The 71,171-nt window shown below is 37.8% G+C and overlaps 7 protein-coding genes and 1 pseudogene across 8 annotated transcripts in view; 6 read left to right on the top strand and 2 right to left on the bottom strand.

Moving 5' to 3' along the window:
- LOC149823348 (rhomboid-like protein 19) overlaps window positions 1-6,356 on the top strand; it is a 7,457-nt gene extending 1,101 nt beyond the window's left edge. Inside the window, exons 2-9 of one of the 2 annotated variants that reach the window (XR_016434752.1) lie at window positions 190-299; window positions 1,284-1,344; window positions 2,149-2,315; window positions 4,146-4,260; window positions 4,391-4,593; window positions 4,798-4,896; window positions 5,733-5,873; window positions 6,089-6,356. Coding sequence is in view for 1 of the 2 variants with exons in the window: in XM_090018788.1 (XP_089874914.1) it covers window positions 190-299; window positions 1,284-1,344; window positions 2,149-2,315; window positions 4,146-4,260; window positions 4,391-4,593; window positions 4,798-4,896; window positions 6,089-6,179 (846 nt within the window). In the remaining variant the exon portion in view is untranslated. The remainder of the gene's footprint in view (window positions 1-189; window positions 300-1,283; window positions 1,345-2,148; window positions 2,316-4,145; window positions 4,261-4,390; window positions 4,594-4,797; window positions 4,897-5,732; window positions 5,874-6,088) is intronic. The other variant, XM_090018788.1, reaches the window with a different exon arrangement.
- A 2,565-nt stretch (window positions 6,357-8,921) lies between these two features.
- Window positions 8,922-14,254, bottom strand: LOC149823347 (small ribosomal subunit protein uS13z/uS13y/uS13x-like). The gene is made up of 4 exons (XM_090018787.1): window positions 14,155-14,254; window positions 13,750-13,910; window positions 12,375-12,563; window positions 8,922-9,209 (listed from the first exon to the last, which is right to left on the bottom strand). Exons 1-4 carry the CDS (start codon window positions 14,155-14,157, stop codon window positions 9,104-9,106), a joined length of 459 nt encoding a protein of 152 aa, XP_089874913.1. The 5' UTR covers window positions 14,158-14,254; the 3' UTR covers window positions 8,922-9,103.
- A 19,877-nt stretch (window positions 14,255-34,131) lies between these two features.
- On the top strand, window positions 34,132-36,546 carry LOC149823346 (protein argonaute PNH1-like). Its single transcript, XM_090019930.1, has 3 exons — window positions 34,132-34,278; window positions 34,403-34,605; window positions 36,368-36,546. Exons 1-3 carry the CDS (start codon window positions 34,132-34,134, stop codon window positions 36,519-36,521), a joined length of 504 nt encoding a protein of 167 aa, XP_089876056.1. The 3' UTR covers window positions 36,522-36,546.
- A 2,767-nt stretch (window positions 36,547-39,313) lies between these two features.
- LOC149823345 (protein argonaute 10-like) lies at window positions 39,314-41,050 on the top strand. The gene is made up of 7 exons (XM_090019929.1): window positions 39,314-39,439; window positions 39,587-39,690; window positions 39,956-40,091; window positions 40,211-40,327; window positions 40,541-40,648; window positions 40,747-40,841; window positions 40,996-41,050. Exons 1-7 carry the CDS (start codon window positions 39,437-39,439, stop codon window positions 41,048-41,050), a joined length of 618 nt encoding a protein of 205 aa, XP_089876055.1. The 5' UTR covers window positions 39,314-39,436.
- A 251-nt stretch (window positions 41,051-41,301) lies between these two features.
- Window positions 41,302-44,589, top strand: LOC149823344 (protein argonaute 1A-like). Its single transcript, XM_090019928.1, has 12 exons — window positions 41,302-41,418; window positions 41,517-41,688; window positions 41,794-41,915; window positions 42,042-42,179; window positions 42,408-42,550; window positions 42,630-42,692; window positions 42,781-42,844; window positions 42,935-43,067; window positions 43,266-43,339; window positions 43,498-43,592; window positions 43,735-43,766; window positions 44,314-44,589. Exons 1-12 carry the CDS (start codon window positions 41,302-41,304, stop codon window positions 44,472-44,474), a joined length of 1,314 nt encoding a protein of 437 aa, XP_089876054.1. The 3' UTR covers window positions 44,475-44,589.
- A 4,034-nt stretch (window positions 44,590-48,623) lies between these two features.
- Window positions 48,624-57,240, bottom strand: LOC149823343 (CASP-like protein 4C1 pseudogene; annotated as a pseudogene).
- Window positions 57,241-57,340: 100 nt separating this feature from the next.
- LOC149823342 (osmotin-like protein) lies at window positions 57,341-58,377 on the top strand. Its single transcript, XM_090019927.1, has one exon. It carries the CDS (start codon window positions 57,341-57,343, stop codon window positions 58,067-58,069), a length of 729 nt encoding a protein of 242 aa, XP_089876053.1. The 3' UTR covers window positions 58,070-58,377.
- Window positions 58,378-61,826: 3,449 nt separating this feature from the next.
- On the top strand, window positions 61,827-68,797 carry LOC149823341 (osmotin-like protein). The gene is made up of 4 exons (XM_090019926.1): window positions 61,827-61,872; window positions 61,924-61,987; window positions 64,294-64,540; window positions 68,114-68,797. The coding sequence occupies exons 1-4, from the start codon at window positions 61,827-61,829 to the stop codon at window positions 68,795-68,797; spliced, it is 1,041 nt and encodes a 346-aa protein (XP_089876052.1).
- Window positions 68,798-71,171: the final 2,374 nt, after the last annotated feature.

Raw genomic sequence — 71,171 nt, 5'->3', positions numbered from 1 at the left:
TTTTGATTTATTGTGAGATTTTCCTCACTAATATTTTTTCCAGAACGAGATTTGTGACGCTGGTTCAGACATTAGGAGGGAAATTTGTGCAAGTTTTCTTGTGTATCTTGCTTCTTGTAATCTTTATCCTTGATCTTAGGTTTCAATTTTTATTGATTGAGGTGCTAACTAAATTATCTTTGACAACAGGTGGGTTTCACCAGGCTATCTAAAGGATTGTCTGGAGTACTTTTCATTGGATTTGCTCTCTCCTTGTTGTTTCCTTGGATAATTCGATATGTGGCATTGGTTCCGGGGAAGTATGGAACAGATTTCCTTATTTTCAATTCTGAGGTTTTAATTGGAAGCAGATGTGTTTTATGCATTTTATTGTATCATTCTGTGTTTCGTTGATGAAGTTCTTGTACTATTGTCTGCTTGAATTTGTTTTACCTTTGTTGCCATCGGTATGACTTGAAGCTTGCATTCGCTATCCTTGTTATGCAATTTATTTTCAAGATGTTTTTGTTTAAGTGAATTTGAGTGGCTAGACGTAACAGGGATATGTTACCTCTTTTGAGGTCTGAATATGCCCCACACCTTTGGAAGAACATGCATGGTGGCTCACTTAATGGTGTTTAATTAACTAGTATTGTTGCAAAATGGCATTTGTGTGATAATTTGCTTCGTTAAAACTTAAAAGGAAAAAAAATACAAAAAAGAGAGAAAAATACTGTTTCTTTGGGTTCTTTGAACTCTAATTTAGATGAACAAACCTTGTCATGCAATCAACTTTCAAGACTTTGTCTAAGTGAATTAGAGTGGCTACTGGCTAGACCTAATGGATATTTGTTTCCTTTTTGAGGTTTGGATATGCTCGACACCCTTGGAAGAGCATGCCTGGTGGCCCACTTGGTGGAGTTTAATTACCTAGTATTGTTGCAAAATGGCATTTGTGAGTTAATATTCTTACCAGAAGATAAACAAAAATACAAAAAAGAGCTAAAGAAAATTATTGTTTCTTTGGGTTCATCGGTTGAGTTCCAATTTAGATCAATGCCAAGCTGTTGAAATATTTAAAACCAGAATCATATTTTTCTGATATGATATTTTTAAGTTAGGTGCTTATGAGTTTAAGATGTGGTTCAACTTACACACCAAAGTTACACATGATGTGATTGAGTTGTGGAGAATTTATATTTTATCTGACATGTTATTTCTTGAATACCAAAATCCTTAGAACATCTTGATGGTATTCTTTTCTTGTATAATTTTTTTTTTTGTGTTATCATTGCGACTTGCAGGACTATACCTTTTGCTTGGAACGTTATAACTGCTGGATACATTGAACAGTCACTCTTTGGGGTAAGTGCTTTATCTTTTTCTTGACACATGTCAAGGGTTTGAAGTTGGTGATCCTTTATGAAGCTAGAGGATTAATCTAGTGACTTGTATCCAGATTTATTTTTTCTGCAATCAGTAAGGAGTTGTATTTTAAATTCCTTGTGGCTATATATGTGCAGCACCATTTATACATCTTGGTGCTGAGGAACCACTTGTTATGATGCATGTTATCTCTATCATGATTTAACAATTCTCAATTATTATTAGAGATATGGTGAATTAGACACATCTCGTCTTCCAAGACCCAGTTCATTGATAAAGCTATCCATGCTTCGGCTAGCATCTTCTTTCGAAAACACCTGAGAAAATTATTTTTCAGATGCCTTTTTCAAAGCAACACTTATAATGGTGTATAATTTTAGGGATATTTCATGGGAACATGTACAATATCTTGCATAGTTTTATCTTTTTGTAGCATCATTGGGATATTTTCTTTGTTTATCTTGTATGTTATGTACAAGTGTGATTTACCATTGCAGTAATTACTGCAGTAGAGTACTCACAGTGTTTTCTGCAAGGTATAGCAGTTTGGTTCTCAAACCATCAAACATGATTGATTGTTCCCTCAATATTTTATTCTTGGGAATATAAAGTTCTTGTTTAAATGAAAATGATGAGCAGGGTCCTTGTTAAGTCATCATGACTGCATACTTCTTTTTCGTTTTCTTCTGATATTTGCTATGGAATTGATGCTTATGCAAAGTTAGCAGTGCACCAATTACTGATTTTTAATTATTGAGGCTATTAAAACATTTCCATTTGCAGCTGATTTTGAGCATATATGGCCTTCTGTACGGCGGCAAGTTGCTAAAACCAATATGGGGATCTCGTGAATTTGTGAAGTTCATCATTTTTGTGAACTTCTTTACCTTATTTGGTGTATATGTCACAGCAGTTGTGTCTTACTATTTTACCAGAAGAGAGAAATTCCTGTAAGCACCCTTTTCCTTTGCTGAATTGCTGTTTTGAACCGCTAATCTGGATTTTGGAACCTTATTTAGTTATTTCTTACTCATGTACTTAGACAAATCAAAGGTTGGATTATCAAGTTTTTACTATTTAATGGACAATAAAATTTTATTCTCTAGCCCTTCAGAGTTTCTTGTTTTGCACATTCCTGTATGAGTGAATTCAATTTGTGGTAGTTACTAGGTGATAGAGAAACCAACACGCAGGCTTATCAATGTTGGACTTCAGTGGTCTTTGGTATTTTCTTGAGCTGTATATTGCTAGCATGATGTTTTCTCAGGCATTCCTTGGAGGAGCAGGGCTGTAAATGAGTTGGAGTTGGAGTTGATCCTGATCCATTAGAGAAGGACAGTTTCTTGGTATTGGGTTCAGATTAAGATGACATACACATTCTGTGTTGTTTAAGTGGGATCTGGATTGAAATCTCAACCTTGTTCTTGACGTGTGGATGTGATTTGACACACTTTATGCCATATATATTCATTTGATTTTTTAAGATTAATTTATCTGACCAAATACTATGGAAAAGAGAACTCTATCAGGCATATTGATATCTTATATCACAGGGTCCTCTTCCTAGCCCTGTGTACCATGTCAACATACATAAGCCCTGTCTGCTGTTCAATAGGACACAACACATATATGGATATTGGTTGTGGATGCCTTTATTTATGTCCATAACATCATCCATGGTTTTCCTTTGTAGCCTGCATCTTTTTTAATCGTATTCTAGATTGGTGTTCATAAATGTTATATATGTTTTTAGTTTTGAAGATATAATTCCCAATCTTTTCGGAATCATCATGTTATTTTCTTGACAGGAGGAGTTCCAGTCAAAAAAGTCACTCTCATTTGACAAATTCAAATTACCAAAATGTGCTTTGCACTTTTTAACAAATGTGTTTTGACATTTGTTTCCCTCCCAAACAAGAGACTCATTATAAATCAGTTGAACATACTAGTATTAATGTCAGAAGGTTTTATCATGTCTAATACATCATAAGATCCTACTTTTGAGACAGTGAAAATCAACCACTCACAATTCATTAAAATAAGGGTGGTCTAGACATGGTATAAAATGTTGTATTTTAGTCAACTTTAACACATGAGAATAGTAAATAAAACATGTTAAACATGATCCAAAGGTTAGATTTTGCATTTGGAGCTTAGATCTATGTAAATCAAGTGTGTACCACCATAAGTTATGGTGGTACAATATCGCTATAGAAGCACCCATATATATATATATATATATATATATATATATATATATATATATATATATATATATATATATATATATATATATATATAGATAGATAGATAGATAGATAGATAGATAGATAGATAGATATAAAGTTGGCTGTTTTTCTGTTTCTAGTTGTCAAAGCATGCCTCCTTCTTGGCATATATCTTCATATGTCTTATACTGTGATAACAGGACTCTACAATCTTTTCTTTGTTCTTGCTCCAGAGACATGGTCCAAATCTTGAAAAGTGTAAAGTGTGCACTATATTATCTTCGCTTGCTCAAATTGTTGTCAGCTGGTCCAACAATTTATTTATTTTTTTCTTCCTGCCAATGCTTCATCTGGTTAATGATTGACTTAATATTAGTGATGCAATTTTATATTCCATTATTTTCCACTTCGAGTATCTTCTCCTGAAATATCCAGCATGTTTTCTAGAATTGAGTGGTGTTGTGTCGATGATAAGCTTCCATTCTTTTATATGAAATTCTGATTGCTAATTTGTACACAATAAGTATTTTATCTTCCTGTCCTTGTTTACAGGTATACTCCTCTTTCTGGATTTCATGGAGTGCTATGTGGATTCCTAGTTGGAGTGAAACAGGCTATGCCAGATCAGGATATCTTTGTTCTTGGAAAAATCCATATCAGGGCTGAGGTGTGGCTGACTTTTCCAAATTTACGATTGTGTTCTGTCATAGTATTTTTGAAGCATTGTATTCAATAGAGTCCCAAGGCATTATTAAACATTTATTTCATTAAGGTCATTGATTTTTATGTCTTATCAGTGGCTACCATCACTTCTCGTTTTGATGGCGATCATCATAAGCTTTTTCACATTAGGAGTAATGCGTTACTTGCCGTTTGTTCTCTTTGGAACTTACGGGAGTTGGATTTACCTGAGATATTTCCAAAGGAATCCAAAGACCAACTTATTGGGTGATCCTGATGACGAATTTGCTTTCTCAACTTTCTTCCCACGTTTCTTAAGGTAGTATTAATGTGTTGTTAGGAGTCTTCTTGCATGACTGGAATTTTAGAACAATTGTGTCATAACATAGTGGATTTTCATCTAATAATGTGTAATGTCATTGATTCTTATGATTTGTGCTGTACTATTTCATTAAAAATTAATTTCTACTTTAGCTATTATTTGCAGACCCCTAGTGACGATTTTTACCTCATGTTTCCACAGGTTACTCTGTGGCAACAAAAACGTCCATGGGAAGGGAGATAGCCATGTCTCAGGCAGTCTGATAGAACATGGATACGAACCCATCGATGCATCAAGAAGGTGAGGTCCATGTTCTGTAGCTCCTGTTCCTCGTCTTTAAACTGATTAGTATGAATTACCTATCTACAGAAAGCACGCAAAAGAACTAGCATACTTGCGTACAAACTAAACAAGAAAATGATCATAATGCTTGTGATTTATGACTCTCAAGAAGGAAGATTTAAGTGCATGCAAATTTTTTTCATAAATAAAAAGAACTTGTATATATTTCCTTTGCTAATCTTGTAAGGGTGGATTTATGGAAGGAGATATCCTAGATAACCCTGTAAAAGGTGGTGATGAATTCCACATCATCTCATAATTAGATGAATCCAAACTGTGCAACAAAGAGTTAATGAGCAGTTTGAAGAAAGAACCTCTTGTTCTATACAGCTCTTCTCTTCAGCAAAAATGATCTAGAACACATTAGTAGATTTTAAATGTTCATGATGTAAATCTCTAGAATCTCATGACTAGCAGAATCATCCATTCCATGAAGTGCATGGAAATTCCTGGGTAATCTGGTTCTAAAGATTGGAGGAGCTTGAAATCTTGCAAGAGCAACTCCAGTTTGGTTGCTTCTGTATCAAAAGTGTAGTGAATATGAGCAGGTTTTCCATTAGCAGCCTGATAGCAAGCTCATCTCCCATGTGTGTCCGTTAACAGATGCTTCACCACCTGGATGCTGTTCTAGTGCTTGTAACTGCTGGTATTTACAATGTGGCACACATCTACCAACATGAGTCCTAGTCTACCTGGTCTAGCGATCATCAAACTGAAGTATCAAGTTGGTGATGCTAAATGTTGCTGTCTTAGAAATAACTGAAAATGATCTGAATGTGTTTTGGACATTGCAGGTACCCACCCTTCTCCACCTGAATGTGAATGTGTGCAGGGGGTTAGCTGATTTGCTAACGTTTGGGTCCTAGTCTCCTGAATGCTTCTGGATGAAGTGGTTGATACCTTAGCCATAATGGAAAAAGATGAGCACATAACTTGTAGGTGCAGCAACTTAATTTTTCAAGTTCATTCAGGCTGGTTTGGCACTCAGGCGCTAATATATACTGTGTTTGTTCATCCATGCTTTCTTGCTTGATTGGTAGTGATCAAAGCTGGAGGGTTGGTTTCTCTTATGTTCATGGTAGTCTGGTAGATGTTAATAATCATGCTATCCTCTCTTTTTTGTCTTATGAAATATAATTGATTCATGCAGAGACCAGGGCGACCATGCATTGGACGAGAGACTAGGCAGGAAAAATGATGTTGATGATGCCGGCGAAGGTCGTGCATCTGACAATGTCTAGTATATGGATCGGTTATGCTGATTTTTGCACGTATAGTTCAGCTGACCCAAGCCATCTTCCTGTTGGCATGAATTCTGGTTTCCTGTAACCATTTTGTTTGTACAAGTATATAGGAGTGCTTGATATATTGTATGCTGAAACTCTTTGGTTTTAAAATCAACAAGTGTTTTCTTTCTTTAGTTTTTTTTTTTATTAGTTTTTTAGGCGTACTGATGCTATAGATCGTTGTTTGAAAAGGTAAAAGACCATCAGAACGCTTGAGGTATTTCAGAGTTAAAAGAGGTTTTGATTTTATGATCACAAACCTTTTTTTGGGCATCTTAATGCTGTTCGGGGACGTGCCAAGCCAGCTTTGGCTTGTGCAGGAAGTGACGGCCATGGGATTTGAACCTAGAGCACCCTTCTAGCGGCCGGCCTAGGCCCCATCCCACTACGCCAAACCCCTTCAAGCTAAAGAGTAGCTAGTAGTTGGTAAAGATGATTGAAGTATCTTTCCTTTTAATGAAGTTGCATTCTATTTTGTATATATTCTATATTCTGGTGAAACCCATGCCATTGATACCTGGTTTGGGAGGATCCAAGAACTCTATTAAGCCCTTATTCGTGCCTGGTGTATCTTTGCCATTGACAGGTTCATTCAACCAGGGGCGGAGACAGGAATCTAAATTAGGGCTGGCACCACTGCACAAGGGTGTCAATAAGTCAGGTTTGACCTGAACTCAACCCGTGTCAAACATTATAGAGTCAGGGTTTGGTGACAAAGAAGGTCTGATTAAATTCTGGGTTGAATTTTAAGGATTTGATTAGTATATAGAGCCAGGTATAGTTTATGAAATTTTATACCAAACTCAGATCTTATACAAGTTTTGGTTAAGATCTGGTTTTTTTTTTTCAATGTGAAATAGATAAAACTGACAATGAAACAGATCTTTGTATTGTCTTTGTAAAATGGTGCGATCTTAGAAATGCCTTACAATTTGCCACAATCCTGGACATGCCTAAAATTTTGATTCTTGAATTTTATAGGATATTTTCTCTTTTCACAGGCGGACTTATTGATGTTAGCGTGATAGATACGTCGTTCAAAGATCGCAACATCTCAATAACGAAAAGATTTGCATAAACATTTTGTGGACATAAAAGAATTTGTAAACCTCATTAAGTTGAATCTCAAAAAAAAATATTTTGATATCGAATGTGCACATCTTCTGAGGATTGCAAGGCATATGTGAACCTTCTATAATTGAAAAGCTCTACTTTGGTATTTCATTTCATACCATTGGAGAGTTCTAACATTCATGCAGGTGTCATGTGAACCTCCTTTAACTAAAATCTTGCTTAAAGTCAAGACATGTCTCGTTAGAACCCAACCTTTTTTTCTTTTAGAACCTTAACCATTTTCCCTCTCTTTGCATGATTCTTATATAATTCATGTTGCATCCTTTTTTTATCCCTAAAAACTTTGAACGATAAGAAACTAAGTTTCATATGCTTTCTTGTATTTTTTGAGTTTTTTTTTATATATATATTTGTTGGCCTTCTATTTGTGTTTTGTTGTCTTTTATTTAATATTTGATACCAAATTAAGGGGTTATATATAGTGAAAGAGTAGGTGCTTGTTTTTTTACGCCTACTGCATGACTACCGAGCTTTGAAAAAAATTGTTTCTATTTTTTTTAAATATGACCGAACATATGTGATCTACATGGGAATCAATTTTTGGATCATCCAATTTCAACACCAAGTTAGGATTAAAAAATCAATGGTCTATAATTTTAAAAAAATAATCAATACTTAAAAATTATTTTTTTCTCAAAAAAACATAAGTGTGATTTTCTAGTAAATGCAGAACACAGGTCAGATTTAAAAAAAAAAAACTCAAAACCCCAAAAAGGGTCAGGCACCTACGATTTTTCTTATATGTGAGAAATGCGTTCGACCAATCTAACCACTCTCACGTGAACCGTCCAATCAACACACGATAATAGCGTTCAAACATGTGAATGTTATAAGTTTTGAGCTTCTTTTGTAAAAAAAAGAATAAATATCTTCCCACACTTAGAACCTTCCCCTCACAGCTCGGGCTCGGGCACCCCTAGTACAAACTGCATCTCTCTCTCTCTTTGCGACTTCCTTTGTAGGATGGCGGCACTCCGGCCCTTCTCCACCCCACCTTCATGCCTCGGACCAACGGGCGACAGCATCATCGGTGGCAGTGAAACCATCGGCACCCTCCTTCCCTCTCACCACCGTACCTAAAGCGTCTCTCTTTGACTCTGCATTTGAGAGAGAGAATTCCAGGGAAACTTTCGTGTAACATACGAAATTGGTCCGTCGTTTGGGTTCTCACCATGTAAAATTTTAGGGGTTTTACTCAAGATTTAGGTTCCAATCAAGCTAGGCACCGAAGAGATGGAAGCGGTGATCTTGTTAGATATTCTATGGAGAGCGGGGGCAGAGGTTAGACTCACAGCTGGATCAAGGCATATTCAGGGTTTAGACTTGTCACCGAGGGTCTTTGCTGCTTTCAGAGTATGAAAACAGTGCCAATGAAACAAATAATGAGCTGGGCGATTCTGCAACCCCTAAGAGAGAGAGAGACATGATCATGGCCTTGCAGGAACATGCAGGCCTTAGTGTAATGATTTATTGGCAATGTACTGATAACAATGCAGAGGTAGGAATGTGATTGTACCATATACATGTGGAGAGAGAGAGAGAGACATTACCAGATTCGGATGGTTCACAAAATCGTTCACCTAGATTAATTTAGAATAGCAATTAAAGGTAATAATGCCAACACAAAATGGAAACAAAAACATGACATGAGTCATGTCTGACAAAGGTAGTCGAGGTGCTCATGAAAGAAATCCAAAAAACAGCAGCACAGTAGATTATCAAAGCAAAAGGACGACCCAGACTTCTCATCGTTTCTTAGAGACACCAACAGTCTTCCCCCGACGGCCGGTTGTCTTGGTATGCTGCCCACGCACACGAAGGCCCCAGTAGTGGCGAAGACCACGGTGGTTCCTGATGACAGTTAATACCACAGATTATCAAAGAGTAAAGAATAATCTCTCACTACCACAAACACAAAAGAATTAGAAATGAATAGTCCTGTTCTAATAAGAGGATTGCGGCAGCAACATCCTTCACACTACAAAATTTTAATCAGAGAATAAGACGGCATCAAACACACGGCAAGAGACAGCCTCTGTGGTTGGCAGGGGCTCTCTATCTAGCCCAGTGTGACTAAGGCACTTGTAAATTAAAGAGGGAAAAGGGAGATGGCATCCTATGTTTCTCTATCCATAAGGGAAGAAGGTGCATTATCGACGAATTGCATGGGGCTTGTTAATCAAATTGGGGCTACAATCAGATTAGAAAGGCTGGAAATGAATGGATGTTCCACTCCCCTGATCTATATGCCTACCCTTGATGGGTCGGAATCCTATAGCCTGTGGGTTTTTTTTAGATGTGGAAAAAAATGTTTATGCTTTGCCAATTTAAACAGATGTGCAAACACCCTCTTAGCAAGCAAGGCAAAAACTGGTATTCTTGCTTAGTCAGAGAAGCTTGTGATCATTATATGCCTGCAACGGAACTGAACAACAATACAAATGTGCATGCCCAGTTCTCTCAAAAGGCAAGAGAAGAAGTTAACCAAATATATATCCAAACTAATACCTAAATCAAGTTGGTTCTGGGACACCCTTTACAGGAAATGAATAGAGAAAAAGAATGTGAAACTATCCTAGGTCAAAATAAAAGGGCTAAGTCTCGGTCAGATTGCAACCTTTCAGACTATCCATGAATTCATGAACTTGTCAAACGGGCTATCCTTTTTTAACGCATCACAGCCCAAAGCATTGAACTAATTTAAAATTAGAGCCCTCGACCATTCTGCATCTTTTTAAGACCATGTCACGCTTTGGAAATTGGTTATGTTTGGCAGAGCTTTTATCGATATCCATTCTTTTATCCTTGCAACATGTGTGCAAGTGCCCTTGTACAAGCCTACGTCTACATCACCCATACTAAGGGTTAAAAAGGCTCCTTCGCATATAAGCAAATGTGCATTCGCAATCATATGACCAATTCAACATAAAAGCTGTCCTCACCTGTATTCAGGTGGTATAGTTAATGATTCACTTGAATGTGGCATACTAATAGCAATTATAATCAAGACTATCCAAAGTGGTTATTTGCTAAACCCAAAGAAAACTTAGATGAGCCCCTGGACTAACAGCAACTAAGCTTCCTTTAGAATTAGATATGAACCAAAAAAATGGATCACTAAAAAGCTAATTACATAGCAAATACAAATTATCAAAATTTAAGTAGTAGGCAGATTTATGTTACAAATGCATCAAATCAGAATAAGTTTCTCTCCAATAACCTAAAGTTTCCTATTGACAAACATGGTGAAACCTGAAAGAAAAGAGGTTGATTTTCCAACCAACCAAGAAACCACAAGCAAGCAGCAAACCATTTTAATTTGTGGTAGTCCCTGCATTAAAACATGATATAAGCATGCAAAACCTTGAGGCTACCACACTAAGTATAGGCCGGGTGAAATAGAATTCTTGTATACAATAATGATGCAAGACTCTTTGGATCAGCCATGAACATTTAAAGTATAAACATAATCACGGATTTCCCATAAAAAATATGTTGTAGATGTGTGTGTGTGTATCTGAATCCCTCGTATCAAAAGACATTTAAACCGTCTATCCTACGCAGAAAAATAAAGTGTGGACCATTTTGTTTCCTGTGGAACTGGGTGGCCAAAGAAATGAGTGTATCTATCCCTGTCAAAGGCAATCAAGAACTTGAACTCGGTTGTAAGGATATGCAACCCAAGACAGATATTGATTTAAGTGTTGATTTGCCAACTTCCCTCTACACAGTTATAAGGCAGCTTAAATCATCACATTTGTAAGATTCATGGTAAAGGTCACAAGAAACCAAAATCCAGAATAACAGTAATATTAAATAATCATAGAAAATGATGAGAAAGATAGCTCCAGCAGCATCTGGTAATGTGTGCTACAATGCAAGCCAATGAACCAAAATAAGAAAATTTATAATAAAAAATAAAACAGTATAGAGTGTTTTTAAAAAACATAAAGCATTTGTAAGCAAAGAAAAAGAAAGTAGAAAATGTACCTTCCTATTGAACCAAAACTTTTCATGAGTAGAAAAGAATCAGTACTTACCCATTCACATTTATGCCAGCATCATTACATAATATCTGCTAAGGACCAGAGTAACCGGTAAGAGCAGTGTAGCATTCTGGAAGCGCAAAACATGGTAGACGATCACCCACAGTCCATCTTTCCCAAGACCACTCAAATCAGTCAGATGTTACCAAACTTTTGTCCCAATATGAACTTATCTGTATTGAGCAAGGACATGGTTGAGAGGAGTCAGGCTGACAATGGGAACTGAAAGGTATTCAACAAGACCCTGCTCACCAAATAGTTCTCCATAGTTTTCAGAACATAGACACAAAGATGATTGTCGTGATAATGCTGGTTTGCAGGTGTAGCTCTAAGAGGCTGTGTGATCCATGAATCACTTGAAGGCGGATGTGTCTAGAAGAAGTTAGCAGTAGTATCAAGATATTCTGAAAAGGGCACATCGGAAAGTGTATACTCTAATTCATTCCAAAGAACAAAGATTGGAACAAATGATAGATCCACAAAAAATATGGCAGCATCCAGATAGTATCACTGTAGCAGTCAAAGGAATTCATAATGCATTCTCACAACATTAGCCAAAGAGGGATGTTCTTCCATAGAATGAGGACATTTAACTTAAGTGGTGAAAGATTCAAGACATGGCGAGAGAAGATGAATAAATTAACATGACATGCAAACTTCAAAGTTGACAAAAGCAATAATATATCTACCACCAACATACCCACGAACTAAGTAAAAATTTATGCGAAGAAGGAATTTACACCCAAGAAACATGCAGTTCAATCATCATCAGCATTTCAAAAGATGATAAAACGTGATAGAAACATTGTAAGAACTATATGAAAATACATATACAAGTGTGTATAGAGAGACAAACAGAGAGATCATAACTCACAGCAGAAAAAAGCTTATGATGGTTTAATTTTAGGAAACCAAAATACAAACAAGTGAACCAAACTAATAGCAGATGTGAAAAAGAGAAGGAACATACCTAATCTTCTTCAAACGCTCTAAATCATCCCTCAATTTCATGTCCAACGAATTTGAAACAACCTGGGAATATCTCCCATCCTTGTAATCCTTCTTCCTGTTGAGAAACCAATCTGGGATCTTGAACTGCCGGGGGTTCGCAACAATTACCATAAGTTGCTCTAGCTCAGCAGACGACAACTCACCAGCCCTATAAGACCAAGGAAACTAACTTAGAAACAAATAAAAAGCAAAATCCCTTCTGTGACAATGGTTCACAAATGGCACAAGAAACAAACATGAATCCAGAACATTATACAAAACCTTAAGTTATGAGTACAAGAGGGACTCAGTTTTTAAACTCAAAGCACATAAATAGCAATGTCAGTAAGCAAAATTAAATAAATAAAGTACAAGACTGTCCAAAAAATGGTCTAGAAATGCTACATTTAAATTTTGGGCACTTGTTTTTCCAAAAAGTAGATGTAGAAAACATAGACTTACAAGTTCCTGTTACAGCGCTAACAGACTAAAACCATAGCCCCCAATAATAACAACAATACTTACTCTCGACGGAAAAATAACAGTGTAGACAAAGAAAAACAAAATGTGATGAACAATAAAGCTATCAGAAATCCCAACTAAAAATCTTATGAGCATTCATTGACAAATGAAAGATCGAGAGACCTGATATAGCAACTAAAACAAATCTTAGAAAATATAAATTTACGCCCCTGTACAAAATGCTCTACAAAGATAATGCATCCCAAACAATCCAGCATATCAACTAAAAACATACGTGAAACCATGGTGATCCTTAGTTCCTCAATAATATTACATGCAGTATGATGAATAACCAGAAGCTAAGTAATTATGAAACGCTAATGCCGTAAGCACCAACTAATACAGACTTGCATTTTTTTTAATTTATCCTAGTTTTCCATATACGAGGCTCCCTCCAAAGACCACTAATCCAAACTCTTGTACCATCCTATTTCAATAGTAACAAACTATATCTCTAACGCTCGAATCCACTCTCTTCCATGAACTATTCTAGAGAAACAATAAATAAATCCAAAACACGGAACAAAGCAGAGCCTACCAAACACTTGTTCACTCAAGAATGTAACGAATGAAGCAATACGCAGCAAAAAAAAACTGAGTCAAAAATTTGATATTTTTCTTCATTAAAATATAAGGATCCTTAAGAAAAAACCCTAAAACTGAAAATCATGCACGTATACGAATCTTTAAACTAACTGAATCAGGAACACGACCATCGATTCACAAGAAGCAAAAACAAGATTGATGAGGATATGGGTAAAGAACCAATCGAGCAAATGCACAATCCATGAGGGGAAGAACGAAGACCAAACAAGGATAACGAAGGAACTCGCCTCTTGTTCATGTCGATATCGGCTTTCTTGCAGGCGATGTTCGCGAACCTTCGTCCAACACCCTTGATGGAGGTGAGGGCGAACATGATCTTCTGCCTCCCATCGACGTTCGTATTCAGGATACGAAGAATGTGCTGGAAATCCTCGTTGGTGATGAGAGACTGCCGTCCCCAAACACAAACAACAGACGAAAAATTAGAGATTCGTACTTCAGCAAGAGGTAACAAAACACGAGAAAACAAAACAAAACAAAAAAACTAGGATTTATTAGCTCAGCAAAAAGAGAAAAAACTGCACAGAAAGAGAAGAAGAAGAAAACTAGGGATTCCTAACACAAAAACAAGGCCCGATCAGAAACCGGTTTATGACAACGAATCGATATCAAAGAAGCAGAAGAAGGCTTACCATTGTAACAAGGGAGAGATCAGATCTCTCTCTCTCTCTCTCTCTCTCTCTCTCTCTCTCTCTCTCTCTCTAAAGCAGAAGAAAGACGAGGAAATGAAACGCTAGGGTTTTAACAAGAGCGATCTGTTTGAAACCCTAGAAATACGATGAGTTTACCGGGTTTGTACCGAATACCCGACCCGCGCAAACCCGAATTCTCGGGTATGGCGGTAAAACATTGCCGACCAGAATACTATTTCGGTCAACCCGAACCCGACTCGAGAAATATGCGGGTCGGGTCGGGTCGGGTTTCGGTTATGGTTTTTATTAAATATACAACTCGATCTTGCTTGCTTCAGTGTTTTGTATGTATTTTTAATGCATATATCAGCTCTTTAAGTTATACTCATCTGGGTGGGATTTCATTTTCTTGACCCGAAAAAACAAGCCTAAAGGTGAATTTAACAACTTGTTATTTGAGATATTTTAGGTACACGGGTCAGATACTTGATTCATTGACAGTCATATGGATCTGTTTATAAAGAAATGGTCTATATTCATACAGCATGTGTGTATTCACTATGCTTAGGGGTGGCAGTGCACCAGAAACCCAGCATGAATCAAGTCTTTAGAATCAATTTATTTCAAAAAATGATTTTTAAATAAAATAAAAAGCATTTAGTCAAATGTATCTACACAAATAAAATATATATGAATAAATTAATTAGTAATTTAAAGGTTAAATCAAAGCCTAAAATACCCAATAAATTCTTAAAATTATAAAAGCAAATGGACATCATAATTATCATAAAATATTAAAAGAGAAATTAGATTTATATCACATTTTAATACATCAATGAAGTGCCAATTTGAGTAAATTGGGTCGATTTATGTTGATTCGGTTCAATTTCAACAACATTGGCTTCTGATGTTGAGATGGGTCAGGTTATACATATGATAAGAGAGAGAGAGAGTGTGTGTTTTAAACACGCCCAACCTTTCAATATTCATCAGCAATTTACTGCCCAAATTACAAAGTAATTCTCAAACTTTCGTTTGGGCTCATTATGAGATTTCATATATATATATATATATATATATATATATATAGAGAGAGAGAGAGAGAGAGAGAGAGAGAGAGAGTAATGGGTAGGTGCTAAATGATAGATGCTAAATAGGGTTTCCTGCTCTTTAGGTATTTTTTGGTTCGATTAAAAAAATGATATTTAGGGCTTTCAAATTTTACAAAGAATTTAGACTGTTGATTTTTTGAACTTTATAAAAACCTACCCATGTATCCGAATAGAACACTTGAAGAGCTGATCCCTATAAAATCAAATACATGGATCACATCTATACTGTCAGAATTTAAAAATAAAATGAAAATAACCTAAAAAACTTATTTAGTGCATATCATTTAGCACCTACCCATTACTATATATATATATATAGTAGAGGCTTCTATAAGGTAATTGGATGTGATTTCTTTTGAACTCTTCTCTTTTTTTTCTATTATTTCATGTTATTTTTCAGTTTTTGTAGTTAATGTAGCGTAGTTTCTGCATTCTCAGGATTGAGGATGCATCAAGAATTCTGTGAGTTTGAAGAATGCAGGTGGTTTCTCGTCTCTAGTTAGCTATTCACCTGATTAAAACCTCGTTAAAGATCATGTTTTGGGTGTAAACCTGGTTTTAACATGAAAACCAGGTTTGATGCTTGTTTGGAAGACCTCAAACCTGGTTTGTATGAAAGCCAAGTTTGGCTTAAACATTTATATCTTAAACCTCTCTCAAAAAAAAGCATTTGTCTTAAAGACTTAAACCATCATACACTTGTAAAAGTATATAGTTGTATGTTTTTTACTTAATCTTAGCATAGCATGTAAATATGTTTATCATTACTTATTGACTAAAAACCATATTTTAGATATAATTGATTACCCAATAAACCTTGAATTCTATTTCACCAAGTTTTCATGCAATATGAGTCATTGATTTTCAACTGAAAAATACATCCCTATTTAGCTTAAAACCGAATATGTTTTTTTAACAGGAAAAATTGTTAATAGGTTTTGCTAGATTTTTCTAAACTAGAAAAAAGATAGCAATATGACATACAGTTGTATGATCAAATCCAGCAGATGGCATAGAAATGCCGGTGAACATATTTGTTGGGTACTAATCCAACGGCCTAAAGGTGACCTATATGGGCAGAAGAAGATAGGTGACAACATAGTCTCTCTCTCTCTCTCTCTCTCTCTCTCTCTTTCTCTATTTATATATAAAATATATAGAAAGAGTAGTACAAAGCATATGTTGATACACCAAAGAAAAACATAGTAAGAATATTTATTTAATGATAGAATTAAAGAGCCAATTCCCTAAATATATAATTGTGAAGAAGAAAAATGAAAGTTGCACGGTTATCAATAAAGCAATGATACCTTGTAACCTAAAAAGTTTTCATGCCACTTTCAGTTTTCAACATCATGATCACTTTCGTAGTAGTTGCATATTTGCATTAAAAAGAATGGTTCATAGGATAAGAAAAGATGTGGCAAAAGTTCACTATCATAGCTTTAAAGTAGAATATGACATCTTAAAAAATATATATATATACTTAACAAGAGACATTCTTCAAATTCAAACTACATTAATGACATACTTGAAATTGTTTTAGAAAAAGTTAAAGCAATGGTCCTACTAAAGAATCAATCTTGTATTTTTTAACGAGCATAAACTACAACCATAGGTAAAGGCTCAATGTCACCAAAAAGTGTTCTTTCACTAAAATAACCTCCATCCTTAATCAAATGCCATTGTTACCATGATAACTACATCTCATTAAACGTCTACAACAAAAGGCTACATATTAGCCCTTAATGGTATATAATTCAAAAGATGCTCGTAAATAAACAACAATCAATTTGATATATTATAAAATCACGTCTAAATAAAAACATATTTATTGCATTAAATAGGGATGTAAAAAGTTCATATTCAAATCAAATGTGTCTAATACCATGTCTTTTTTTTATAGAGAAATGGGGTTAGGCAGACCCCTACTAGTTATACATCCATACCATTTTGGATTCGAACTTGCAACGTCTCAACACAAGATGGCGTGCTCCTGCCAGACGAGCAGAGCCCCGTTGGTATCTAATACTAAATCTAATTAGTTGGATGTTTGTTCAACAAATTCAAATTTTGATTCAAATTAGAATGGTGAAAACCTTGTATCAAATATGATTTTTGGCATGCAATTGGGTTCAAATATCAATAAAATCCGGGTGTTTGTCAAATTCTATAACAAATAATCATAATCATGTTGGAAAATATACTTTACTCAGTAGGTCACACAACTGAGCTTGAACCAGGTGCACTAGAAGGTATGTGTTACCCATGTTGCCTTTCAAGCGATAGTTACCCCACATAGGATCAAGTTCTCGGTGCAATAGATATTCATGCAACTATGCTCCCATGATAACCCAGCTTGTACCTTATTGCGAATATCGGACTATGCCCTTCCCCTGAGTGAGACCGATAACCTCAACACGGACCACATTGAACAACCTCTTGAGTAGGTTATGTTAACCCAACTAGGCTCGATTTGGGTATGGATCCTAGGTTCATATACGAGTATGATTCTTAAATGCAAGCGAATATAAATCCTAAATACAAGCAAATATGGATCTTGGATGCAAGCAACAAAGAAAGCAGAGGAGAGAGAGAAAGTTAGCAAAAGCTCTTAGAGACAGAGAAAGAGAAGAGCATGTGGAAGAGGGAGAGGAAGAGAACTCGAGAGAAAGAGGAGAGAATAGCTTGACATGAAATAAAAGGGGGTGGGTTGGTGTTTATATAGGCCCCAAGCCACCCATAAAATGGCCTTAAATGGGTACAAATGATCCACAATAAAAGGCCATGGTTGGCCAAACAACCAAACCATGAATGCCCAAATTGCTAGAAAGGGAGGGGCACAAAGTTTTGGAACAAAAAGGTAAGAATAGGGTCAAAATGACCTTATTAAGGTCAAGACCATCCACTACAAGAAAATAGGGGATTAGCGACGGAAACATTTTGTCGCTAATTAGCGACGACTTAACGAGAGAAAAAAATCCGTCGCTAAGAACCGTAATATTTACGAAAATATCAACGGCATAGCTTCCGTCGCAAATCAATGACGACTTAGCGACAGAATGTTTGGTCGTAATAACCGCGTATTTTAGCGACGGATTTTACGAGGGAAAGTGTGCCATCGCTATTGAGCAACGAATTTAGCGACGGAATATTTTCGTCGCTACATAGTTATATTAATTTCCGACGGCTTTGCAACGGATTGGGGCCGTCGCTAAATCCGTCGCTAAAATACGCATAAATCCCTAATCAGAGCCCTCTTTCTCTTTTCTGTTCCGCTGTTCCCGCCGGCCGCCCTCTCCCTTCCGTCGCCTCATATCTCGCTTGTCGGCGTCTCCCCGGCCCCCACCGCCCGTCGCTCACCGGCCTGCCGCCCTGCCCGTTGCCCCTGGTCCGCCGCCCCCCGACCGGCGTCTCCCAGTTTTTTCCGATAAAATACCCTTTTTCTGATAAAAGGAGCGGATGCCCCTTTTAGTTTTTCCGGCAGGGGGTCGGCCCTCCTGCCTCGTTAGTATTTTTCGGCAGGGGGGGCATAAAACGCCATGGCTAGTACCCTTGACCCCATGGCCTATGCTGGGTTCGGCTTATGCAAAGGAGATAATGGCCACAGGAATTGAATCCAAACTGCCTGTCTAGCAGCTGGTTTCGTTCCAACTCCGCTAACCGCTAGGGTCATTGGTTGTTGATTCATACAATGATGGCATCCGTCGCTGAACTGCCTTTCTTGAGCTTCAAAGAATTTTGTTGAGCTCTGGCTGAGAACCAAACAACCCATCCATGGTGGTTGGATGACATTCATTGCATTAAGGAATGACAGCTGAGGGTGATCCTGGTGGTATCATAAAGAGGGCCTCGTTAACAACCAGGCCCATGCACCCTTGTGCCCTAGGCATGCCAGGCAAACCTGCATAAGAACTTGTAGCACAGGAAGCCTTCTAATCTTTTTCCCTGTTTCCCTCCTTTTTTTAGAACTTCTTTTTACGTCCAACACTCGGGTGACTTCACGTTACGCTTCCAATTCTTTCATTCAAACATGGTTACTATACAATATTCAATCAGTCAGACCTTACAAGATGGATCCATTTACTACATGATTTCTATATCAAAGCAAAAGCAACAAAAAAACTTATGTTTTCACACCAAGCTACTGATCGTTCTCTTCCAGAAATGGTCTTTATTATCATTTAATAGTTGAGAACATGTAAATAAAGCTAACAAAACATCTCAACTATATACATATATACATATCATGAAACATTAAATATTTCAAGAATAAACTATATCAGTTATATATTATGGAGAGAAGATGGCCAATTGTGTTTTACAAGTTTATTTTTTTGTTTTCCTGTATTTCAATTTTCAATTGTGTTTTTCTCGTTATTTTCTTGTTTCATTTTTCTGTGTTTACTTTTAATCATTGCATTTCATGTTTAGATAATTCCTTGTCTGCATTTCTTGTTCTACTAATTTTTGTTAATCTTTTAGTTTTTCATTCTTGTAAAAGTTCTGTTTAGTCTTTTTGCTTCATTTGCATAAGTGTTTGTGTTTCCCTAATTAGCTTCAATATTCATTGCAGTACATTACTTGCACACTTTGTTTCATTGCATTTCATCATTAGATATATCATCATCAGTTTAGTTGTTTTTTGCATTGCATAAGTGTTTGTGTTTCCCTAATTAGCTTCAATATTCATTTTAACACAGTGTTTTTTGCAGATTTCTCAACGGAACTCGCTTGTGCCCCGCCACCCGTGGTAAGTAAGTGACAAAAACAATGCAAATCGGGTAAATACCCGTGGTAAGTGATGCAAGCGCATCACATGTTATTTAATTTATTGAATATAACACTTTATTGTTCACACACTCACTTAGTTGTTGATATCTAGGACTCCTTTGTTGGAGTTTGGAGATCATGCTGAGCATGATTTTAATATATGAATATGGAAGTGTTCTTATTTTTTGAGTACGGAGTCCATGCTAGGCATGGTAGTAATTAGTGGGATATTGAAGTGTGTTTGCTGCAGGTACATGTTTGACATTTGTTTGATATGAATTATTTCGATGTATTGCAATGTTTGATGTGATGGTATCCATGCTTACATGTAGTTACTTTCAATTTGATTATGTCTTCCATGTGAAATTATATATTGAAAGCATGCTTTAAATGAATGTATCGTGTCATGAATAGTTTGCACATGAAAATATTAAGTTATCAATGCATGCATCATAATTATTGTGATTGTATGACATCATATATTGCATGATAAATTTGATATTTTCTTCATCATAGCATTCTGATGGTTCTCTTTTAACTGGTTAGGATACTATTTGTAACATCATACGACAAAATGACTGCAAACCGTGAATGGATGTACCGTAGGATAGTGGACAATGAGTTATCACATGAATATATGGATGGTGTTGACAGTTTCATTGAATTTGCAACGGCAAGTGTCAGTACAGTAGATCCCACAGGTCGGATTAGGTGTCCCTGCAAGATTTGTAAGAATAATCAATTTGTAGAACCTCATGGCGTTAGACATCACCTATACAGGAAGGGTTTTGTGAGTGATTATCAAAACTGAATGTTTCATGGAGAAGAATTTAAAAACGATTTTGATGCACGGGTGAATGTGGTGCACGATAATCCATATACGAATTTGATATTTGATGCCGCAGGAACAGAACTGGGTTCTGCTATGAGTTCTAGTGATGTAAGAACTGTCGTAGATGAAGAATCATCAAACGATGCAGCTAGTAGATTTTATGGTTTACTTAGAGATGCTGATGAGCCACTTTGGAATGGTTGTGAGAGTTACACTATCTTGTCTATAGTTCTTCAACTAATGAATTTGAAGTCCGAGTATAATTTGAGTCAATCATGTTTTGACCGTTTGTGCATAATTGTGAAGAGTATGTTGCCCAAAGATGAGAAATTGCCACAAAATTTCTATCGTGCGAAAGTTATGGTCAACGCTCTAGGTATGGGTTACAAAAAGATTGATGCTTGTCCAAATCACTGTATGTTGTATTTCAAGGAGCAGGAAAACAACATATCATGCCTGTCATGTGGGCATCCTCGGTTCAAGCCAAAGACAAGAGGCAATGGTAGCACGAGATCAAAGGAAGTTTCATACAAGTCGTTCCACTACTTTCTTATCACTCCTATATTGCAGCGATTGTATATGTCTTCAAGGACAGCTAAACACATGAGATGACATGCAAATAAAGTTCGACACGATGAAAACAAGATCACGCATCCTGTTGACGCTGAAGCTTGGAAGCACTTTGATCGTACTCATCAGAACTTCGCAATGGAAGTGCGAAATGTTAGACTCGGATTATGTACAGATGGATTTAATCCATTTGGGGGTAGATCAACTCCATACTCATGCTGGCCAATATTTGTAACTCCATACAACCTTCCACCAAGCTTGTGTATGAAACACCCAAAACTTTTCTTGTCTCTGTTGATCCCTGGTCCGACCTCACCTGGCCAAAATCTTGATGTATATCTAAGGCCATTGATTGATGAACTAAAAGTATTGTGGGATGACGGTGTTACCACGTATGATGCCCAAAAAAAACAAAATTTCAACATGAAGGCCGTTGTTCTATGGACAATCAGTGACTTCCGTGCATATGATATGTTATCTGGTTGGAGCACACATGGGAGGTTGGCTTGTCCGTACTGCATGGAGGATTCCAAAGCTTTTAGATTGAGGCATGGAAGGAAACCTTGCTGGTTTGAGTGCCATCGTCGATTTCTACCTAGCGATCAGCCGTTCCAACGTCAAAAGAATGTGTTTAAAGCAGGCACAACTGAAACAGAAGGTCCATCCTCAAGATTGTCCGGCATAGAGATTCTAAGAAAATTGTGATACTTTCCAGATGTATTAACAGATGCCCGCAGTCCTACACCCTTCCGTGGATTTGGAAAGGATCACAATTGGACGAAAAAATCTATTTTGGGGGAACTACCGTATTGGCCGACCCTATTGATACGACATAATTTTGATGTGATGCATGTAGAGAAAAATGTGTTTGATAATGTGTTCAATACAGTAATGAATATTAAAGGAAAAACGAAGGATAATCCGAAGGCCCGTATGGATTTAAAATTAATATGTAAAAGACCAAAATTGGAACTCAAAGAGTATAATGGCAAAGTACTGAAACCAAAGGCGAAGTACGTGCTCGGACCTGATCAAATAAAACATGTATGTCAATGGTTGAGACAACTGAGATTTCCCGATGGATATGTCTCTAACATTGCTCGGGCTGTGAAGATTGACGATAGACAGTTATATGGGTTGAAGCGCCATGATTGTCATATCTTTATGCAACGATTGATACCCCTAGCATTCCATGATATGTTAGACAAACCTATATGGGGGGTATTGTCTGAGTTGAGCGGATTTTTCATAACATTGTGCGCATCGGAGGTCGTTGTATCAGATGTAAAGAATCTCGAGGACTCTGTCATCACCACTGTTTGTCTGTTAGAAAAGATATTTTCGCCAGCATTTTTCGATGTTATGGAACATTTGATCATACATCTGCCATATGAACTAAGGGTTGGTGGCCCTGTGCAATATCGATGGATGTACCCATTTGAAAGGTATATGTTTTTTTATATTTGTCTCTTTAATGACAGATATTTAAATTTTGAAGTATATATTCTTGTCAGATGCATGTTCGACCTAAAAAAAAAGGTTCGTAATAAAGCAAGAGTAGAAGGCTCTATTTGTGAGGCGTACACTTTAGAAGAGATTTTAATTTTCTCATCTATGTACTTCGAACCTCATATTCCAACATGTTACACATGCCCGCCCCGTAACGATGATGGAGAACAAGTAACTGTAGCTGACAAGCTGTCGATATTTCAACCACTTGGGCATGCATTTGGTAGTTGTCGATCAAGGCTATTGACAGATCGAGAGCAAGATGCAACACACATCTATATTTTTTTTAATTTCTCAGCGATCGACCCATACATCGAGTAAGTATATGTATATGCAACTCAATTATAAATTCTTTTATGTTTTATATGTGGATACATGGCTCGGTAATATAAGTATTTGTGGTTTGCAGACGATTTTATCTGGAGTTGCAAAGCAAAGTTTCACATCTCACTGATGCAGAAGTACAAAAAGAACGTGAAACTAAGTTTGTGGAGTGGTTGAAACAGTTGGTAAAGAAGCTAACATAAATTTTGTACTTATAAACAACACTAAGTTACTTAATTGATCGTGATCACAATCATTGTTTATGTCTATGCGTAGGTTCGCCATGGTGATGTTAAAGATCAAGGAATATGTGATTTAGAAAATGGTCCGACCAAAGTTGTACAATGCTACAACGGGTATATCGTAAATGGTTATCGATTCCATACAAAAGACTACGGTATAAACAAATCAACGATAAATAGTAGCATGTGTATCAAAGGTAGCAACTACGGTGAAAATGAGCATGATTACTACGGTGTTATAAAGGAAATAATGGAGTTGACTTACTTAGGCATGAATAACAAGGTTACGATATTCAAGTGTCATTGGTTTGATCCAACTGCAACAAGACTCGACAAAGCTTCAAGCATTGTGGAGGTGAATCATAAATCCAGGTTTGGAACATATGAACCATTCATTCATATTAGCCTCGCAAGCTCAACAAGTTTTTTATACTTCATATTCGAGTATAAAAAAGTCAGATAGAAATGAATGGTGGGCAGTTTGCAAGGTGAAGTTCAAACTATACCCCGAGTATGATCAGTTACAGGAAGATGAGTTAGTTGAAGACAGTGATTACTATCAATCAGATGATGTCTATGACTTTGCTTATGGTCATGATGTTGCGCATGATATGCATGTCATATCTCCATTGGTCGATGAAACATTCATAGAGGAATGTGATCCAAATGATGTACCAAGTGGGTGGGCAAACAATGAAGAAGAAGTAGAAGAAAGTCAAACTAGTGACGAGGAAGAATTCTCAAGCTAGTGAGCAAAATCTTATACTACAAACCTCTATTTAAATGCATTACAGTACTTGATGTGAGTTGTATTGCAATACTTAGTGTGAATGATTAAAATTTTTATTTGAATGTATTGTAATACTTGATACGAATGCATTGTAATATTTGATGTGAATGATTTCAATTATTTGAATGTATTATAATTTATGCAACGAATGATTTGAATTATTACAATACTTGATGTGAATGATTTGAATTATTTTAATGCATTGTAATACTTGATGCGAATGATTTGAATGCATTGCAATGCTTGATGTGAATGACTTAAATGCATTGTAATACTTGATGTGAATTATTTGAATGTATTGTATGACATATGTTATTTGTTAGAATATGGTTCGTGGAGGTTATAGTGGTCGCTCATCCAGTAGTAGCGAGGCGCAGTCTTCATCTTCACAGGCTCCTGTGATAGGTATATCATATAACTAATTGGATGTTTGATTAGTTCAAATGCGCATTCTGAGAATTTCTAATGTATTTTTTTACAGATGATGTTGCACCTGTACACGACCCACCTACACCAGTTGATCACACAAGTCAACAACCAACACAAGAAACAGGGTCTTCTCAGGCTGGCACAAGAAGACTCATTCGAATAGTGTATATCGATAATCGACCGTAAGTATTTTGTTTTCAATTATTGCATATATTTTAAATATTTTATATTGATATTTACTGTGTAACAATTCATGTGCAGCACGAGGTTTGAGCCACAAGAAGTAGTACGGGAGATTAGGAATTCACTTCTTCAACATCTTCCAGGACCAGTTGCTCAATGGAAAAAGTACCCAAAGGAGGTGTTAGACAGATTGTGATCATCATTCATGGTATACAGTTGTTCCTCATAGTTAATGTGTTTCATATTTAATTTATTTAAGCAATGTCTACTAACTTTCTGAAAATATTTGTAGGCTTCGAATCGCTTCGCAACTACGGTGGAAGAAAATGATGCAAGGAAGGTGTGGCAGAAGGTGGCTGCCAATCGATTTGCAGACATGCTGCACACTATGAAGACTGCGACAAAAAAAGCATCTGGCGTAGTAGATGATCCATTACTGTGGAAGGGCCATGGTCCTATTACTATCAGGAGAGATTACTGGGATGAAATATGCGATAAGTGGGCGGGAGATGCATTTAGAAATCGCTCTGCGAAGGCTGCACAAAATCGATCGAAGATGCCCGAAGCCCATCTACACACAGGTGGATCTAGGACATTTGGGAGCCACTTGAAGAAAATTGTAACTCATTAATATATAATATTAATTTTATAAGTATTGTTGCAAACTTGTGTATTAAATCTTTTGTTATTTAACTTTGCAGGAAGCAGAAAAAGGAGACAGTGTATCATATAAGGATGTGTTTGTTGAAACACATAAACGGAAGACCACGGGAGTCTTCGTATCAGAGATGGCGAGAACGACAACGGTATGTATTAATTCTATTAATAATCATTGCAATATATATGCAAGTTATCATAATGTTATCATTAATTATTAATAAATACTTTAAACATTATTTTGTAGGAGGCATATGAGCAACAAATGGTAGAGCGATATGGTGATGACGCTACTCAGCATCCATCATTTGATCCTACAACATGGGTGACTGCAGCAGGTGAACCCCAAAAAGGTCGCGTGTTCGGGTTTGAGAGTAATATGAACACTTCACCAGTTATTGGTTCTTCCAGTTACGGCTCACTGACTTCTTGCGCCGACATAAGCTCCAAGCAGCCGACTATTCTTTTCGGTGATGATGTACGTCAGATCGTTAATGAATCACTGAATAACTACTTCCAATACACTATCGCCCCCTTTCTCCAAAATGAGATCAAGGCCGCTGTTCTGGAAAGGGGATCTTCGATTCCAGGTCCCTCTCAGGTATAATCACATATTCAGTTTTTTGTCTGCCTTAGAACACATATAAGCATAATCGAATCACATATATAACTTTTTGCCTGCCTAAGAACACATATGAGCATGTTATAATCACATATTCAGTTTTTTGATTGCCTTAGAGCACATATGAGCATGCTATAATAACATATAGACTTTTTTTATTGCCTTAGAGCACATATGAGCATGCTATAATCACATATAAAGTTTTTTTGCCTGCATAAGAACACATATGAGCATGATAGAATCACATATAAAGTTTTTTTGACTGCATTAGAACACATCTGAGCATGCTATAATCACATATTCATTTTTTTGACTGCCTAAGAACACATATGAGCATATTATAATCATATATTCAGTTTTTTGACTGCCTTAGCACACACATGAGCATGCTATAATAATATATGGAGTTTTTTTATTGCCTTAGAGCACATATGAGCATGCTATAATAATATATAGAGTTTTTTTATTGCCTTAGAGCACATATGAGCATGCTATAATCACATATAAAGTTTTTTTGCCTGCCTTAGAACACATATGAGCATAATCGAATCACATATATAACTTTTTGCTTGCCTTAGAGCGCATATGAGCATGATAGAATCAATATAGAGTTTTTTGCCTGCCTTAGAGCACATATGAGCATGTTATAATAACAAATAGAGTTTTTTTATTGCCTTAGACCACATATGAGCATGCTATAATCACATATAAATATTTTTGCCTGCCTTAGAGCACATATGAGCATGTTATAATCACATATTCAATTTTTTGACTGCCTAAGAACACATATGAGCATGATAGAATCACATATAAAGTTTTTTTTACTGCATAGAACACATATGAGCATGATAGAATCACATATAAAGTTTTTTTGACTGCATTAGAACACATATGAGCATGATAGAATCACATATAAAGTTTTTTTGACTGCATTAGAATACATATGAGTATGCTATAATCACATATTCAGTTTTTTGACTGCCTAAGAACACATATGAGCATGTTATAATCACATATTCAGTTTTTTTACTGCATTAGCACATATATGAGCATGATAGAATCACATATAGAGTTTTTTTATTGCCTTAGAGCACATATGAGCATGCTATAATGACATATAGAGTTTTTTTATTGCCTTAGAGCACATATGAGCATGCTATAATCACATATAAAGTTTTTTTGCCTGCTTTAGAGCACATATGAGCATGCTATAATCACATATTCAATTTTTTGACTGCCTAAAAACACATATGAGCATGTTATAATCACATATTCAGTTTTTTGACTACCTTAAAACACATATGAGCATGCACAAATCACATATAGAGTTTTTTTACTGCCTTAGAACATATATCATTTATGATAGAATCACATATAATTTTTTTTGCTTTGCCTGCCTTAGAGCACATATGAGCATGCTATAATCACATATTCAATTTTTTGACTGCCTTAGCACACATACAAGCATGATCAAATCACATATATAGTTTTTTGCCTGTCTTAAAGCACATCTGAGCATGGTAGAATCACATATAGAGTTTTTCTAACTGCCTTAGAACACATATGAACATGCTATAATCACATATTCAATTTTTTGACTGCCTTAGCACACATATGAGCATGATAGAATCACATATATATAACTTTTTGTCTGCCTTAGAGCACACATGAGCACATGATAGAATCACATATAGTGTGTAATTTATTTCATTATATTTTGTTTATCAATACTGACTGTTCTTTTCTTGTGTAGGCTGCTAGCGATAATCAGCGTAGTGGAGCTGAAGGGACAGATAAAGACAATGAACAAGAAGACGCACAAAATCTTGGCGATGATTAGAGAACTGTGTTGAAGAAGTTCTATTTTTTTATGTTTCCTAATTGTAATTGTTGAATTGTAAATAATTAAACTTGTTAATTTTAAGGTGGAACGATTAATTATTGTAGATTCTTGTTATATGAATTTTTTTTTGTGGTTTGTTTTTTATTTACAGGAAATATAAATTGTACAAGAAATATAAATTGTACACTTTTCGGTATTTAATTTTCAAATAAAATTTTTTTAAATTTTTTTCGTGTTTGCGACGGGACCATCCGTCGCTATTCATATAAATCTAGCGACGGCATAGCGACGGAAATAAATCCGTCGCCAAGCCGTGGTCGCCGTTTAGTCCCGGCGGATTGGCGACGGAATATAGCGCTCGTTAGTCCGTCGCAATTAGCTACGGACCTGGCGACAAAATAATTACGTCGCCAGTTAGCGTCGAAATATTCGCGACATAAGCATACCGTCGCCTCGTTGTCGCTAATCCGTCGCTAACATGTGTAGCGACGGAATGTGGTCGTCGCTAATCTACTGCTTTGTTGTAGTGATCTAAAGATTGCCAACAAAGTCAACGATCAAGATAAATGCAACTTCTAGACCACTTGAACCATAAATGTTCATGCAAGGATGTTAGGCAAGGTCCAAACGGATCATGGATAATGTTAAAAAAGATTTGAAGTAGTTTAATACAAGTTAAAGTCTATTTAATGGTTATTCAAAGGTTGAAATTAGTCTCAAGGATCAAAATCATCCTAATTACTAAAAAAATAGGTCAATCAAAGCCATACCAAGTCAAACCTAAATCTAAATACAAATTCAAATCCAAAGTCTAAAGATTCAAGATCCAATATTCAAAGTCCAATATCTAAAGTTCAAAATCTAAGATCCAATATCTAATGCTCATTGAAGGCCTTGCCCTATAAGGCAACACCCCTCTATATAAGGACAAGGGAGGTTCATATAACTTTTAATACAAGATTAAACTTATAGGAAAGACTTAGGAACCCATAAACTTAGAAAAACAAAGAAAATGTGTATTAAACTTATGGCAGTTTTGAACCAAACAAAAACAATCTCTCACATTGATCAAAACTATAAAAAGGAGTCAAGAGGTTATTCGTGAAGCTACAATGCATAAATAAAGATACATTTTTGTGTTTAAACATCCATATTAGAATTACTTAGTCTTTGTCAATTTGGGATCACAATAACGTTAACTTTGAACTAAGAGTCTTAATTGACCTTTCAAACACACTAACACACTTTCACTTCAGAGGGGACATAGAGTGTTTACTGATATATAGAAGTCATACATTAAGAGTCGTGCTTTGTATCATAATTTCATGAGTGCTAAAGAAACAATGTTCAAGTCCCATAGAAAGTGAATTCCACCTTCACACTCACTTAGGTAAGTCCATCAATAGTGTATTTATATTTGAAACACTTCATCCATAAGGTCTATGAATCTTATTAAAAATTCAATTTTGAACTCCTCATATGTACAAAGGTTTAGAGCATTTGACATCAAGAATGTGAAAGTATATTCAGTGTCTAAACTAATCGCCTAGTGTCTTGTTATTTTCATTTAACCACTAGACATGTTTTGACCCTTATAATGTGGTTGAGTTTTCATCAACGCTGATTGCTCTTATAGACCTTAACCTCATTCGCCTAAATGTCTTAAATACAATTTATTGAGAAAATCCTTTTGTCAATGGATCTACTAAATTTTGACAATATTTTACAGATTCGTTAATTTTGGTTAATTAAGTTTACATAATCAATGCAACCCCAAACTTTTAGATGCTTTAAATTTAGTTTTCTATATTTTCAAAGTTTATTTTGTGAAGTGTTTGACTTAGAATATGAAACTATATTTAAGATATGATATGAACTAATAAAATCATCATCTCATAGATTATAATCTATACAATAACTTATAAGCATTGAAATAATCATATTTATTAGAGTCATATCTTACATTTTGATACATCAATATGGTATGAAGTATACGTATTTCACAAATTTTGATGAACTCGTTTGGAATATATTCACTACTTCTATTGAACCTAAGGGACTTTATTTTACAATTATGAAAAATTTCAACCCTTGCTTTAAAATTCTTATTTTTTCCAAACGATTTATCTTTTGTTTTCATGAGCGACATATGAACAGTTTTAAAAATTATTAATAAAAGTTGTAAAGTACTTATTACCCCCACGAGTTGGAGTACTTTTTAATTCACATAAATCACTATATATTAAATTGAGTGATTTTGAACTTATTTTAATACTTATAAAAGTTCTTTTCGTAAACTTTGCTAGAATACAACGATCACATTTTATAACATGCTTAGTTTTGTATTTATCAATCAGTCCTAAGTTTTTTATGTTTATTAAATACTTATAATTAACATGTCATAAATCATACGAGTCAAACATATAAATAGAAGTATAATCAACTTTATTGATCAATTTTTTTTAAACAACTTGTTTGTATAATAACTTTTGCCTACAAACTTGTGGTTATTCGACAATACAATATTATTATATTTCATTATAATTTAAAATCATGAGTTGTAAGCATATAGACATACAAGATTCTTCATGACGGTAGGTACGTGATACACATTTTTTAGGGTTAAGCATTTATGAGAGGCAAAGTGATCCATACTCTCTTTTCTATAAACATTAGATTTGTTTTTATATTCCATATAAATCTTAGTCTTCCTCTACAATTTTGCATATATTGAACATATTTTTATCATTACATAAATGAATTATTGATCAAGAATCTATGTATCACCTTTTATCTAAATTTATCATAAATACCTCACTATCTACAAGAATTTTTTCTTGTGTTGGTATTCTCTCGCATAATGACTCAATTTTCTCTCTCTATATATATAGCATTTTGTTATATTTAATTTACTAATTGGTAGCTAGTGGGAAAGTGTGCTTCCTTCCTTCAAACAAATATGCTATTTACTGTATCGTGTAAATTGAGTCGCTTAAAGCTAATTTTCTCATGGATACATATAACTTTACAAAATAAGATGTCTAGTTAATTTTGATCACAACCTTACATGGAACATGACCAAAATTCAATTAGAGCCTGAGTTTTGAAATTTTCATGTATACATTTATCAAAGGAACATGTATCCATTAAGATTGGATCTAGCTCATCTGAATTATATGTAGGATGATGTTACTCTTTATATATCAAATTCATTTGGATCCAAAATTAGATTTGGTACGGGTCCTCAACTTTAAAACTAAACTCAAATCTAGGTTTGATAAGGCATGTCTTTGTTTCATTCTAAAACATAAGAGGTATTTTATCCAAAAAGTGATCATGAAAATAAAAAATGCCATTACTTTTAATGGTACATTGATCATTTCAATCAGTTGAATGTCGCTAAAAGTAAATACACCCTCTTGGACTACATACAATCTAGCAAAATATACCTTTTTTTTGCATTTTTCATGATCTAACTTTACATATGTGATCTAAATAGTTCCTATAGTAGTAAGTAGGTTTAGGATAATGTATTTTTAACATATAAACATTCTTTTTAAAGCTTAAAAAATAATGTCACACAATGTGCCAAAATTTAAAGAATAAATGAAATCACATTTTCATGTCAAAAGAACATGATCTGAGTTGTGTTTCCTTGCTAACAAAACATGTTGAACACATCTACGTAGATGCAACTCGTACAAATGATTTTCATTTGTTAGAAAACAATTGTTGGATCATGTTTTATTTATTTATTTATGATAATTTTAGATTGGTGATTTTTTAAGTCACATAAGACATGCTTAAGTGTTATAATCGGATGATCAAAGAGCATGTTTCTACATAATCATGTATGTAAATCACTTGGAATTGAAAGTTCTTAAAGGTCAGTCCCTACTAATTCAATTGTGCAAAATACGTCAATCTAATAAAAATACAAAAAGAAAAAAAAAGTGAAAAATTGATGCAACATTGTTCTCATAGATAAATCCAATTTGAATAGTCATACAGTATCATAAGCATGGGAAGTACTCACATGACCAATGGACCATTATTTCTTCTCAGTTTTTTTTAAATATGTACATCTGCTAAATTATAAAAAAAAAGGTATTTTGTTACTTGCAAATGCATGGGAGGATTTTATTTTCTCAATTTTGAGCAAAACTTTTATAATTTCCTCAATGGTGTCTTAAATATAGTAGACCATGCCTCTCTTAATCAATTTGAAATGCAAACATTAGATTTGAATATGAATCCAAATAGTATTCGAAGAGATAATGTTGAATCCAAATCCGAAATACAAGTGATAGTATTTGTAATGCTCTAAAATTTTTAACCTAAAAAAATTAAAAAAATTTGTAATTGTTTTTTTTAAAACCAAAATGATAATACAACAAAAAACTTTTAATTAATGAAAGTTAGCAATTGGGTGGGCTAGTAACGTAGGACTAAATCCATCGATCATAATAAATCTAAATTTACTTGAGTGTGTGTGCATCATGATTGTCCGTATTAATTTTGGTTAGCAATTTAGCATTAATCATATCACTCAAAATGAACCGCTACTTCAATGGAATCTACTAAAATGGCGATACCTTTTAAACAAATACCGCAAGACCCCCGTCTAAGGAAACCGCGCCTTGAACGAAGGAGGATGTACAAGACATTTTAGCAAAAGTCGGGGACATATATGACTTTTGTTAACATAATATCAAATTACTCAAAAGCCCTCTTTGGGTCCGTTTCCCAACGAACTTAATAAAAAGTCCTGAAACCGAACGACGCCGAGCCCGATCTGTCTGGGTGGACTCGAGGACGAACCCTCATTCGTCGAACGCGAGGGTTTACTTGTCCTAGTCCTCGCGGTCAACGGACTCATACGCCCAAGGGTTGACTTCGTGGTGGGGGTCTTCGCAAGGTAAAAAGACATAAAAAACAGGGGCAGGATGGTAAAAACCTAAACACGTTTAATCATGCATGCACCGCCTCGTCCTTCCCTCACGTTCGCTTGATATTTTTAGATATTTTAAAAAGACACTCAGATTTTCATTTATTACATTCAACCGCCGGATTTTATGGTTAGTCCTGAAATCATTCATTCGCTCTTTGTTTGTTGAGAGGTGAAGTGACTGAAATTTGCTTATTTTTGATTGTTTAAACAAGAGACCATCGCAATATGATGAAGGATAAGTTGTTTGAGTAAGGGCAAAAATGTCATTTCGATTTACATAATTATTCGGACACGCTTTTCGTAAATTATTCTTTCACTTCCCGCGAATCCGCCAGCCGCCTTGATGCCGTTCCGTACACCTTCTCCACCTTCCCACGTCCCTTCTCTCCGTCTCTCTTACTTTTTCCTTCCTTGTCGAGGAAGGAAGCTTCTATCTTGTACGTAACCGATTCTAGGAGTGTAGTGGTCACTCGTTCTTCTTCTACTCTCCTGTCTGTCTCTCTCTCTCTCTCCCCGAGTCTGTTGATATCTTATTCCGGCGAGATGAACCCCCGTCGCTCCTCTGAAACTTCCTCCTCTCGAGGGAGAGGAAGAGGACGCGGTGGAGCTGCTGCGGGCCACCCTCAGCGCGCCGACCGCGTCCCTCGCCATGCAGACCCGCCTCCTCCCTCCCAGCGCCACCCCATCCCTCCGCCAACCCACGCTCCCTCGCCACCGCCGCCGGCAGCTCCACGTCAGCCCGCGCCACCGCCGACGACCGCTCCTCACCAGCCCGCGACTGCACCGCCGGCAGCTCCACGTCAGCCCGCGCCACCGCAGACGACCGCTCCTCACCAGCCCGCGACTGCACCGCCGGCAGCTCCACGTCAGCCTGCGCCACCGCCGACGACCGCTCCTCACCAGCCCGCGACTGCACCGCCGGCAGCTCCACGTCAGCCTGCGCCACCGCCGACGACCGCTCCTCACCTGCCCGAGACTGCAGCGTCGGCGGTTCCTCGCCAGACCGCGCCACCACCGCCGGCCGGTCCTCGCCAGCCCGGGCCACCATCGCCGAGTGACGCTTCTCCCCATGAGACCGCGCCGCCACCGACCGCCGATCCTCAAGCGGCCGCAGAAGCGGTTGCCGAGCAGGTGGACAAGATGGAGCTGGCACCCGCTCCGGCGTCGTCGAAGGCGGTGCGATTAGCTCTCCGGCCGGGGAAGGGGACGGTCGGCGTGCCGTGTAAGGTTATAGCTAATCATTTCAAGGTGGAAGTGCCGAGGGATATGGTGATCTACCAGTACGACGTAGGCGCTTCTGCTTCCTCTCTCTCTCTGTTTTCCCTTAGCCGGAGAAATTGTTCGTACATTTTGGAATCTAATGCCTCTCTCTCTCACACACTCGCTGTGTGTGTATGTGCATGGTGTGTAGGTTTCGTTCTCGCCGGAGTTGGTGTCGAGGAGGAGGGCGAGAACGGTGATGGCCGAGCTCCTTAGGTTGTACGGAAAGAGCAATCTAGGAAATCGCCTCCCGGCCTATGATGGTCGGAAGAGTCTCTACAGCGTAAGAAAGTTTCCGTTCACGTCGAAGGAATTCGTCGTCAAAATCATCGATAATGATGGAACTTCTTTGAGGTAGCTTTTTTTTTCTTCGCCGAGTTATTTTGTTTTTGCCTTTGCATGTTTCTTCCTTGTCCCTTTTCTTGCCTGTGGCCACCCCGAAGACCCATCGATCCAGCTATCGTATTCGATCCCAGTTTTTGAAGTATTTCTGTTATGGTGGTTCTGTCATTTGTTCCCCTCCTCTTTTCATCTTCTCTAGTAATCTGTTAAGCCGTTTAATTATAACATATTTTTAATCATAACATAGTTACTATTAGAGTTTTATTGTGGTGAATTTTGTCGCCCTGTTTATACGTGTTTTTTGGTTTTTTTATCATACTTTTAGATTTTTCTTACTGGTTCTTGTTGGCGTCGTGGTTAGTTCTATTTTTTCTTAAAGTTTTTTTATATTTTTCGAAATATGAGAGAGAGAGAGAGAGAGAGAGAGAGTAACATGTTTTCCTTGTTTTCGAAGGGTTTTTCCATGTTTTCTTTTGTAAAAATAATTCTAAGTTTTTGTTTTTGTTTTTTGGCCAAAAAATGCGAGAAAAATAAATAAAAGTTCAATTTATCACAGCAATTTGGCTGCCAATAATTTCCAAATTTTTTTGTCACTATGTTCATATCCATGATATTGTTCCTCCTATGCCTCTTTGTTTCTTTTCTGTTAGGAAATTAATTATTATTATATTTGAATATGGATTTCTGAAAAATTAATTAATTTTCTGTAGCGTTCTTTTCTCCCATGGTTCTCATTCTGGTTTTCTTTTTCTTTCGGGCAAGCTGGGCAATAACCCCTGTATGATTCAAACCTGAGCTAACCATCCAGCTATCTCATTCGATCCCTTCTCATTCTAGTTTTTCTTTCTCTATCTGATTTCTTGTTTTATTTTGAGTGGAGGAATTTTAGTAATTTCTCTTGCCAGTTTTTAATTGATAAATAGTTTAACATCATACTGCTATCCCCTTTTTCCTGTACCTACTTATTTATTGCAGTATTGTTTAAATTTTAATTGATTTTTACACACACACACTATATATATATATATGTATATATTTGTAGTGCTGAACCATCACAACTTATGGTGGTACGCCTAAACTTACACAGATCTTATCTCCAAAAGAAAAACTAACCTTTTAGATCATGTTTAGCATACTGTTTACTATTTTCAAGTATTAAAAAGTGAACCAAGTCAGACAAGATATTTCGTGTCATTTTTAAACCATCCTATTATTGAATCTTATGGTGCATATGAAATAAACCATGATAAACTCATTTGTATGGTTAGATCTAACATTTGTGGTTAGATCCATAGATATACTAATGTACCTTTGTATGGTATCGTTGTTCAGAAATGCAATAAACTATCTCTCAATCTGGCCTCAGATCTGTTCAGGATGATTCATCATTCATCTATTAGGAAAACATGCTTTGTATCATGTTGTTTTGATGCAAAATCTCTTTGTAATTGTGAAAATTTAGTGCATTGTGGGCCATTGATTTTAGAAGCTCTTGAAAAACATATTTACATTTCACACTCGATGTAAACCTGCTTTTCTATCAAGTAGAACATGTGGATCATATATTTAGGGTTTTATCTACAAGTGCACTTAAAATATGTTAAACAATTGGTGATCTCTATTAGATAGTATATGCACTCTACTGTAGCATACACATACATCTGCCTTCTCCATGTGTTTTGTATTTTTCATTCTATTTTAAAATTCTTACATTTAACCTTCAATATAAATGACTACTTCGTAGTGATCTTATATATATGTTTTAACTTGTCAGGAGAGAAAGAGACTACAAAGTATCAATAAAATTCGCATCTACTGCTGATGTTCATCATCTGATGCAGTTTCTTAGTGGTCAGCAGCGAGATATGCCGCAGGAGACAATTCAAGCACTCGATGTCATCCTAAGAGCAACTCCTAGTGAAGAGTAATTATATATTCCATCCATAACGAAAATGGCTGTTCTTAGTTGCCTTAGACATTGTTATGCTTATATGGCAGCCACCTCTCCTAGCTTTTCTAAAGGCTACATGTTCTAGCTGTAACCACTATATTAACTGAAATGCCCTTGCGTGCTGATTCTTCCTCTCTCTGAAATCTGTTATTTTTCTTGTTTTTATTGATCAATTTGCTTTTTTTACAGGAGTTGCCCCTTTGGTCGGTCATTCTTCTCGAATAGATATGAGACTACTATTCTTGGAGAAGGAACAGAGTGCTGGCGAGGTTATTTCCAAAGCATAAGACCTACCCAAATGGGTTTATCCCTTAACGTAGGTAATAATTTTTTCCTGTGGCATTGTTTATGTTCTGATTTAGTCTTGTTACCTTTTTGACTTTTTTGAGGTCATTGTTATGGGACATCTAGCTTCTTTCTGGAATGATAACTGCATATACGCAACTATGGAAATGTTTATGCATGTTTTGTTGCAATGCATTCATAGCATCTACTGTCATTTATTAAAGCTATGATTTTTACTTGATATTTATTTTTTTATTGCCATAAACGTCATGTGTTTCCCATTGTAAGCTATTTGACATTAACTTCATATTTGGCTAAGTTTAGGGCATATATTAGAGTTTGAACCCATGTTTTCTGATCTTTCAAATATGTATCTTAGGGCATGTTTGTTCTGAGCACAGGATTTTCAGCTGTGATAGTTTTGCCCTTGGGTAAGTGTTTCACATGATAAATATTCACAGGCTGAACTTTCTCATGTTTGTTATTTGGTGTGACATGAGTTTTACCTATTGGTTTTTTAGTGAAGCAGAGCAACCATTACAGGTGCTTTCTGGATTACGTAGCTGCTTGAGGGTGGGTGCCTTTCCGGATTTACAGACGAGGAGGGGATCGCTAGCAAGCCCTCTACTAAACCCAAAACATGTATACAAAGCATTGGAGTGGGGGGGGGGGCTTGCTTGCTGGATTTGCGGTCAATGGACTCGTCGATGAGCCCCCACCCAGCAATGACCCCCACCCCATTGCAAAAAAAAAGAAGAGGTGCTCGCCGGCGAACACCCCTTATAGAAAACCCCCACCTATCAAGCACCCCTCAACTATGTCACAGGGGCTCGACAAACTGGGTGCCGCACCCGCGTCGACGCGAACAAAAGCCATTGGAGTGGGGGCTTGCCAGATTTTCTGACCAGGAGGTGTTTCTTGGCGAGCACCCCTTTTAGTAAACCCCCACTCGGCAAGCACCTCTCAACGAACTAAAAAAAATCAGTTGGAGAGGGAAGCCTGCCAGTTTTGGGTTTGAGGAGGTGCTCGCTGGCAAGGCCCCCTTGTAGCAAAACCCCACCCCGCGAGCAGCTCTCGATGAAGATCTGAAAAAAAAAGCCATTGGAGGTGACCACTTGCCGGATTTGCTCTTGGTCAGATTGTGTCTTGATATGCTTCTGGTACATTTAATCGTTTCAGGCAAAATTTTAGGGTGGATTAGTAACTTTTGACACTATTGGTGGTCTAGTATGTAGGTCAAGGAAGCAAGCTGAGTGAGTTTAGCTTTTAAAGTTCAAGCTGGCTTGGGGTTGGACTTTTCTGCACTATTGTAAAATAATGGATGTTCTGAAGATGTTTTTTCTTTTTTCTTCTTTTTTTTGAAAACTTTTGGGCTTGTCTTAATGTGGTAAGATGTGTCTAAATATGGGAAATTGTCAGTATCTTCTTGAAATGGATGCATGGTATCCCTAGTACTTTCTAGATATGGAAATCATATTTTCTTTTTTTTTCATGTGGAATTATACTGGTCATGCCTCTTCTTCACTGCCTCCATGGGATAGCGAACACTCTATGCGATCATGATTACTATAACTAGTTGATGCGTATCTAGTCAACACTTATATCTGTTTCTATGCACCTTTTCTTGTTTAGCATATGCACGATTTTCTGGCTGTTGCTGATCAGTTTTTGGATATTAAATGAATAGTGATTCCTCTGGATGAGGAGAAAAGGTGCAAGACTCACTGTAGGTTTCTATGTTTTGCTCTCAAAGGTTTTTTCTTTGTGCTTGGTAGGTGTTGTTCTGTAGAGTTTGCTTATATGCTTTGCATGACAGAGGCTTTCGCAGTTCTGAATCTTCTGATCTACCATAGCATGTCATGGGAATCATCATCTTTTGTTGAAAAAACATAACATTTACAAAATTCTGTTTAGTTTATTATTCAATTTTGGAGTGATCTCGGTACTCATGCCCTGAATGATGTATAGTTGCCCAACTACATTTCCAAGTATGATCCTAATCCTGGAGAATTTCCACATTTTCTAGATTATTTCTCTCTTAGTTCTATTGGTGGCACACTACTCATGATGTCAGAGTGGCAGAGATTGCATTGGAGATGCTTTCTTTTACAGGTTACACATTGACATGGGCTTCAGTTTTTACATTATCATGAATCGTTCTGATGTATGAGTTGTTTGTGGTTTCTTGTAATCGATCGTTGACTCTTAATCTATTTTCAGGACAGCTGCTTAAAATCTTAGCAGTTAGCAGAACACTTGATTTCTTTTGTCTTGTATCTCCTTTTTGTGAAATAAAAAATCAATTGAAGTGTTGGGTTCCTAAAAAACAAGGACTTTTTCAACAATTGATCATTTGTCTATGTACTAGGGCCAAGAGAAGTTGATGATTTTGAAAATCTAAATATTCATGAGTTGTAGAGACCTGTAACAGTTTTCTTGCTGCCTGTTCTTTCTTTCAGATTTAGTGGCAACCCCTTTTTTTGAGGCGATTTCAGTAATGGAGTTTGTTCAAAAGCTTATGCGTGTGGACACTTCAAAACCATTATCCATTGACCATCATCGGAAGGTTTGATATCTCACTCCCTATTACCCCAAGGGAAGCTGTTAATGGTATTGTATCATTCCCTTTTATCATCTTAAACAGATGAGACTCAATTGGTAATTATTAAAAGCTTAAAGTTGTATAGGGAAGATAAATTTTTAGAGAAATCTTTATCTGTATGTACAATGTGCTTGTTCTAATATTTTCTGTGGCAGATTAAGAAGGCTCTTGATAAAGTGAAAGTTCAAGTGACTTATGGGGAAATTCCACGGCGATATTGCATTAAGGGATTAACACAAGAACGGACAAAGGATTTGAAGTGAGTCATGCTTAGTGTTTTGGAACTTTTTTTTGGCTTCATTCTGATCTTCACAGTTCAATAGGTGTATGATGGTTTCTAGTTGTTTCTTTCTTCCAGGGTTGTTGCTGCTGCTACTTCTCTTCCAATTCTTTTTCCCTTCATTTCCTGATTGTCAGCTGTTGCATGTGTCATATTTTAATGCTGGTCAGCACAATATTTGACCAAAAGATGTTAATTTGAAGCATTCGTGTTGAACCATTTCCTTTCAATTTTGCCTCTCTAGGTTTGTTGATGAACAAGGGAACACAAAAACTGTTGTGCACTATTTTAGAGAAAAGTATGGAAAGCACCTTCAGTTTACTGAGTGGCCTTCGCTAATCACGGGGAATGATAGAAGGCAAATCTATATACCAATGGAGGTGCTTATTTCTTTGCAAGTTTTTTTTGCATCACATAGTGATAATTTCAACTGTTAGTTTCCTTTTCTATGTGAACCAATGAGAACTGTATATCTGGTTCATTTTAATAATGATGACAGACTTGTAAGATAGTTGAGGGACAGAGATACACACGGAGACTAACTGAGAAGCAAGTCACAGCTATGCTCAAAGCAACATGTCAACGTCCCACTGATAGGCAAAACAACATTTCAAAGGTTATTTATCATAATGCCAGCTTTAGTTGAATCTGTTTTGATTGCAATGTTTGAAGCATCTCTTTCTTGCTTTGATTGTTTGTGTTTGTTGTTTGCTGCTTAAGTGTTTCTCAGTAAGCAGAATCTGGCCCTCATGCTCATTTCGATTGGATTATTGAGATTCCACCAGTAAGATCCGTAGTCCTTCTTGCTGCTAACTCTTTACATTTGCAGGTTGTTTCTTCAAATGATTATAATAATGACAAATATGCGAAGGAGTTCAGTATCAGTGTTTCTAATGTGCTTGCTACTTGTCCTGCTCGGGTTTTGCCAACTCCTCATGTGAGTTGATCATATGTAATTTATTGTTTTGTTCATTATTCTGAATAACCTGTAAATTGGTTTATATATGCCCTTATTTAAATATCTCTCATATGCAGTTAAAGTATCATGACTCTGGAAAAGACAAGGAGTGTGTTCCCAGTGTCGGACAGTGGAATATGATAGGAAAGGTGATTGTTCAGGACCTTGCCCTGTTTGCATTTTTTAGTCTATTGATTTTGCTTTTGTAATGTCAATTTATTAAGAGGAAGTATTGAACTTAATTTGTTATTTATTTCTGCTGTTATCACTAAACATCATTAAGACTTCATCTTTTAATTTTGGTATATTATCTATTTGCACATCAGTCTGTGTTGCAACGCCAAGCTAAATTTTGGCTTTGATGAGGGCGAGACATGTTAAGGCACTATTGACTTAGAAAATGTGTTTGTAGGCCACTTTAAAGAGTTGGTCCACGTTGGCCCTGTTTTGACTGTACCTGTTTCTCACCAGACTTGCTGGATTGTTAGGAAACTTGATTCAACTTGGGATGCTTTGAAGCATCAAAGCTTTATATTGTGCTTTCTGTCCCTGTTCACAGTTCAGTTTTCAGTTGTTTGTTTTTCTTTTGCTTTGTCATTTGAAGTTGCTTACTAATGCATTGTGCACAGAAAATGGTAAATGGGGGTTCTGTTCAGCACTGGGCTTGTGTGAACTTCTCGGAAGTGGATCGGGGGATGGCCCAAAAGTTTTGTCAGGAACTAGTTAAGATGTGCATAAACATTGGAATGGTATGTATCCGAGTTATTCTGGTTTACTTGTCGTGCAACAGTAGTTTCATTTTTTTTCCCTCACATTGATACACTTTTTCTCTATGCTATTTTTGTAGGATTTTGCAGTCAATCCTGTACTTCCTTTACGTGAGCAACATCCTGCCAATATGGAGAGGACACTCTTACAAATTCAAAAGGAATCAGATCAAATTCTGAAGAAAAATAATAAGGCTGGAATGCTTCAGTTATTGGTTGTAATTTTACCTGATGTCAGTTCCATCTTTTATGGTATGCACAGGCTTAGCATGTTTTTTCAGGGGAACTGTACATAGTATGTGAAACTAACCACCAGAATAAAATATTGAAGTTGTGTGTATTCATCTATGGTTGCAGGCAAATTGAAACGATTGTGTGAAACAGAATTAGATATCGTCTCCCAATGCTGCAAACCGAAGAATTTATATAGGATTAGTAATCAGTACCTAGAAAATGTTGCTTTAAAGATCAATGTGAAGGTTTCTAAGATTGTTGTTATGTTCAATATTGTTTCAACACATTTGTTCTATTGCTGTTATGTGAGTAAAAGGTGAAGTATAATGTAGTACTGACATATAATACTGTTCTGGTTACCTTGAAAAAAGGTTGGTGGGAGAAACACTGTTCTAGTTGATGCATTGACTAGAAAGTTACCAATTGTTAGCGACGTTCCAACCATAGTATTTGGTGCTGACGTGACACATCCTTCTCCTGGTGAAGATTCCAGTCCTTCAATCGCAGCGGTGAGAGTGCTTTATATGTCTTGACTTAGTTTTAAAAGCAATAGGATTTGGTTTTTCATGCATGCCTTCACACACTTGTCTGCTTCGAAGTGAGCTTGAAAACCTTTCCTTTTAACTGATAAAGTAGGCAAGTTGTGATTGCCCTCTTTTGATATAAATATCTTTATCAATATGTTTGGCCAACACATTGTGATGGAGTAATGTTCTTACAGTAGACATGCTTTTTAGGTCGTTGCTTCCCAGGATTGGCCACAGATTTCAAAATATTATGGTTTGGTAGCTGCACAAACTCATCGAAGAGAAATAATTGAAGATCTTTACAAAGAATGGGTTGACCCTGCCAAAGGGAGGGTGGTTGGAGGCATGATAAGGTAGCACTTTTGCACTTCAAATTACCTTGCCCAGGAGTTTACGGTCTTGCATTTTTTCTTAGTAGTTGTTGTGTGTCAGGGAACTCTTAATTTCATTCCGGAGGGAAACAAAACTGAAGCCATCTCGGATCCTATTCTACAGGTAATTAAATGCATTTAGAGAGCAAACATAAGACTATTCCTTTACATCAGTGCATAGTGCTTATTTGTTTTGCTTGAGAATTTGATAGAGATGGTGTAAGTGAAGGGCAATTTACTGAAGTCCTTCTTGAAGAAATGCAAGCAATTCGGAAGGTGATTCTCTCTACTTTTCCTTTGTGGAAATATTTTCCAGTTAATATACATGGTCTAACAGCTACCAATATGAATCTTCAATCTTTACAGGCCTGTGCTTCTCTGGAGGAGGGATACATGCCTCTTGTAACATTTGTGGTTGTTCAGAAGCGTCACCGCACACGCCTGTTCCCTGCAAATAGGAGCCATGACTGGACTGATAAAAGTGGGAACATCTTACCAGGTGACTATTACCTAGAGTTCCGAGGCATGGTTGTCCTCTAGTGGCACTTAATGCTCAGGTTGTTTGTCGTTCCACATCTAGTTGGTGCAACTTAAACATTGGTCTGGTCTTGTCCAGTCAAGTTGCATCTCACGATGGCTTAAATCGAATACATAATCCATCTATCAAGATGTTGACATGTACTAGTTTTTTCTTCAGGAACTGTTGTGGATGCTCAGATTTGTCACCCAACTGAATTTGATTTCTACTTGTGCAGTCATGCTGGCATTCAGGTAAAAATAGCCGTATTTCTTGTGATATGTTCTATTTCATTCTCCACATATTTTTGATTTCCTGCATATTATCATTCAGGTGAAAATAGCGGTATTTCTCGTGATATGTTCTATTTCATTATCCACATCTTTTTGATTGCCTGCATATTATCACTCAGGGAACAAGTCGACCTGCCCATTATCACGTTCTCTATGATGAGAATGGCTTTTCAGCTGATCAGCTGCAACTGTTGACGAACAACTTGTGTTACACGTATGTGTTACTTGATCAACTGATGATGCAATTCATTGCCTTCAGTTCCATTGTAGAAAAACTATGCATTCATCATTCAAATTTTTATTGCTACCAACATAATTGCTTAGAAAATTGTTTTTCTTTTTGTTGACATTTTCAGGTTTGCTCGGTGCACAAGATCGGTTTCTATAGGTTTGTACTTTGCTTATGGTTTAATCATTTCACATCTTAAAGTTTAGACTTCTGAATTTTACATTCTCTTGTCAAATCAGTCTCTTATCAAATCGATTATAGTTAGGCCTCAGATTGTGTTTGTCCAACTTTCCTCGGCTGGCTGTTTCCATACATTCTCTCTCTCTCTCTCTCTCTCTCACACACACACACACACACACACACACACAGGCGGACGATTTGGGCAGTGGTCTTACATGGGATTAGTATGAATGGGGTTCAAGGTGGTGCTGTTCAATACCTCCGTTCTGTTCTGTGAAAAATCAACTGATCAAATCCTTCCACAATGCCTCCCAAATAAGTCTTCCTAAGGATTTGATCCATTTCCCTCCCTGATGCTCCAAGTCCTTCCCATACCCATCTCCCAAAAGCCCTCGGGGTTTAGGTTGATATGATCTTTTGTGGTAGATTTACACAGGATTTTTTAGCATATGTGAAGGCTAGGCAGTCTTCATCTTTGTCTGATTCACTGCTCCAGTGCCTGATTCTGTTTTTATCTTTGCTGCAGTTCCTCCAGCTTACTATGCACACCTGATTGCTTTCCGAGCACGTTACTACTTGGATGCGGATTCAACTGACAGTTCAAGCGAGGATTCTGTAAGAGGGAGTCGTGTTAAACGTCTACCCGCTCTGAAGGATAATGTGAAGAGGGTTATGTTCTACTGCTGATAGTGAGGGAGAGCAATTTTTGGTTCAACATTCAAGACAAATTTTTGATGTTGGTTGTATAATTTTTTGGCGAGTGGCTTGGTTGAATCTTTCACTAATTCAAACTCCAACTCCATGACCCCATGGAATGGCTAAGCTTCAGCTTACACAGGGGATTGAATCTTTGAGGATTTTTGCGTATATAATAAACATAATTATTTGCTTCTATGCTTTTAATAATTATTTGCTTTACTTTGAGCTGCAGGCTACGCTTTTCCAACATGAACTGTCATCCCATTGAATCTTTTATTGTATGAAGCTATAGAATCGGGCATTTTCAAAATTAAGCAAATCACCATGGGTACTTTTGTAAATGCTACAAGTTGGCCAAATTTTTCAATATTTAAAGATTGTGCTGATGTTATGCCGGAGGGGTTTATCGTAGTTGGGATGGGTCTCTGCTGTTAGACCGGCAGTTGGGGTTCGATTCTCTCGGGCATTAACCCTTTTGCATAAGCCGAAGCTGTTGGCTCTTTGGGGGTCAAGAGATGCAGCTTTGATAGTATTATTAGTCGTAGTTACTGTCCCTTTTTATGATTTCATTGAATCTAGTTTTGTTCAAATCAGACTCCACAGGTATGATGTGAAGATCCTTTGAATTCGCTGAAATCCGGTTGTGCAGGATTTTTTGGTGATTTAAAAAAACACATTTTTGTGATTAAAAAAAATACCATCCAAGGGTCATTTTTTATTAAATTGACCGTGCTGAAACCAAATATAGCGTCAAATTTGATCAAAACAAGATGATTTAAGAGGGGTATGAAGATGGGTGATGGCCATAGAGGGCAAAATCCTGGGGGTCAAAAACTGGGAGATTTTGAAAATTTTCATAAATCTTGCATTTTTTTGGCAAAGTCTCGGCAATAATAAAAATTATAGGAAAATATAAAAATACCTTTAAAAATAAAAATCTTGAAGGTTTTCATGATAAATATCTGCTAAAATAGTAAATATCATGATTTAAAAAATCTTGATAAATATCTGCTAAAATAGTAAATATCATGATATTTATCACTTGCGAGAAATTACCATTGTAAACTTTCAAGCAATTTCTTGTGATATTACTGCCAGATTTGTTATGAGGGGACCAAACTCCCTTTCAAGAGCCCTTTTTTCACTAATCTTGAATTTCTCAGGAAAGAGAAACTGTTTTTTTATTTTATCTGATTTTTTAGACGCATTTATCATCGTTAATTTAGAAAAATGTGGTTTTGATGGAACTGTTTTGATAAAAGCTTGAAATGTTTATTTATTTTTTTGAAAGGCAAGCTGGGTTAGGCGGACTCATTTATCCCATGTGGCAGAGGGATTCGATCCTGGGCCTTCAGCTTGACACAAGACCCCGCTTAACACATGGGATACCACTTGGGTGGTTGAAGTTTTAATTTAGTGCAATATGACCGTAGTTCTCTCAAGTTCTTTTAAAAACTTGCATGAACAATTCTAATAGATGTTCTCTACTAAATAAATTATAGAGATCACATCTGTATGGTTTGATTTGCAAAACATAGGATAGCATAAAAAAGATGATATAGTCCACAAATTCAAATCCAAATTATCTCAATCATAATTACTGGAAAATTTAAAATTTAGGAAGCTCACCTTGGAATTGGAATTAAGAAGGTATATGCTTTTTTCATGTTTTCCAAATTACAAATATAAAAATAAACCTCCATAATATTGTAAATGTTTTTTGTTATGTTAAAAGGATATTTTTAAATTTATGTTTTTGATAAAAAGTCCTACATAGTACATATAAAATGAATATTTTTGATAAAATGCTGAAAATTCATTTTTAGTAAGTTCGTATCAATGTTTCTTGCTCGCTTTACCTTATACTTCCTAACCACCTCATGATTCCACATCCAAGCATTCTGTTTTAGGAGGAACCCTAGCCGAAGCAAGGCAAACCCTAGGTGGAGCCCCACAGCGTGGTCAACCTTTGAAAGCTATGGGCACACCCATGAGCCAGTGGGGCTTGATCAGGTGCCTTCATGTCAGCACCCTCAACCACCCCGCCGGCCACGCGCGCACCAGCTTATTCTAGTAACTAGTGGATTATGCATGTTGGTACTTGGTCCAGTGTTAGGCCACTTTTGTTGTCCTGAATCGAGTCTTTCCCTGAGCGTCATGGGACAGACAGAAGCATTCTTTAAACACTTGCTTCTAGGATTGCCATGTTCCAAGAGGTTAGCTTAGTTGGACTGGGCCTAGGCTGTCTAGTGGTCCGTTTCGGTTCCCTCAGGTGCTATCCCCTTGTGCAAGCAAGGGGATTAAGGGTGCTAGCCCCGGCGTTTTTACACCGCTCCGATGGCGACAAAGTCTCCAGTCCCGGCCTCCGGTTTCCAAACAAACAAACAAACAAACTTGGTGGATTAACCAACAGGGGCTCCATGTGGTTGGTTGGAGCTGTCAGTGCAAGTCTCCTTGTGGTGGGACTTTGCATGTTCAAACACCAATGGTACCTTGAATAATAACTGGTGGGTCGGGTTGGCGGGTTAGAATACCTCAACACGAACACGACCTGTTTATTAAACGGGTCGGATGTGGCAAACATGAACACGACCCATTTATTAAACGGGTAGCCCAACTCTGATCCGGCAACCCATTTAATAAACGGGTCGGGTCGACACAACACGATTACACGACACGGCGACCCGTTTATTAAACGGGTTGGCGGGTTGGAGTTAGGGTTAGATAAGTTAATATATATATATATATATATATAAACGGGTCGGTGGGTTGACGGGTTCGTGTAAACGGGTTGACCCGCCCGCCTAACCCGTTTATTAAATGGGTCAAACGGGTTGGTGGGTTGGAGTTAGGGTTAGATAAGTTAATATATATATAAACGGGTCAGCGGGTTCGTGTAAACGGGTTGATTCGCCCGCCTAACCTATTTATTAAACAGGTCAAATGGGTTGGCGGGTTGGCATACCCCTAACACGAACATGACCCATTTATGACATGAACCCGTTTAAGCCAAACCCTAACCTAGCTAAGAAGCGGGTTGGCGGGTCGGGTCAGACTTTGCCACCCCTACTGGTGTAGGGTCGGACTAACCCCAGCTTTCTTTTTAAAATAAAAAATAAAAACAAAAACAGAAACTAAACTAGTGGATTATGCATGTTGGAATTATTGGATTGCTTATTTTTGTTGTTGCTCTGAATCAAATTCATGAGCACCCTGCCCCCAAGCATCACGTACTCACATTTATTAAATGGGAACCACCCCATCGGAAAGTAGATCCATGGTTCAAAATGGTCATCCCAATTCACCACCGAGGTGGTATACCATGTGGTAAGCGGGGTCCTGTGCCAAGCTGAAGGCCCAGGTTCGAATCCCTCTGTCACATGGGGCTTAAGAGATACCTGGTAGGGGTCTGACTAACCCCAGCTTGCCTTTAAAAAAAAAATGGCCAGCCCAATTCATTCAAACTTATTTCCACAATCTACACACAAAGTTGAATCACAACCTCAATCCAGGAATGGAAATGCACACAATCAGTCCAAATAAATCATCATTCATCACCAATGGCCCAAGAAGCACAAAAAAAAAATGTCAAACAAGAAGAAATTCAAAATTTCAAATCCTTGAAGGAGGGAAGAAATTAGACATAATTTCTTTCTGTGTAGGGATGACATTAGACCAGGGCCGGGGACAAGGTCTCCATCCCTGCCCCATCTAAAAATCCTATCCTCTATCCCTCCACGGGCTTTGATTTTAACCTCCATCCCTGTTTCATGTCCTCCATTATCGGTCCAAATGGGGCGAGGTGGGGCAGGATCTCGTTTTCCCTCGGTCTACTGTCATCTCTAAAGAAGGATCAAGGATGGGGCAGGGCGGGCATCGAGGAGAGGAACGGGGGGTGGAATTGTAAGTTCATCCCCGCATGGGTTTTGATTTTAGCCTCCATCCCCGTTTCATGTCCTCCATCCCTGGTCCAAATGGGGCAAGACAGCGCGGCCCCGTTTCCCCCCAGATCCACTGCCATCCTTATTTCTGTGTTTTTACAATTCCTTGGATTAGTTAATACCCGTATGTGATCCAGGGTTTCTTTGAGGGTATGAGTGTACACATGCAATACAAGTTCTCATCAAGCGTACATGCTCACCAAACTATCAATAACCGATCCATGATCACATTCACGATTAAACAACTCACATGAAACCGGGAACCGGTTGCAACAAAGCTTGCAACCCAAAAGCCGGACAGCACGGCAGACACAGCCAGGCATAGGGATGCCGCAAAGCCGAGGGTGATGGAGATGTAGGATTGGACACAGAAGGTGTTTGAGCCTCGGCACGGTGCATGCAAGCCGGCACACACTCGGTCGGCCCTCAAGTTCTGTGTAAGGGTTGTTGCAGAGGAGTTCGCCGAAAAAAGCAGGTAAGCAAAAGCCTGGAGGGTGGGGAATTCTTGTAAGCTCAGAAATTATTGCCAATCGAGAATGAATGAGAAAAAAAAAAAACTAGATCTTAAGAGTTCTTGTTTTACCTGATCATGAGTGAAGTCGAACCATAATTGAATTGTTTCGGGCATGATTGTGTCCCCGTTAAGGATCTCCCAGATCGCCGCGCCCATCTCAAAGAAAGAGTAGACTCCAACTATTGCATTTACAGCTACCAAGTATCTGTAATGGTGATCAAACTGATAAGGATCAGAGCAGCCAAGATGCCACTGCTCCTTTTGGTTGAATGAGATATTTGGATGGTTAGGTCGCATTATCATAACCAAGGGGTCTTGGGTTCGAATCTCATGGGGTCATCCCCAAGCTTTAAAGGAAAAAAAAGGCACAACCACGCCTAGCAAGACTAGGAAAGAGTTGCCATTTGTAGTACAAAACTGTAGTGTTCATTTTTTATGATTCAAAATGCAAGGAGGAATGACGTAACACCTTTGTTCATCTTTTGTGTGATAATTTAATAGTGTAACATCCGGATTTTGCAACAATTTTAAGGAGTTATTTTGACTAATTAAGGTAAAAGTTGGGTTTTTATTAAAAAGAATTTTATAAAAAAATTTTTACTTAATAAGGACAAATATAACTTTTTCTAACCTTTGAAATTTAAAATAAGAATGTCTAATGTGCATTACATTCTTAAAAGACTATAGGTACGATCTCGATAAAAGGGATCTCTTATCATCTTTTTAATTATAAAAAAGATTATGAATATTGGTTACTCTTGCTAGTATGATATTATTATGTAAAAACCACAAATTTATATTATATTATATATAATCCTTTTTTATCCAATGAAAGACACAAACCACAATACACCCTTTCTCTATTAATTTAGCGTGTAATATTTGTTATTCTTATTTTTACACACCTTTTCATGATTTTTGGCTACTTGTTTCTCTTAAAATATAATTTAACTATTTTATGCAAATAATAAATATTATTTATAAAAAATACTAAGATTTTTGGCTTAAGGTTTTTATAATTACTTTGATTTTTTTAAATAGTTTATTAATTTAATGGTGATACATACACTTCACCGCTTTGATACTTATGCCTTGCTTCATGAATGTTATAACACTTAGCTTCCCCTCAATACTTCTAATAACATTGTTACATTTCATAAACTTCAATAGCAAAATAGAAATTAGGATTATCTAGTGCTTTCTGCCTAAAATAATTTAATGCAAATTGACAATGTTTTAAAAAATAGCTTCTCCTTTTCATCTTCATAAAAGCCCAAAGTTGGTCTTCACTGAATGACATGTTTTCAAGTCCATCTGCTTCATTTGCTAAAACAACCATCACTTGAGATGCCTTCAAACCAGCTCCAATCCATGACTACACAACGTTTTTATGAGGATTATCTATTTTTTGTTGTTCTATGCATCTCAACTTTTGAAGGAGAATGCAAGTAATGATTTCCTTCATATTTAATACAGGTAACAAATTTTTTTTCTCAAGACACCTTTGAATATTTATGGCAGTGGACCGAGACAATGGGCCCCACCCTGCCTCGCCCCATTTAGACCAGGGATGAAGGGCATGCAACAAGGATGAAGGCGGGGATGAGAGTTAAAATCTATCCCCACGCCGGAATGGACTTACGCTTTCTCCCGTCCCCCGTTCCAATCCCCGCCCTGTCCCCAATCCTTCAAGGGATGACTATAGACCGAGGGAAAATGGGGACTCGCCCCGCTTCGCCCCCGTTTGGACCGGGGATGGAGGACATGAAACGTGAATGGAGGCAGGGGTGGAGGTTAAAATTCATCCCCATGCGGTGATGGAGGTTCGGATTTTGAGATACGGCGGGGGTGGAGACCTTGTCCCCCGCCCCCGTCCACTGCCATCCCTATCTACAACCACATCACTTGATCTATTTTTTCTCAATGTATTTTTGTTTCTTAAACCCTCTTTTGTTGTATGTGAACTGCCATTATTTTTTTTTATCAAAACCACTTAGTATAACATACCAATTGTAAAATTTATAAGCATCTTGATCAATCTCAAACTCCATACACAACATTTGGTACATAGTTTAATGGCATAGTTGACATATGTTATAGACTTGAAATTCAATATTTGTTTCATTTTCATTCAATTCATCCAAGTTAATATTTAAAACCATAATCTTCACCTATTTATGCATGCATGTTCATGGGCATATCTAGGGGTGGCAAAACCTGACACGACCCGCCAACCCGCCTCTTAGGCGGGTTCGGGTTGGGCTTAAGCCAACCTGTTTAATAAACGGGTCGACCCGCCTAACCCGTTTATTAAACGGGTCGGGTTTGGTGTTAGATGTGAGAAAAAATAACAAAAACAATGATTTTTGAACCTAATTGGGCAGAACCAGCTCATTACTCTCTCTCTCTATCTATCTATCTATATATATATATATATATATATATATATATATATATATAACGTATGTGTGCTACGCATATGCTCCGTAGGTTTGTGAAGGCTGCCTGCGTTATTAATTATTTATGAGAACTGTCTAATTGTTTGATTATTACATTGAGCCACCTGCTTTATTTGAATATATTTCTGTTACTCACATAAGTGGGTGTTGGAATTTCTTTTCAAAAAAGTAATTTTGGGTTTTTATGTGGGGCTCACAAGTGCTCTCAAATAGGTAATAAAAACCTTTATGCTTTTTTGCGTATTGTAACTTTTCTTAATTTTTTAAAAAGAAAAACTCATTAAAGTTACATCTAGTGATAACTTTATCCCTTTGTTCTCAAACACTCCCTGAGCTTAATGTAATTACAGCTTTATCCTTTTCATTTCTTACTTAATCATTAGTTAAGACATTTTAACTAGGGTGGCAAAACCTGACACGACCCGCCAACCCACCTCTTAGGCGGGTTCGGGTTGGGCTTAAGCCAACCCGTTTAATAAACGGGTCGACCCGCGTAACCCGTTTATTAAACAGGTCGGGTTCAGGTTGGGGGTATGCCAACCTGCCAACCCGACTGACCCGTTTAATAAACGGGTTAGGCGCGTGGGTCAACCCGCCAACCCGTCTGCCAACCCGCCAACCCGACCCGCCAACCCGACCTGCGAACCTTAGAACCCGTTTACCCGACCCAACCCATTTATTAAATGGGTTGGTGGGTCGTGTCGAGTTACCCGTTTATTAAACGGGTCGGGTTCGGGTTGAGGTATGCTGACCCGCCAACCCGTCGGGTCGACCCGCCAACCCGACACGATTGCCACCCCTAATTTTAACCATTTGGTTGGACTAGGCGAAAACTCAACTTGATGATTTTAGGACCAAGCCCAACAAATTTTTTAAGAGATTAGAAGTCCAAATGTAATAAATAGAAAAAACAGGTGCCCAAATGTAATAATGAAAAAGTTTCATATAAGTAGACTAAGAGATTACAAGTCCAACAATTTTTTTTAAGAGAATTTTTTAAAAGTGCACTTAGCTTTTTGGTGATAATATAATACACTCAAATTTTTTACATTGTTAGAAGCATACCTAACTATTTTTATGATTAATTAAAAAAATCCAAAGCTCGCTAGCAAATGTTTTGTTATAATTATGATTTTACCCTGTAAAAAGCATCTCAAAAGAGGCCTAACATTTTTATTAGTAGCGAGGAAACACACTTAACTTTTTGCAAAATCTACAAAAAAACACTTAAAGTTTTTAATATAATAAAAGAAAACATCTGTTTTGGATAATGTTAAAACTGTTTTAAGGATGTAAATTAATACTTGTAACTTTTTTATCTCTTTAAAAAAAAATTATTTTATTTTTATTATTATTACTTTTATATTTTTTTTCGACAAAGATTATTATTATTACTTTTAGCTAAGCCAAAAAAAAAACCCTCATCCCACCACACGTTGGCAAACCTCTAGTTGGTAAAACTCTTGCTAACTCAAATTAAATTGGCAGGAGCAAGTAATAATAGAGCATAAACATAAATATAATTGTGTAGGTGCATCATCACTTTCCAACATGACCAGAAAGAACCGCGAGCGATGGATGCTCCGCATGAGGTTCCACCAAATAACATTAGCGGCGACAAAAAAGTTGTACCTTTAGCGGCGTTTTTTGTCGCCACTAAAGGTCAACAGCGACTTTTGTTGCCGCTAAAAGTCTCAGAGCAGAGCGGAAGTTCGTTTTAGTCTCAAAAGTGATCATGCACCTACGCAGACACTACTCTCCAAATCCTAAGTCTGTTTGAGAGAGAGAGTACCTGAAACTAGGGTTGCAAAGAAATGGGTTATGGTGGTATATCCAATCAACTCCTACGTTATTTTCCAATATGGATCCTTTAAGTAAAATCCAAACGTGCATTTGGTTTTGTTCAATCAGATTACTTTCTGATTTGAGTCGAATTGGGATTAGCATCTTGAATTGAATACGGACTTAATCTGAATCAAAATCTAACATGATTGCATTTTTACACATAAATAGTTTATTTTTGTTTTGTTTCTTTTTGGGATCGAGTATTGCTACATGTATTTCAGATTCGGATACAACTTATCTCATTGGATCCGCTTCGGATATCTGGTTTACATCTCTGATTCAGATTTTGATCTTAAAAGATCCTGCTCCAATCCGACCCGTTTGCACCTACTTGAACCACCGTGACCTCTAGAAGGTTCTTCAGAGGGAAGCTCACGAGAGAGAGAGAGAGAGAGAGAGAGAGAGAGAGAGAGAGAGAGAGAGAGAGAGAGAGAGAGAGAGAGCTCAGTTCTCAATGCTCAATTGCTCATGCACTATCAAACTTTCAGCGACGCTTTCAGCGAATGAACCTGACAGTCATCAGTAAAATATATTCGTTCTGATCCTCTTTTTCCCATTTTCTCACATTTCCTGGATTTTCCCATTTTCTCACATTTCCTGGATTTTCCCATTTTCTCACATTTCCTGGATTTTCTTATTTAACGTGAATTATTTCCAAGTTCCAACCCTTATCCAAGACTCAAACTCAGGGGGCAGGGATGCACGGCTCGGGATCTACCCGTTTAAGCTCGGCTCTAGCTCGCCCGTGAAAGTAAATGAGTTGAGTTTGTGCACAAGTTCAGGCTCGATCTGCATAAACGAGCCGAGTTTGATCAACCCACTTATAAACTCGATCAAGCTCGTAAAAATAGTATAAATAAAATATGTTTGCAAAAGTATAAACAATAGTTAGTGTTTTTGTAACTGTAACTGTCTGGTTTTGGACTTTTCATCTAAAGGTCACGGTATCGAATATGCTAAAGATGCATTTTTTTTAAACTTGGGTCCGCTCGAGCTCGAAACTGAGCCGAGTTTTAACAATGCCTATTCATGGTCGGCTCTGAGCTCGAACCGAGCTTGAACACATGCATTTTGAAATGAGCTGAGTTTGAACATCCCATGCTCGACTCGAACTCGGCTTGTGTGCATGCCTACTTAAGGGCACTCTATGACGGTCCACTAAGAGCACGTTTGCATCACGTGGAAGGAGGCTCTGTGCTTCAATCCATGCCGAGTCTCCTTCCGCGAAAACTGAGCCGAATCACCGCCTTCACTGGAAGCAATTCCGCTGAAAGGGAGTGGTATACCTTTGATTTTGGTGCTCTCTTTCTAAGGGGCCTTAGTTTGCGTTGTCAAGGTTGGGCTCTAAAGAAGCACACTCTCTGAATTTTGGCTTCTTTTTTTCTTTAAGTGGAACAGATGAGTCTGCCTTTCTTTATCTGCACTGAAGCACTGGTCAGGCACTTTCAAGTTTTCAAGTATTTAATTATTTGTAAATATTAAATTACATTTGGTATTTTAATACGTGAGAGAATCGTTTATGGTGGTTTGGACATATTCGGCGAAGGCCTAATGATGCTCCAGTTAGAAGGATGAAGAAATGGGAAAATATATTAGTTAAAAGAGGTCGGGGTAGGCCTAGGAAGACATGGATGGAGGTGATAGGAAAGGATATGAATGCTTTGAACCTCACCCAGGACATGGCATTGGATAGAAATGATTGGAGGAGAAGGATTCATGTGGAAGACCCAGAATGATTTTCTTTTTTGGTTCATATCGCCGACCCCAATTGTTTTGGGATGAAGGCGTAGTTGTTGTTGTTGTATTAAAATACATTTGGTCTAAGAAACATGCTCCTAATGGCCTGCAACATGCTAGGAATATCCTTAGAATTCCTCAAGACCAAGATAGTTGTTAATGCAATAATAAATTATTCCAGTTTTCATTAGTGGACATAACAAAAATGTATTTGAAGAGATAAATAGACTTGATGGAGAGAAGGAGAGTTCATTTTTTCTTATTTCATTTAATAGGAACAGTCTCTACCATACTGACAAAAGTTAAAAACAGTAAAATCTCGGGAGTCAAAAACTCGGAGATTTTAAAAAAATTCATAAATCACACCTTTTTTTGGCAAAATCTCGGCAATAAAATATAAATTAAAATATAATAATAATACTTTTTATAATAAAATATAAATAAAACACATTTAAAAGTAAAATTCTCGTAATAAATATCTACTAAAACCATAAATATCGCGATATTTGTCATGGTTTGAAACTCTCATGAGAAATTGCCATTTTAAACTTTGAGGCAATTTCTTGCGATATTATCGTGAGATTTTTATAAATCTCGCAATATTATCATGATATTTTTATAAATCTCATTATATTTGTTACATAGGTCTTTACTGAGAATTGCGTATTAATTTAGTTATCTATGAAGAGAGAGATTAAATAACCACCCTGCGATTCAGGTCTACCTGTAAAATTGGTTCAACTTGTAGAGGCCTCCCCAAAAATGGATAAACTCCATTGGTGGGAGCCACTATAGCTGCCTCCAAGGGGTAGCCATAGCATTTTTCATTTAGGGCCTGTTTGGAATATGTAGTTGGGATGGGCGTTTATGGAGTTTATGCATTTGAAGAAGTGACAACTGCCAAATCTATGATTTAGTGTAAATACAAAGGAGAAAGCATAGTGACAAATATCGCGAGATTTATGAAAATCTCGCGATAATATCACGAGAAATTGCTTGGAAGTTTAAAATGATAATTTATTGTGAATTTTTCAAAATATCGTGAGATTTATGAATAAAACATAAATACCGTGATTTAAACGTGATATTTACGTTTTAAACAGTTATTTATCGCAAAAAAATCATGCATTTTTATTTTTAAATAAATTATATTCATATTTTCTTATAAAAAAATAAATTTGATATTTTTTAATTTATTTTTTTATTGCCAAGATTTTGCCAAAAAATGCAAGATTTATGAAATTTTTGAATTTCTCCCTAGTTTTTAAAAAATGAGAAATTGCCGATAAAAACGTTTGTCACTACGGGAGAAAGAGCCTCACTTTCCATCCCAAATGCATAAATGCGCATCACATAACCGAGATTCCAAACAGGCCCTTAGAAATGGGGATCAAGAGGGAGGTTTTGCAATTTTTAGCCGCTTTGGATCAGACTCTCCATGTATTTAGCTGTAGTGGATCCGATCCATTTGCATCTCTACCACCTTAACCCATTTATCTGGATAAATGGTTGTATCCAAACACTAAGTTAGTGAGTGCTCTGATGTACTTAATTATCTCAAACAATTGCCTTTTAAAAAAAAAATCTAATACAATAAGACAAGTTGCCCAAGTTCATCACCAGTACAAGGCAAGTTCCAAACTTATCCAACTTTTTTTTTTTGGATAAGTGGTTGCACCCTTACGTCCCTTAGTTATTCAAGTAAATAAGATAAAATTGGGATAGTCCTCTTTATAAATTTGGGCCGAGGTCTACTATAAATTTCACAAACTATACTCGGATCCATGTATTAATTAGACTTTTGGGTCTGAACTTCATCTTAATCGGGCCTTCTTATTTATCACCTTACCCCGACCCTATAGGTTTTGGTTAAGGTAAACCCAACCCATTGACACCCTTATTTTGAACGCGTACAAATATTATTTAATAAAATTTAACAATTTTAATAAATTTATTTTTTTATATATAAAAATATTAATAAGAAAATTTTCATTGATTAAAAATTAAAAGAATGCATGCCATCGTGTTATATTTTCCAAAATATTTACAAAATCGAAAATCAAACTCGTGTCGTACTCGTATCTTTGTGACACAGCAAGGAAAGGCAGAAAGCCCATAGAGTCTCCAACACAAGTCAAACAAAACACATTTGCCGTCGTACCATTGGCTAAAAAGAGAGGGAAAAATATACATAAAAAAAGAAAAAGAAAAACGATGGGACCCACATATCCCACTTTTGAAATTTCCACTCACCTCATCACTCCCCACCAACCCCATTCCCTCTCTATAAATACCCATTCATCCCTTCTTCTCCCCCTCACTCATCCTCTCTCTCTCTCTCTGTGAGAGGCATCAGCAATGGCGACGGTTCACCATCTTCTCTTCCTCTCACTCTTAGCTCTCTCGGTGGGGGCGTCACCACTGGTGCTGACGGTGGTGAACAACTGCCCCTTCACCGTGTGGCCGGCGATCCAGCCGAACTCCGGCCACGAAGTGCTGGAGCGTGGCGGCTTCACCCTCGACACCCTCCAGCACCGCACCTTTCCGGTCCCGGACCGCCACTGGTCCGGCCGGCTCTGGGCCCGCACCGGCTGCACCTACTCCAGCGGCAGGTTCTCCTGCGCGACCGGCGACTGCGGCGGCCGGCTGGAGTGTGGAGGGGCCGGCGGCGCTGCCCCGGCGACCCTGGCCCAGTTCTCCCTCCACCACCCGCACACCGACCTGTCGTCCTACTCCGTGAGCCTGGTGGATGGGTTCAACGTGCCGATGACGGTGACGCCGCATGAGGGGCGCGGCGTCTGCCCGGTTGTGGGATGCCAGGCGAACCTGCTGCAGACGTGCCCGGAGAAGCTGCGGACGGTGGCGGACGGGAGGGTGGTGGCGTGCAAGAGCGGGTGCGAGGCGTTCGGGACGGACGAGCTGTGCTGCAGGGGACAGTTCAACAGCCCGGCGACATGCAGGGCTTCCACCTACTCGGAGTTCTTCAAGCATGCCTGCCCCGCCACCTTCACCTACGCCCACGACAGCCCCTCCCTCACCCACCAATGCGCCTCCCCAAGAGAGCTCAAGGTCATCTTCTGCCACTAGAAACAAGAAGAAGATGGTGGGGGCTCTCTTTTAGGGTTTTACTAGGGTTTTAAGGGTCTCTTTCTTTCTTTTTTCTTATGGGGTTTTCTTTTATTTGGGTTTAGTCTTGCAGGGTGTGACTTCGAGTATGGATATGTATTATGGGTGAATTACTGGTTTGCCCTTGTGTTTGTGGTGCTTTTGTATTAGGGTGTCTTTTGTCTTTTGCTAGGGTTTCATGGTGGTTTGAGTAGGAGATGGAGGGAATATGTTGGTAAGTGAGGGGCTTCCTCACTGTATACATCCTCAGTGAAATGTAAAGTAGGAAAAAAAAAAACGTAAAGAAATGGTTGTGTTCACGTGATGATTTAAAAACTGCTTTCTTGTTTGCTGTGCAAGTGCAGTACAAAGCACGATAAATGTCATGTTTGATTCTTCACATCATTGGGAAGAAACACTGACCATGTGACAGTCACCGAGCAGGCCAGACCAACTTTGTGATTTTAGTTCTCAAGAGTTTGTGATCTCCCGGATTTTGCAAAAACGTGATCATAGGGGTTTAAGCCATGTTTCAGTTCCAAATCACAACGAGAGAGAAAGAGTCTTGTTCATTGAAATATTATTAAAGGCGTTTTTTTAATATTTATAACTCAAAGAAACTGCACCCGATACAAAGAAGAACTGACACGAAGATCTGGTTTTGCTGGCTTGACATACCATACCTGCAGTCGTCAATATGAGGGTGTAAAACTGCAAAACTAAGACCGGCCTAGGCTTGCCCAAAGAGGTGTGATGCTTATGGGAATCGAACCTTAACTGCCAATCTAGCAGGTTGCCATGGCCCATAGCCCTACCCATCTACTCCAACCTTATGAAAGGTTAATCCTCTCATCCCTTGTCAGATCCAAGCACTGTTAGATAAGCTAGTTGCCTTGCAACATGATGCCAAGAATTTGAAACTGAAACTGCAAAAACTTCTTTGGCTAAGCCAAGAGAAAACTCAGCTCTTATCTACTGTAATATTGATGGTTGTAAACACAATCAGCAAGCCCTAGTGCAGCCTTCATTGATAAAAAATCTCATTTGCAGCAAAGTGCATCATTTTCTGCAACTTGGATGCTTTCAAGCCCAACCCATAAAGCTAAGTGTGCAAAGCTTTTAGTGCTGAAACTTTCACAACTTTTAAGCACCGAATGATTAAGCAAACCCTTTGGATCTCTACTTTGAGTTAATTATTTAGTTATTTACCAATCTTTCAAGATCACAATCAAGTTGAGACAATAATTACTTGAAGATAAAAAGAATGTCCTGAAGAATCAGAGGCTACCACAGGCATTCGCGAGGTACCTGAGTTTTGTACCCGGCGGCCAACATGGCCGTTGTGGTCGCTAATAGTGAACCCAGTCTGGCAAAAGAGACGCTTAAGCATATTCCAATCTATTTGCAGAGGTCGTGAACAATCTCCCCAACTCCAATTAGCAACTGGTAAATGAGCCGAATGAGCTGAGCTTGAAGCATTCATCCTTAGCTCATTCTTGTGGTGAGTGTACCCGAGTTTAAGCTCATAATGAGCCTGACCTAAACGGGCCAAGCTCGAGCTGGCTTGTTTTAAAAACAGATATATAGTCTCAGAATTGGAAGTAATAGGGTTAAAACAAACAAACATAGTATGAGTTCGCTCGAATGACAAAATCTAGCAATTTGACAAAATCTCTCGCATATCCAAAATCTTTGATTATCAAATTTTTAGGATTTTTTTGCCCTTTGTACATGCCAACATGCTGATGTTCGCTCGATTAATATGTACGTTGTAGGAAGTTCGCAACCCTTCAATAAAAAGGAGATTCTACGAATGTAATACTTGCATTTTTTCACATGTATTTAATGAATAAAGACGAATTGTATGTCTATGAGTTAAATTTTTAATTTGAATTTTCATTCAATGTGAATGTTAATTTGAATTTGAATCTCCAGTGAATTTGAATTTCAGTTGAAATTTAATTTAAAGTGAATTTGCATTTAAAATTTAATTGAATTTAGATTTGGATTTAATTAAATGTGAATTTGAATTTAGAATTGAATTTGAATTTGGATTTAATTATATGTGAATTTGAATTTAGAATTGAATTTGAATTTGGATTTAATTATATGTGAATTTGGATATGAAAGTTAATTGAATTTTGATTTGGATTGGATAAGGATTTAACTTAAAGAGAATTTGAATCTAATATGAATTTAGAATTCAATATAGAAATTTATTAAGATTTTGAAGTAGGAATTTAAATTGATTTAATTAGGCAGGTAGGATCCCCAGGGTAGGACGCCCCCCTATGTGGGCCCAATCTATTTGGCTAAAAAAATTCATATTTACCTAACTTCTAATGACCTAGGATTCTACACTAATTAAAGTCAAAGAAGATTAATTAGTTTATTAATATAAAAAAGATTAAGTAGTTAATGGATTTAAGAAGTTAAATTAGAGTTGGAAGTTATTTCGGTAAGAATGAATCCATAAGGTGGGATGCCCCCTTGTGGTCTCCTCTTATCTTGCCTAAGGTCTTTACTTCGTTAAGGTCAAGGTAGCTAGCAAGTTGCCTAATTCTAAAACATGCCTATAGGCTAAGATATTTTAAAAGTTTTTTTTTTATTTTTTTAGTAAGTTTAATTAGCTAACATTTTTATAATTAAATAAAACCTAAATATAATTAATAATAAGAAAAAAACTTGGGAGACTTACCGATTGGGATTAGAGAATCCCATGAAGAACTTATAAAATAAAGACCCTCACACACCCCCTATTGAGCCTTTTCTTTCTCTCATTATCTCTCTAATTTTCTCTCTCCCTTCTCTCTTCTTTCTCCCTATCACATGCCTCCCTTGGAGGTCTTGGTGTTGGTAAAGTTGTTTTTTCATTAGTGGTAGTGCTAAGAATAGGAAAGTGGTCATGAAGGTAAGAAGTTCCACTAGTCTACGGTTTCGGTTTCAAGTTTCAGCTTTCGAAATCGGTGCACTCTGAATATGAGTATATGTATGATGTTAAGAAGCATGAGCATACTCAGATATGATTCTCATATGCATATTGATATGTAAAACAATTATGTTTGATGTAGGAACTGATCTTATATAGTCTATGAAAGATTATGATTCCCAAAATATTTTTTGGCAGCCCTAATCACAAACATTATTTAATAAAATTTAACAATATTAATAAGAAAAGTTTCATTGATTAAAAATTTAAAGAATGCATACCGTCGTGTTTTATTTTCCAAAAAAATTTACAAAATCACAAATCAAACTTGTGCCGTACTCGTATCTTTGTGACACAACAGGGAAAGGCACAAAGCACATAGAGTCTCCAACGCAAGTCAAACAAAACACATTTGTCGTCATACCATTGGCTAAAAGAGGAGGGAAAAAATATACATAAAAAAAAGAAAAGAAAAATGATGGGACCCACATATCCCACTTTTGAAATTTTCAGTCACCTCATCACTCCCCACCAATCCCATTCCATCTCTATAAATACCCATGCACCCCTCTCTCTCTCTCTCTCTCTCTCTCTCTCTCTCTCTCTCTGAGAGGCCTCTTCCTCTCACTCTTAGCTCTCTCGGTGGGGGCGTCACCACTGGTGTTGATGGTGGTGAACAATTGTCCCTTCACTGTGTCGTCGGTGATCCAGCCGAACTTCAACCACGACGTGTTGGAGCACGGTGGTTTCACCCTCGACACCCTCCAACACCACACCTTTCTGGTCCTGGACTGCCACTAGTCGGGAACAATGATCCTGCTCACCGACTGCATCCAGTGGCCTGCGTTCGTGGAAGGTAGTAGTCTGGCTAAAGAGTGAAACCTTCCTCTACTCCATCCAACACCAGCGGCTTCCTCTGCTTCGTTCGCCACCACCAACCACCGATCTCGGTTCACCGATGGCGGCATCAGGTATGCCTTCCAGTTAGTTTTCTATTTATGTGTAGGCTGAACCCAACAATGGGTTATGGGCATGCGATTCTAGCTACGCCTATGCTCGTTCAATCGGTCTTCTCTGCCGGATGAGGCTTCATTCGCTGCGTTTTCTCTCTTGCAGGGCGCTACTGGTCGGTCGCCGGGTTTTGACGCCATCCATAGCCGACATTGTCTCCTTCTGCGGCGTACCGGGCTGCTAGAGGTAGCTTCTCCCCACCACCGGCCGCAGATGGGTAGAGGAGGCTACTGCCGACAACCATTTGTTTGTCGGACCGTCGGATCGGTGGCGGCGCTCGCTGAGAAAGGGAGAGAGAGGAAGCAGAGACAATTTGGGGTTTTTCGAAACCCTAAATCGTAAAGAGAGTATTTATACTCTCAGGTCAGGTCTAAACCCGACCCTTACATGATTTACAACACATCACATGGTATATATCACACTACATGATGCATAAAACTCATTTCAATATATTATGAACCATGAATTACATAAAATAACACATGTATACCTATGCACACTGCATGTCTCATTTATCATGCTTAAAACTCATATGTTAACATGAAGTCTCATAAATCATCATGCATAAATAACTAACATGATTGCATACAACATAAACATGAAACATCATATATTAGAAAATACATGATTGGCATCCTATATCATAAGTAAGCATAAGATTTTAACTAAAAGAGGTTCATAAGACATGACATTGTCTCAAATTAGAGACTGCATAAATAAATATATATATATATATTGTTCACGGGTCTGTTAGACAATCATACCGAACATATATGAACCCATAAAAATTCACAGCCATACCAGAAGCTACTGACTCTAATGTCCAAGTGAAAGTTCAAAGAAAATCAATTTTGTTTACCCTTGAAAATTCAAGGATCAAAAACTATTTTTCTGTTCTGTCAAAATCTGACAAAATTTTGCTTTATAAACAAGCAATCACCATACCCAATCTGAGAAGGATCTCATCCTTCCAAGTTTTTTGATGTTAGCTATACTTCTTAGCTTTTAAAAGCATTTGAGTTTATAGAAAAAATTCACTTTATGAATTTTCTAAAGTTTTTAAACCGGACCCTATCTGAGATAGTTCTGGATCTAGATTTTTTGTAAAATCCTGAATTTCACACGACTTGAGTGAGACTCTGAGATTTACAGAAAACAAAACTTATTTTACTATTATTTTTTTCATATTTATTCATATAATGACTATAACATATCAAAAAATCAACCATAAAAACAAAACCATTGATTTATTTAATTTTTTTCAAGATCAACTATCAAAAACTGCTCTCCATATAAAACAAAATTTTGTCGTGTATTACAACAGCCATAACCCTCGATTTCGTACTACCACCGAGCCCAAATATTTTTTTGAGACACCTCCTAGATGTCTAGAAGGTATCAATGAAAGGATTTAGCCAGAGATGATTCGGTTTGAGAGCCATAATTATTTTACCATAATGAGTCGATTAAAAAAAATCATGATAATATATAAATCATGATAAATACAGAAAAAATACAAGCAACAACGTGCAATATTGTGCATTAACCATCTATATTGTACCTCAGCACCATGTGGACTCATGAAATCATTATGTGATCATAAAATGTACATCAGATCCTATACTATCAATATATATTTCATGATTTATGCACATAATATCTAGTTTAAAATGCTATCATGCAAAATCATCATAGAACCAATGAAATAAATTTGCAGAAACATTATTCATACTGCAAATATATGAAAAAAATAATTATTAAATAATGATATAGCAATCTCACACCTAGGGGTGGCAATTTCTGACACGACCCGCCAACCCGCTTCTTAGGCGGGTTCGGGTTCGGCTTAAACGGGTTCGTGTCATAAATGGGTCGACTCGCCTAACCCGTTTATTAAACGGGGCGGGTTAATTCGTGTTAAGGGTATGCCAACCTGCCACCCCGTTTGACCCATTTAATAAATGGGTTAGGCGGGCGGGTCAACCCGTTTACCCGAACCCGACCCGCCAACCCTTTTACCCATTTACCTTTGGGTCCTTTTTCTTTTGAATACTTGATTAGGGATTTAGGGTTTCTCTCAGATAACGGAGGCTAATCCAACGATGATCTTGCCTTCTTTGTGGGCACTCTTCGGCTTGATCGCCGGTGGCGTTCACTCAGTCACCACCACCCTCATTTGACCACCACCACCGGTGGCATCCTTTCCCTGGCCGAGATTGTCGCTAAAGCGTACGTAACTCAAACTCGTCAGAAAATCTGGTGGTAGAGAGGCTGGAGGGTTTCACGGCGATGGTGGTGGCGGCCTTCTTCTCCTCTTCGCCCTGGCTCGGCTTCGTCTGCTCGTAGGGGGAGAGACATTTGGCGCGCATGTACTCGGGCTTCCGCTAGGGTGGGAAGTGGAGCCCCTTTCTCTTCAGCGACTGCTTCGCGGCCTCGAAGACGATGGTGACGATCTGGTGGAGCCAGTCAGCTTTCCCGACAAAGATGGACGGCAGGGACTGGAGCACTGCCCGGTAGTGGCTCGTCGACCCGTTTACCCATTTACCCGAACCTGACCCGACCCGCCAACCCGTTTACCTGACCCACCCGCCAACCTGCCCACCAACCAGTTTACCCGCTTGCCCGAAACCGACCCGACAACTCGCCAACCCGTTTACCCGACCCATTTATTAAACGGGTTAACTGTGTCATGTCGAGTTACCCGTTTAATAAATGGGTCGAGTTCGTGTTTGCCACAACCGACCCATTTAATAAACGGATCGGGTTCGTGTTGAGGTATGCTGACCCACCAACCCGACCCGATTGCCACCCCTACTCACACTCAGGGTGGCATCTCTATTGCGAAGGTGTTAATGCACCCACATTTACGTATCCCAAATAAGATTCACAATGGGGAATGAATAGAATAGTGAATTGATTATAAACAATATTACTGTAACTGCTCTCTCCCTACTGGTAGGTATTAGGTTTAATCCACTGCTTAAAATGAGAACTAACACGAGCGAGATTTAAATTTGTTAACATTTTTTAAAGTTTAAGCACATGAATGAAACAAGTTTTGATTTGCTTTCCTTTTTATGACAAATCAAATTCAAACCCTTAAAAAAAAACTTATTTGACGTGCTACGTGAGCTCACAACAATCTGTTCATGCAACGTCTTATCATGTTATCCCGACTTTTCTCTTGGGAACAGAGAAGAAACATACACCAAGGTACCATTTGGATGACACCCAAAATTCAGTTTTAAACTGGGTTTTGGGTGTAGGTTTTTGTGCCCAAAAATCAAGTTTTATACTCAGTTTGGGTCACAGGAATGAGTCATGCTTGAACACTTTAGGTTGAATTCTTACAAGAATCAGTCAAGCTCGGCTTATTTTACAAAAACCCAAAAAAAGAAAAGGAACAATGTGATTTCACACTTTTAGTGTGCTACTTCACTTGATCACCCTCCCCCGTCTTAGGGATAAGACCTGTCAGTTGTAGGGATCAAAAAATGATAAAGGGCAATCAGGTGCAGCAACACACTAAAACTGAGCAACCACATTGCACTTGATCCTCCCTCCAAAAACACATGGTCGTCCTCCACGCCCAAGGCTCCAACAAGTGTTGCAAGCTCAAAAACAAGATTCACTCATCCATATCTATATGTTGGATCCTTTGTCAGATCACGCAGTTTCACAATCAACAACATGATATAAATCAAGAAATAAATCAACATGAAAATCATGATAAATAGTTGATTGAAACAAGAACATGGAGCAAACATGTCGGTTTCCGCATCATACCAAAATCCAAACAAAAGCAAATCATCAAACAGTTGTATAGAACAACATAAAAATAAGAGGAACATGTTTGGATTATGTAATAAGCTAAGACGTACGAAAGTACTCCATTTAGAGAAGATTTTCCCCCACATACAATGCAAACAGGGTTCGGCGTCCTTCCCCCAGGATACAATAGCCTCGACGATCAGAACCGGTGCACTCTGACGGATCGTCCTTCGAAAACAACCTCTACGAACTGATGTTGCAGATAACCCCTTCAGGAAAAACTCAAAAGAGAGCGAGAGCAACAGGGAGAGAAAATGCAAAGCCTTTCTCAGAATAATGCGTACAGCCTTCTCGTAACCCCAGCCCTAACCACGTTTTATAACCCATGAACGGTTACAAAACGTGGAAGGGAGCCGTTACAGAATTCAAGGCGTCGAGACCCGTTAACGAAATTCGAAGAGACAAGTCCCATTAACGGGGACGAACTTCGAGGAATCGTGACCCGTTATCATTTCTCATAACCCATTAAAGCATCCAAATAAACACAGAAACTTTGGGCAAAAAGGTACTTTGGTCTTGCTTAGATATGGCCCTAAAGGGCCGTTCCGGCCCAACGGGCGTGCACGTGTGGTAGTCATCCCAACCTCTTGTTCTTAGGAACAAGTGTAAGAGTTTACATGTAGGTTATATATAAAGCCCACAACAAACTCAAACTCCTTCAATATGGGATTATTCCACATCATCAAGTCCAACCTTTTCTAAAAAGGAAAACAGCCCACGTTTTCTACATTTGAATTCTCTCACCTCCTCTTCTTACACCCAACACTATATACCCTATGTCATACTCCATGTGGGATTTTATTGTTGCATGTTGTTTTCATCAAATCTGACCCAGTAGATGAAATTAACATATAAAAAAAGATCATTATTTTATTTCATGCTCCATTTAGTGAAGATCGTTATTTTATTCCATCTCAAAAAAAAAAATTAACATATCAAAAAAATATCATTATTTTATTCACCGGAATCCAACCTTTGTGCAAGCATCCAAATTTTTTAAGTAAAATCTTAATTTTTGGTTAAAAAATCTTGTGCTCTCACAATCCAAATGTTAGGTGTAAGAAGGGTGGGGAGAGAGAATTCAAAAGAAGAAACGTAGGCTGTTTTGGTAAAGCTTGGTTTTGATGATGTGGAATAGTCCCATATTGATGGTGTTTGAGTTTGTTGTGGGCTTTATAACCCACATGTAAACTCTTACTTTTGTTCCTAAGAACAAGGGGTTGGGATGACTACCACACACACACGCGTGCGCGCGCCGGTCGTGCGGTGCCGTGCCGAGCTGAGCCGAGACAGACTGGGTCGGGTTTGGGTTCGGGTTCGGGTTCGGGTAATTGGCCCTTTAGGGCCATATCCAATCAAGACCAAAGTATCTTTTTGCTCAAAGTTTCTGTGGATATTTGGATTCTTTAACGGGTTATGAGAAATGATAACGGGTCATGACTCTTCGTAGTCTGTGCCTGTTATGGCTCTTCGGATTCCATTAACGGAACTCTCGACTCTTCGATTTCTGTTAACGGGTCACGTCTCCTCAGATTTTGTAACGGGTCCCTTCCACGCTTTGTAACCGTTCGTGGGTTATAAAAGCGTGGTTACGGCTGGGGTTACAAGAAGAACAGAACATGTGCTTTACGTTGAATCCTGAGAAAGAAAAAGCTCTGCGGTTTTCTCTTTCTCTGTTGCTCTCTCTCTCTCTTCTGAGTTATCCTGAAAGGGGTTTTTCTGCAACATCGGTTCGTAGAGGTTGTTTTCGAAGAATGATCTGTCGAAGTGCACCGTTCTGATCGTCGAGGCTATTGTATCCTGGGGGAAGGACTTCGAACCCTATTTGCACTGTATGTGGGGGCGAATCTTCTCTAAGGAGAGTACTTTCGTACGCCTTAGCCTTTTACACAGTATTAACATGCTTTTCTATTTTTTATTGTGTTTTGTGCATCTGTTTGTTCATTTGCATGTGTCTGGATTTTGGTATATGGTGGAACCCGACGTGCATGCTTCATGTTTCTGTTTCGATCTACTGTTAATCATGATTTGTATTCTGCTGCATATTATGATTTATATCATGTTTTATATCATGATGATGATTGTGAAACTGCGTGATCTGAAAATCGATTCAACATGTATGTCATGTAAGGCAGGGTGGATGTGGTCTCTCTCTCTCTCTCTCTCTCTCTCTCTCTCTCTCTCTCTCTCTCTCAGAGCAACAATGGCGAGGCTTCACCACCTTCTCTTCCTCTCTCTCATGGCCCTTTCAGCAGGGGCGTCCGGCATCATCACTGGTGCTTATCGTGGTGAACAACTGCCCCTTCACCATCTGGCCGGCCATCCAGGCAAACTCCGGCTACGATGTGTTGGAGCTCGGCGGCTTCGCCCTCGCGACCCTCCAATACCGCACCTTCTCGGTGCCAGACTCCACCTGGTCCGACCATATCTGGGCCCGGACGGCCTGCACCTACTCGAGCGGCAATTTCTCCTGTTCCACCGGCGATTGTGTGGGAGGGATCGAGTGCGAGGGGGCGACCGGCGCGACTCCAGCGACGGTGGCGCAGTTCTCCCTCCACATCCCGCAGACCGACCTCTCCACCTACTCCGTGAGCCTCGTCGACGGGTTCAACCTCCCGATGACCGTGATGCCGCACGAGGGCCGCGGCGAATGCCTAGTGGTGGGATGTCGTGCCAACCTGCTTGATACCTGCCTGGCGCCGCTGCCATTGCTCGTCGGTGGGGCGGTGGTCGGGTGCATGAGCGGGTGCGGGGTGTTCAACACAGACAAGCTATGCTGCAGAGGTTACTATAGCAGCCCTTCTACGTGCATGGGGTCGACGTACTGGGAGTTTTTCAAGCAAGCCTGCCCCGCCACCTTCACCTATGCTTATGACACCCCTTCTCTCGCCCAACACTGCACATCTCCCAAGGAGCTCAAGCTCATCTTCTGGCACTAGCAAATGAGATGGTTCTGTTTTGGTGGGTCATACCTTAGGTGCCATTCATTTTTCTCGGGCTCCACCACCACAAATAGGGTTTGTTCTTTGTTAATGTTAATTATAAAAAAAAAAAGATGATTTTGATTTACAAGGTTTTAGCCTTTTAAGGGCTTCTTTCATTTGAAGTTTTATTAAGATTTTAGGATGTGATTTGAATAGATTGGAATAAAGGTCGTATAGGTGATTTACTAATTTGTGCTTTTGTTTCTTGTGGTGTTTGGAGTTGTGTGTAGGGTTGTGGACGGGTTGGGTTTATCTGGATAGGACTCGTACTAAATCTTATAGGGTCCGGTATGGTGATAAATAAGAAGACCTAATTAAAACTCGGGTTTAGAGGCGAAGGTCTGATTAATATATGGATCCCGATATAGTTTGTAAAATTTTATACAAGATTTAGGCCCGACCCGAGTTTCAATTAAGACTCGCAATTTTTCAAAGTAAAAATTATAAAGAATATTGTTTTACCGGTATGGTTCATGTATCGGATCTGGGTATGGTTTATCTTATGCTAGATCTGATTAGACCCGGGTCTGAACCTGATACCTTACCCAAAAATGGGAACCAAGTCTGGTTCTACCGAGGTTCGAACCACACCCGAGATCTTTTTGATGGTCAGTAGTTGGTGGGTAGTGGAGGGGAGATTTGTTGTTCGGAAGTGAGGGGCTTCCTTTCTTTAATGTGCAGTGCAATGTAAATATGGGAAATATGTAAAAAAAACAATAATAATAATTTATGAACAATGTGAATAGTGATAATAAATTTCTTATTGGTGTTTGTTGTTAAGTGCAGCACCGAGCACCAATTAAAGATCCTAGGTATGACTCTAGAGGTACACTTATTAGAGATCCGAGGTATAACTTAAAGGCGAGCATTTGATTCACGAACAACATTGGACAAAGACACCATGTCTTGTCTTGTTCAAGACAGTTAAATGAATGTTATCGACCAATTTAAAACATTGTTGTCAATGTATCCCGTGTTTGATTGACCATCACCGATAAGTGGATATATCATTATAATATGTGTAAGATTTGTATACGTAGATATACACATGTAAAATATGTATCACATTAAATCAAATTATGAAAATATGATACATACCTAAAAAAAATAGAATCTAACATGTATTCACTCAATAAATTATAATAATAAAGATTAAAATAAAAACCAATAAAATCTAAGCATTGAAAAAAATTTGGATATAGCATGCATTCACTCAATAAATTATAATATAGGGATTAAAACATATAACCCAATCTAAGTGTATCCAAAAAATAGATGTAGTATGCATTCATTCAATAAATTACAAAAATATGAATTAAAATATAAAACTTTTAGCATCTAAGCATATAAAAAAATAGATTTAGCATTACATTCATCCAAAAAATCTAAAAATAGAAATTAAAATATAAAACCCTTAAAATCTAAGCATATAAAAAAAATAGATTTAGCATGCATTCGGTCAATAAATTGAAAAAATAGAAATAAAACCCCCTTAACTCATCATACCATAAAATAAAAAATTTAGAATCATGCATTCATTGAAAAAATTGCAAAAAATAAGGATTAAAATATAAAACTCCTAAAATCTAATAATACCTGAAAAAAAAGTCAGGTTTAGCATGCATTAATCTAATAAATTATAAAAATAAGAATTAAAATATAAAACTCTAAAATCTAAGCATAAAACATTGATTATTTGAGAAACCTTAACCCTAAAATTGAATTAGGATTCACTCTGACCATGAAAGAGAAAAAATAAAAAAGAGAACCCTAATCTTACTACAAGAGAGAGAGAGAGAGAGAGTATTTGAAAAAACGCTTTGCTGGAGGGTGATAGCCGCCTGAGGATTGAGAGAGTATTGTGAGAGGTTGTGTGTATATATATATATATATATATATATATATATAGAGAGAGAGAGAGAGAGAGAGAGAGAGAGATGAGGTTCACAATGTCCATGCATCCCACATTTGCAACGTGTGCTCCACGCGACGGGCATCTTGGGGAACTACTGGTCTGCAATTCAAACACCTCCTTAGAGATCCAAGAAATGACTTTTGGGATGACTAGATGTTGATCGATTCCAAATGAGTCACTTTTGGACAAAAACGATCTCATCCTTTGAAATATAATAATTTGTGCCCTATGTCAATCATGGCGGTCCAGCTTGTGGTGCATCTGAACAGTTGGGATTAGTCCACATCGAGCTGTGAATTTGGACCAATCCTAGCTATTACTTGGATGGCTAGGACTGAATATGGGATGGAACATGTCCTATTTCAAATGATGGAATTCATACTCCTTTGGTACGTTTGGCAAATAATATTTTTT

This window comes from Nuphar pumila, chromosome 10 (assembly GCF_984573655.1).
Source record: "Nuphar pumila chromosome 10, dmNupPumi1.hap1.1, whole genome shotgun sequence".
Taxonomy (NCBI): domain Eukaryota; kingdom Viridiplantae; phylum Streptophyta; class Magnoliopsida; order Nymphaeales; family Nymphaeaceae; genus Nuphar; species Nuphar pumila.
The sequence above is the reverse complement of the archived record's forward strand: the minus strand, read 5'-3'. Positions and strand labels throughout refer to the sequence as shown.

Coding starts and splice junctions, on each gene's coding strand:
- LOC149823347 (XM_090018787.1), bottom strand. Junction 12,564..13,749: donor GATATCGACATGAACAAGAG/GCGAGTTCCTTC, acceptor TTGGTCTTATAG/GGCTGGTGAGTTGTCGTCTG. Junction 9,210..12,374: donor GAGCGTTTGAAGAAGATTAG/GTATGTTCCTTC, acceptor AACTGTCATCAG/GAACCACCGTGGTCTTCGCC.
- LOC149823344 (XM_090019928.1), top strand. CDS start 41,302: ATGGTAAATGGGGGTTCTGTTCAGCACTGGGCTTGTGTGAACTTCTCG. Junction 43,340..43,497: donor GCAGTCATGCTGGCATTCAG/GTAAAAATAGCC, acceptor ATTATCACTCAG/GGAACAAGTCGACCTGCCCA. Junction 43,767..44,313: donor CACAAGATCGGTTTCTATAG/GTTTGTACTTTG, acceptor TCTTTGCTGCAG/TTCCTCCAGCTTACTATGCA.
- LOC149823341 (XM_090019926.1), top strand. CDS start 61,827: ATGATCCTGCTCACCGACTGCATCCAGTGGCCTGCGTTCGTGGAAG. Junction 61,988..64,293: donor TTCACCGATGGCGGCATCAG/GTATGCCTTCCA, acceptor ATCTGGTGGTAG/AGAGGCTGGAGGGTTTCACG. Junction 64,541..68,113: donor AGGGACTGGAGCACTGCCCG/GTAGTGGCTCGT, acceptor CCCTTTCAGCAG/GGGCGTCCGGCATCATCACT.
- LOC149823345 (XM_090019929.1), top strand. Junction 40,328..40,540: donor GGCAAAACAACATTTCAAAG/GTTATTTATCAT, acceptor TTACATTTGCAG/GTTGTTTCTTCAAATGATTA. Junction 40,842..40,995: donor ATTGTTCAGGACCTTGCCCT/GTTTGCATTTTT, acceptor TTTGCACATCAG/TCTGTGTTGCAACGCCAAGC.
- LOC149823346 (XM_090019930.1), top strand. CDS start 34,132: ATGGAGCTGGCACCCGCTCCGGCGTCGTCGAAGGCGGTGCGATTAGCT. Junction 34,279..34,402: donor TGGTGATCTACCAGTACGAC/GTAGGCGCTTCT, acceptor CATGGTGTGTAG/GTTTCGTTCTCGCCGGAGTT. Junction 34,606..36,367: donor AATGATGGAACTTCTTTGAG/GTAGCTTTTTTT, acceptor TTAACTTGTCAG/GAGAGAAAGAGACTACAAAG.
- LOC149823342 (XM_090019927.1), top strand. CDS start 57,341: ATGGCGACGGTTCACCATCTTCTCTTCCTCTCACTCTTAGCTCTCTCG.